General features: G+C 33.5%; 4 protein-coding genes across 4 annotated transcripts in view; 1 reads left to right on the top strand and 3 right to left on the bottom strand.

Annotated features, from left to right (window-relative positions):
• Nucleotides 1–4,315, bottom strand: part of LOC133203250 (zinc finger and SCAN domain-containing protein 12-like) — a 7,646-nt gene extending 3,331 nt beyond the window's left edge. Inside the window, exon 1 of the mRNA XM_061339070.1 lies at nt 3,216–4,315. Coding sequence (XP_061195054.1) covers nt 3,216–4,313 — 1,098 coding nt within the window. The 5' untranslated portion in view covers nt 4,314–4,315. The remainder of the gene's footprint in view (nt 1–3,215) is intronic.
• A 19,446-nt stretch (nt 4,316–23,761) lies between these two features.
• LOC133203301 (zinc finger protein 479-like) lies at nt 23,762–29,840 on the bottom strand. Its single transcript, XM_061339109.1, has 2 exons — nt 28,712–29,840; nt 23,762–25,356 (listed from the first exon to the last, which is right to left on the bottom strand). The coding sequence occupies exons 1-2, from the start codon at nt 29,666–29,668 to the stop codon at nt 23,827–23,829; spliced, it is 2,487 nt and encodes an 828-aa protein (XP_061195093.1). The 5' UTR covers nt 29,669–29,840; the 3' UTR covers nt 23,762–23,826.
• Nucleotides 29,841–36,722: 6,882 nt separating this feature from the next.
• Nucleotides 36,723–47,120, bottom strand: LOC133203271 (zinc finger protein ZFP2-like). The gene is made up of 3 exons (XM_061339087.1): nt 47,035–47,120; nt 41,018–42,216; nt 36,723–37,888 (listed from the first exon to the last, which is right to left on the bottom strand). Exons 2-3 carry the CDS (start codon nt 41,918–41,920, stop codon nt 36,815–36,817), a joined length of 1,977 nt encoding a protein of 658 aa, XP_061195071.1. The 5' UTR covers nt 41,921–42,216; nt 47,035–47,120; the 3' UTR covers nt 36,723–36,814.
• A 17,386-nt stretch (nt 47,121–64,506) lies between these two features.
• LOC133203249 (uncharacterized) overlaps nt 64,507–65,560 on the top strand; it is a 1,935-nt gene continuing 881 nt past the window's right edge. The window contains exon 1 of the mRNA XM_061339069.1: nt 64,507–64,710. Within this exon, the coding sequence (XP_061195053.1) occupies nt 64,533–64,710 (178 nt within the window). The 5' untranslated portion in view covers nt 64,507–64,532. The remainder of the gene's footprint in view (nt 64,711–65,560) is intronic.

The following is a 65,560-nucleotide window of genomic DNA, read 5'->3' as shown; positions in this document are numbered from 1 at the left end:
TCGGCGCAAGGGCATGCTCTATTTTATTTAAGTTAATTTAACTGAAACAAGGTGTATTTAGTGGAAAATTATTCCAAGGATTGCTGGTATTGCTGCACAAATATCAACAGCTCTGTCGTTTAATTACTATTTGTAAAGTTTTGAGTTGAACATGTTGAATCTGGGTAAAAATGTACAGTCGGGAATAAGTTTCCTCAAATTCTGAGAAAATGCTTAGGATTTGTGCAGTGGTTTTATTAATCTATAGAATATTCTTCTTGGCATAATATGCATTTTGTGTGAAATTAATAGGAGTGAAATGGTTCACCGCGGTATCGATTCACCGCGGTATTTTTTCTCGGTTTGATACACGGTGCAATATCTCTAATTTTCAGTTCGGTTCATTTTTCGATCGGGATCGTTATTCAGTCGGGTTTGGCATAAGGCAAAACACGTTACTCAGTATAAACATGATAAATAAGTATAGAAAACGTAAATTTTTGATGACTGATAGCTTGTAAAATAATTTTTGACAGTCAAATAATTTTAATCAATTTCTTCTGGTCAATTTGCAAATAAAATTCGTAAAATATGTGACTAAATTTAGAAAAAGAAAGCATAAAACAATGTTGAATTTGTTTCCTTCTATCAAAATGTATCGTATCGAAAATAACTGAACCGAGACAAAATTATACAATACGTATCGAACCATGAAGGAGGTGTATCGTTTCACCCCTAGAAATTAAATAGGGTAATCCCTTGTGCTGAAGCTGTTTTGTTGATGTGTTTTATTACCTCCAGTAGATAAGATCAATGACGTCATAATATGACGTCATAATGTGTACTGGCTATAACATATCGTGGATATAAGTATGTATAAGAAAATAAATCAAAACATTCTTTGAATAATAAATATATACCTCATATACCTCTAATGCCTTTTTATCATCCTCGCAAGCCAGGGGTCCTGAGTCAACACGTTGCCGTTGGACCCCTGGCATATTTCATTCAATATTTGTGGGCTGACTGTAGCCACATCTTTCGGAAAAATTACAAATCTTGATTGTTTTTCTTATCTCTCAACCAATCACGTTAAACCATTCTATAATGAACAAACTTGTAACACGTGCATTTGAGGTGTCAACTGAATCCTTATCTGACTATTTATGAAAGCTTTAATTTGATTGGTGCTTCTCAATGAGAGAAGCAAGCCCACGAATATTGAATGAAATATGCCAGGGGTCCAACGGCAACGTGTTGACTCAGGACCCCTGGCTTGCGAGGATGCCTTTTTATTGGCTCATTTGCATAGAAACGCCCATACTTAGCCTGAACTCACATGTGCACAGACAAACACACAAGAAGATACATGTGAAACTGGTTTAAGGGTTGATGTGTAAACATTTTACATTGTCGGCAAAAACTGGAATTTATTAGATCGAATTACAGATTTTAGTCACACCCCTGCTGAAATAGTGTTAATTTAAGTCCCTCAATCAGTGATGATTCTGTGAATTGGCCAAAATATCTGAAATAGTTTGGGTGTTGAGGGGCTGATAAAATATGGGTTTTAGCAAGCCCAAAATAGGTTTAAATGAGTGACAAAAAGAACTACATGTATATGCGGTATATGCATATTTTTGCCCCAACAAGTCATATTTTGAAATGTTTTTTGAAATGTGCTGAATTATATATTGTATGAGAAATCTAAATTAACAAAAAATATTATAGTTTCAAAGTAAGTTATTTTCAATTTTTGTTTCTATGACGTCACAAACTATTCGGATTTTATCTTATTTTTCAGAAAGAGGAAAAAATGGGCAAAATTTGTTCAATTTTTACTATGAAATTTATAGAGCACAGGTCTGCTCCAAAACAATATTAACATATATCATTGATATTATCATTCTACACATTATAATATCAAAATATTGAGTTGGAGAAGACCTGCACTCAGTGACTTTTACTCAAAATATTGACGTTATATACATCTTTTCCCGTATAAATCATGGAAATTTTGAATTTACATCATTTTCCTGACGTCATATTTAACATATGACATCATGGCTTATGAAAATATTCAGTGCTTTGAAGTCAGCAGATATCCCCCTATTTTAGAACATAATAAATTAAAGATTTCTCCGTCAAAGTTTGATTTTGGGGGCAAATATTGGTCATTACCGAATATAATCCTTTAAGTGTGACAGTTTGTTCAACAACTTTTACATCCTGACCTAACTGAATGGCAAAAGCTATTGTAAGGAAGTCTGAATCATCCTTGTGTACTTGGAGATAAAAGCAAACGTCTGAATGATACAGACAAGATCAAAACACGGACTAAACAATGTAAATTTTTTACCCGGACAAATATGGGAACGGTTCGCTGCAAAAATAGAAAATTTCGAAATACACTCATAAATATCGGATTCTTGGATTCAAATTATCAGAATTCCGCTAAATATCAGAACAGAATCATCAGTGTTCAATATACGCCTAGTAAGAATCTACTACAAAAATTACAATTTAACAGGTATGACACCCTAAACAATGTACAGCTGAAGGCCCTTTCTCAGTTTTCAAACAAAGATGCCTTGGGTACCATATGCATGGAAGTCCGAACTACACATGTACTTCAACCTCAGTATCTTGAATTATTGGGATTCTTGAACATATTTTTTCCCTTTTGGCCTCAAAATAACACGACTATATTAAATCATTTAAATGTATATCATGTATACTACATAGTGAAATAGGGCTGTGCAGTGAACCAAAAACTTCAGTGCATTGTGGTTCATACTGTTTGATTCGGTGCACCGATCAGGAAATTCAGAATTCCGTTCAGTTTGGTTCAAAATTTACATAACAAAAATAAACAGAAATGGCCGCCAATAGGAAATCGGAAAAGTTTATTTTCATGATTTTAATACTTTTTGTACTGATCATGCTGATTGTGCCAATTTTAAGTCAGTGATTTACTGATAATATTTTTATTTCAAAACACCTTTTCCTTCTGCAATATTTTTTTAAAAAGAATTTTATGTTTGTTATCCTTAAGGAAAAAAATTTATAAAGCCATGAGATTATTATTTTTCATTTATGATGAGAAATATTTAGACTGTTTTAGGCTAAAATCAAACCAAATCGAAAAATACTGAACCATATCATTCTGAATGGAAACCAAACCGAATTGATTGAACCGAAAATCATCCCAGCCCTACAGAGGAATTCATACTTACCTTGCTTACTGTGCTAACACTCTCCACCACAGGACTTTTTTTAACCATTTGTTTCTCTCTTATGCGGGATGAAGACCGAAGTCCGTTGATAACCACTGGGTCAGGGCTTTCTTCCATCTTCACCTGAACATTTTCAAATTCCGGTAGTGGATCAAAATTCTGGTCTGGTTGTAGATCCAGATTGAGAACCGCACCAGGGCTTTCTTCCATCTTCACCTGAACATTTTCCAATTCCGGTGGTGGATCAAAATTCTGGTCTGGCTGTAGATCCAGGTTGAGAACCGCACCAGGGCTTTCTTCCATCTTCACCTGAACATTTTCCAATTCTGGTGGTGGATCAAACTTCTGGTCTGTTTGTAGTTCCAGGTTATGAACCGGATGAAATCTGACAGAAAATTTGTGCTCCGTAACCTCTGCTGGTACCACTGTTTTTGAAGTGTTCACAGACGATGTTTTGTTATTTACAAGCTGATTGTTCAGAATGCTGGAATTGTTGATGGTTGTTTTGTTTATGTTGTTCGTAACATTTGGTTTGGAGACAGTAACGACAGTATTTGGGTAAAAAGACATGGTACTTGGTACAATATCAGCATTGTGGTTGAGATTTGGATTCGACGAGATAGTAGTTTTGGTTCCAGTTTCTATCCTGGAATTTTCAACATTTTTTTCATTGTTTGCTGATGAAAGCACTACATTCTTTGGAACCTTAACCACAGGTAATTTATTAACAGAAGAAAATTTAAGCTGTTCAAGGTTGTTGTTGGTCACAGACACAGTAGACTGACTGGACTGGTGGTTATTCATTTTCATACTGGGCTCACAAGACTCGTGCACTTCAAGGCTGTTGGTGTTCAAAGCAGGCAGAGAGGATACTTGCTGTGTCCTATGGCTGTCCGTGTTCATAAACGGCTGAAAGGATTGATGCATTCTAAGTCTTTTAATGTTCAAACTAGAATGAGGCAACACGTACATCCCAATTTTGTTTAATTTGAAAGTAGGCTGAGAGGCCTGCTGGGTCCTGAGGCTGTTCATGTTCACACAAGCCTGATTGTTCTGCTTGGTCAGAAGGCTATCCTTGTTCCCACTAGCTGTAGACATGGGAGATGCAGGGTTCTCACTAGGATTTTGCTAACTTGAGTCCCAGGACTCAAGATTTCTGAGAAGGTTGCGTCCCAGCTAAATTTGATGCGTCCCAGAAAAATTATGTTGAGTCCCAACTAAAATCAGAGACATGTATATGTCTCTGCTAAAATATTGCAGTATTCTTCCATCCAAACATCAATAAAAATGTTTATCATTTTATCAGTTTGTTTACGCAATATTAACATATTCAAGTATATAAACTGGTAATGCATTCAAGCCATATTCTAAAATACACGCGTAATCAATTGCCATAAAAATAACTTGGTGTTTATAAAGCTAAAATTAACTGTTGCATAATCAACTAGTACCCAAAAGTTGACTGTGTACAATAACAGGTGTCATGTGCAATGAGGCGTAACTAATCCTGTCGGTCGTCTGCACTGGGTGAAATTCACGAGATAATCAAGCCCCATTGTGTATACAAGCAGTAATTATGGTTTCTGCATGTAGATAACACTCAAGATTCAAAAGTGTTTTTTTTTTTAAGTTTGGCATGCGACACTATTATGACTGGACTAATAAACATGAAATATCTTATGATCAATCCCTGTTTAAAAAAAGTGAAATAAGTACAAGAAAAGTTGTTTCTTGGATAAACTTTATTATAGTTACATGAAGGTTTCGATTAAATATTTCTTTGACAAATCCTAACATCTAAATTCCCCGTTTTCGAAATCTCCCGAATTTTCTCGCTAACGAGGACGCGTCCGATCACGAGTCCGCGGACGCATCGTTTTTAAGAACCTTGCGTCCCAAGGAATTTTGCTGCGTCTAGGACGCAGATTCTTGCGTTAATGAGAACCCTGGAGATGGAATCGTAAGGTTTTTTGTGGTCTCTAGAGAATCAGTTAGTTTAATCACAGGTATTCCTGGAATCCTAAGTTGGCCATCATTCAATGTACAAATAATAGCCTCCGAATTATTAAGCAACACACAGTGTCCACTTGCTTGCAACAGACTTTGATTTGAGGGTGAAATCTGGTTTTCAGAAGTTGTAGTTGTAGTTCTATCAGAATTGGAGGTTTTGCATGTAGCAAAAGTTGAGTTTTGTTGGATAATTGGAGTATGTTTTAGGTGGACATCATTCAATGGTGTAAGATTTTTCATTCTGCTGACAATTACTTCATGCAACTTGTTCTTAATGGTGAGTGACAAATTAGTAGAAGAAGGGGCTGACTCAACTGCTGTGTCCTTGTCTCTTTCATCACTGGAACTAGTGGCCATTTTTTAGTTGATTAGTTTGACAAAATAAGAAAATTGCCTTAAAGCATATGGTATAACTGTTGAGCACTGTTAGACAGATGTAAAGTTGTAATCCAACCATTCTTCATGTTTGAAATTGTGTATCGCTGTCAAAAATTCCTTATGGTAACCATGCAAACGGTCTCATGTATTGGACAAAGTAAGATTAGTGCAGAATTACTCTCTATGCCTTATCAGGATTAGCTCCAAATCTAGGAATAGAAATTTTTTTGTAAATTCCTAAATACACATGAGTTATCAGAGAGATTGAGATTTCATATGTGTACGTCTAGTGGGAGAATTTAATAAATTCCTTGCGTATTGTATTATCAATTTTAGTGATGAAAAGTTTTCTACATGTTCCTAGAACTTTTAAAATGGCATCTACAAGTGAAAACTTGTAGCATTTATTTTTATTTTTGGATAAAAGCTATTTACATTGGATAAAAGCAGTGATTCATTTTGGAAAGGTTATCATGTGTCCAACGGACCCCTTTTAATGATGATAATGAGTCCCATACCAAAACAGTGCATCCTTATCTAACATATATATACATATACATGATATATATATAAAAATTACATACATGCATTTGACAGAGGAAATTCAGATGAACTTTAATAAAGTGCTGTTTTGTTGTACATTATATAAAAAATATTATATTGTCAATTATGTACTCTGGTTCTAGTTTTAGATCGTATCTATCTCAAAAATGTTCAGTTGTATGCCAGCTGTTCCAAACTAAACCAAACATTAAAAGAAATAAAGATTTAGTTATTTAACTAAAAAAAATTAAATAAAGTTAAAAAGAATAATGGGTCAATATTATAGGAAATAATTAAAATGATGACACTTTAATCATTTTTTAATTATGTACTATGCTCCAGATACTTGATATAATCATGTCATTGATAATATATCCATGATATCAGCAGTAGACATTCTAAACTATGCTGACTAGCGTTTGCAGATATTCCCTAATAATTGCTCATTCACTGTAAAAAAAAAAGTGAGGTGTAAAATCTGACCTGATGTTGGCCAGGTGGCCTAACATTTTTGTCACAAAATTGCTTGTGCATATCGCTCAACACATGGATATGATGCAATCAACCGATTTGAAATGAAACTCATACATCAATAGTACACCTATCTAATTTTGCTGCATCCATTGGGATGCACATTGATTGAAATTGTGCAAAAATTATATCCTGAGCAAAATTAGTGCTTAATTTAAGCAGGACGCAGGGGCAAAATGAATCACTGTTATAAGTGGAATCTTTTAGCTTGCATAGGTAAATTGAAATACTATATGTGTAACTAGGACATCATTCGCACTAGCTCATCTGAGCATTTGTGTTAATTTTATACTAAAGTAAGTTATTTTTCGACTTCTTGTTTACATTCGATTCTTCCCCTGTGTATTTATTATATTTGTGTAAACATGGTATGGTATAATAGGGAACAGAGCATATAAGAGCCCGTTCTAACACAGGCCTCTGAATTTCTATCAATAAGCCGTTATATGATTGATCAGAATGATATATATACCCCCTCTATATGTAAATACACGTGTATTTATATATAGAGGGGGTATATATATCATTCTGATCCAAAATATAACGGCTTATTGATAGAAATTCAGATGCCTGTGGTTCTAATAGCCGAGTGGTCACAGTGGTCTGCTCCTGGCATTTAATAATTATTTATTAAAAAATTATATACGCAATACTAAAACAACACAGTATTACGTATATATAATTGTTTAATAAATAATTATTACACGCCAGGAGCAGGCTCAGGCCCCTGCGGTCTGAGTGATGTAACAATATCACATGACAAACATGTTAAATATTGAAGGGTGGAAAACAAAATATTGAGATTATCTAAAAGGTTTACCCTCTGTTACTACATACCGAATTATAAATAACCAAGGAAAGTGGCAATGTAGACTGACCAAACCAAAGTCTGCGAACCGATTACCATCACCGTCCATGTCTCTGATAACTGATTCGTCTCATATTACGTTACATGTATAGTATCTCGAACCCGATGATAAAAGTTATACTGATCGACCCAGAAGAGTTGGAAAAACTTTTAATTTTTTAAAAATAAATTCATTAAAATAAAGAAAAACATTATTTGTGAATATTTTTTGAATATATGGATAAAATCATCATGAAGTTGACCTGTCAAGATGACAAGAATGCACCATTATCATGCTTATTAATTTTAAAAGCATTAGCTACATAACTATTGAAGTTTGAATATGTAAAAAGTCCAAGAATGCTAAAATAATAATTGTATGAAAATAGCACAAAAATAAAATACATGTGTACTGAAACAGTGTCTTCACATTTTGGAATCAGTCGTCTATACAACTAGATACATGTGCTTTATAAAAAGCTAGGTGCTTAGACACAGATTTGAACTTAATATTTTCTCAAATTTTCTGTATAATATCACGACTTATATATTGCAATAGCATTTCACACGAAAATATAAAAAAAACTTATTTTATCTGGAAATTATTGGAACTATGAATTCCGGGGCCCGTTTGATTAACACATCTTTGCACTTACACAAATTTTAACTTTATCATTAATATTTAAGAAAAGAAGCAATTTTGTTATGTATTAATGAAAAATATTACATCTATAATCCAGAAAATTCAGAGTAGAAATGTTCGAAAGCAAACCAACTCAGCAGTATTGTCAGTCCGTGCTCAGTGGTGTATAGCAAGCTAACATTGGGCCAACGTTGGGCCAACGTCATCGGTTACATTGGGCCAATGTTGGCAAATGACATTGGCCCGATGTAAGTTTGCTCATCGGCCCAATGTTGGCCCGATATATTGGGCCAACGTTGGTCCAATGTAAAGTGTGATTCTACAGATATTGGTCCAACATTGAGCCAACATTGGCTTAATGAATGCGACATTGGGTCAATGTTGAGCCAACATCATTAATTACATTGGGCCAATGTTGGCAAATGACATCGGCCCAATGTCAGTTTGCTCATCGGTCCAATGTTGGCCCGATATATTGGACCAACATTGGCCTAATGTGTAGTCATACACACAATAAATTGTTACAAATCTGCATATGAACTACTAGTAATCCGATCGTCTCTACAATCAGGAAAAAATCTACCTCCAATCCTATGCTTGAAAATACAAGTTAGCTAAAATAAATAAAAAATAATACCAGGCTTGTTTAACTTCTTATATTTAATTAGAACAAAATAAATTATTAGTGATGGAATTAATTGTTTCTACACAAGGGAATTAAGCAAATGAAAGTATAAAATAACAAATGTATTTTGAATATAATTAAAACAATAAAATAATTTTGCCCTTTTAAAAAAAATATATCTAGAATTAATTTCCAAACTTTTCCACTTATTGTTACTATATATACACTTTTTTCGCAAATTCACTCGTTAACAGGTTAATAACCAATCACTGTCCTCTGTTTCATTTTTGAACGCATTTCCTTTCTTTCTTTCCCTCTCTGTTCTCATTCTTCCTTCATGATAACATGCAGTGGAATTGCTAATTTCCATAGGAATTTATTTAGCACACACGCAGTTAGTTCGAACAGCTCCTTTAAATAAATGTTAAATCCATTTAGCAAATCTCAAAATAAAGAGAAATGCTGAAAACTAAAAGTAAAGTCGCACTTTATACAAGTTCATACATGTAGTAATTTATTCCTTGCATTAGAAACTATTAAATAAATACAATGGATATTTTAGTCATTTTGTATTCTTTTTTAAATTAGTAATATTATTATATTTTTCTACATTTAGTAGCAATGTACAACTATAGAATTTTTCTGGGGAAAAACTGAGCACGTATTTTTATTACTTACTTTTTTAAATCCCCATCATCTTTGAAAAAGCTGGTTTTCCTCATTTGCCCATCCAATGGAATTCCTTGCAATTTTGTTAGAGAACATGGCAGCAAATACTCTCCTCTTTATTCGCCAAGTTATTTCCACCAATTAAAATAGAATGAGAATTTAATCTGTAAAGAAAAGGTTTGCTTTCCATTAAAGCATCAAGTAATAACTCGACTTCTTTTCTTAACATTTGGTAGAAAATATGACAGAATTTTATAGATGTCTAAATGAAAAATCAAATACATGTAGCATCTTGTAATCTTAAGCTTCCATCTGGCGACAACAAGATTTCATCTGTAATGAAATAACCTTCTTCGTAATACACAAGGTCCGGAAATAGGAAAGGTAACACGATGCTGGACAAAGTTGCTATCTGGTGAACTTCACATTCAGTTCCTCTTTGCAATGTTGTTTGTTGTTGATCGAAATGGCGCTGCTGGTAATACCCGCTCATAACTTTTTCGAAGTGTTCTTTTTGTCTTTTCAGAGTATCACATCCAATAGCAGCATATATGGAACTCCCAGTCACTCTTTTGTCTTTTCGTGCATTCGTCCATTCATCTGTTCTTTATTTTGTAAGAGAACTTTCAATATAAACTGTATTGAAGTTCTGTTTTATGTCATCTGGTGGTTTCAGTAGCCGTACATTTTCTTGACTGTTCAAGTCAATTGAACTAGAATTCGCAAAAAGGTACCCAACTTCGTTTAAGTAAGCACCGATTTTACATATTGTTTTGACAACAGTCATAGTTTTTTTCGATAGCATTATCTGTTTTGTAAATTAGGGTGCTACAAAGATCAATTGCTAGGACAAATTTGGAACTTCTCCAATTATTCCCTGCTTTTTCTTTCAGTCTAGAAAGTGCAATTTGCTTTGTTTTCTTTATTTCTCTCAATTTATACAATACAGTAGAAAACATACTCTGCAATTGGATTAATGTATCCTGTAACAATTTCCTCTTGACAATAAGTGTTTTATCAACTTTAAACATCATTACTAATTTGAAAATATCAACTGCATTTTCAATTATTTTTAGGTTCTCGTTAAGCATCTTTATTCGATCTTACACAGTTTCACCTTTTTCAAACACAAGGAGTATCGACATCGCCACCCATTCTGACTTTTTTATCGTCAAACATAAGAACATAAGATTTATTTTTATCATCTTGCTCGGCCTTCATTTTAATCATGGAAGTCAATATACCAGGATATTCTTCAACTTGAAAATCGTCTCCTAAAAGATGAAAGTCTATCAATTATATTTTCACTTGGACAGGCAAAATTGATTTCAGATTCTTGTGGATCTAGTGTATTTTCTCCCTGCAAAAATGCAGTTTCATTTCGTAGCCCTGCATAAATCTTATAAAACGTGCACCGAACAGTTTCCATCCTACCCCCTAAAAAAGCTTAGAGTGTTTGGTGAATACCTCATCTGTCGACTATCGTCCAACCACTTTACAGCATCCATCCACAAGGTACACGAAATATTCGTTAACGGGAATTTATTTGCATGTACTAATTTCATAAACTGAATAAATGTCTTGATTGGCTCCAGCTATATGTTTTGTAGGACTGACGGTAGAATTTGAAAAATACTTTTGTATTCTTTGTCAACAGAAGTTTCTAATTCTTCCTCTCTTTCGAGTTCACTTATGTTAAGGGAAGAAAAACTATCTTCTATGGTGTTTATTTCATCGTCAATGAGATTTTCATTTGGTTTAAAATGCAACTTGTCTGGACTGGTCGTAAATGGGGACTGAGTGTTTTCAAATATTGTCTCAATACCCGACCAGAGAAGTCGAGGCAGTTTACTCCTCGGACTTTTAAAGGGGGTTGATGATTTAAGAGATAGCATAAATTTCTTTGCAGCCGGTGATTTCAAAGGTGATCGGTCAATTAAAGACCGTTTTCTGCTATAATATGAGGAAACTTTTACTCGTGATATGGCTATCCCTTTTCTGCGTTTGCCTTTGAAAAGGCCCATATTGAAACCTGAAATAAGATGAAATCTAATGTTCATCAGTATAAGAAATCGCTGTATTTTAACTGATTCAGTCCAAACATGGCAATAGCCAAATGGCAATGAAAAAATAGCTTAGAAGACCGACAATAAGCTGAAACAAGTAATATTTTAGATACATTTACACCCCAACCCTTTCCCTGGTGACAATCAATGTATTCAATTTAAATCTAGAATGATAGTGAAATCATTACACCTGAAACATGGTTTTATTCAAATTCGTGTTTGGTATATATCAACATAAAGGCAAATTATCTAGCATTCTATTTTGCTTCTCTAACTCATACCATGTACCACTAACTCATATCTGGTTCCGCTAACTCATATCATGGTTTTGTTTTTCATTCATAGCTATGATCGCTTAAATCAATAAAGGACTGCTTATGTTATATGTCATAGTGTTTTACGATCCTTGAGGGTCAAATTGACATAAATAAAATGCATCACAATCGCTTATTTAGCTTTGTTTTAGTTGATCGCAGACACGGCGGGTACCCCACGGGTTAGATTTGTTTGACGAAACTTGCAGAATAAACTTTCTAGCGTCATTACAACACAGAATTCAGTCCAAACAGTTCATAGTGAAGCAACAACTCAATAAAACGGGTCGAATCACATTCTTTGTTTTGTAAAAGAGGGTTAAAATACTAGAAAAAGAGCTCAACTTACCGCCGAGGCGAAGATAAAAAGTCCCCCCAACGCATATCCGGAAGTCCCGCTAACGAAAACCTTTTCATGTCATTTAGATTTGAGTTAGAGCGATTGGTGGCTGTTTCCGACAGCTTTTCGTTTAAATAAAAGAAAAATGTTATTTATAGAGATATTTCGTTGAAATTTCTATGAACATATAGTATTAAAAAATGTCGAGTATGATGCATGAAAATTCTTAATTTCGAAATATTAGGGCCCGGGAACAAGCATTATTAAAAGGATGACTGCACTTAACGCCGGTTTTTGGGTCTTTTTCGGTTGCTTCTGTTGCTTTTATATTTAAACCTTGTTTCACTTTTGTATGTTTATGAAAGAATCCTGTCAATTTGGAACCAAATTTTAATCTTAAAATGATTTTAGACTGTGATACAATAAAATGATTCAATGTTTTTTGTCCTAACTGCTTTCCAAGTATAGAGAATTTACACTTACCTGCCCTTGATTGAACATACGCTATGCATGAGAGGTGGAGCTAACATTGTAAGAATGGGTCTAAATTTAGACTTGATAAATAACAATGACTTGTTTGAAAAAAGAACGCGATCACTCTTTCCAATCTCCCTCTCCATTCTGTATGGCACAAATACACTACCGACAAATGTTTCAAAACGAAATTAACAATAGCAGCACGTCAATGTAATTAAAGCAGATTTTATATCAATGCCAGATGACTTAACTATTCGAACACAATGTCCTAGTTAGCACAACACATGCTACTTTACAAGTCACGTGACGGAATTAAGTATTCACAAAGTCACCTGAGGTACGAAATCACGTGGTGAATTATAATATTCAACATGTCACAACCCTTGGTTACAACACAGAGAGCGACTGTACGAAGAAGCAGTTTTTTCTCTTTTTAACCATGAGCGCATGTTTGTCTATTAATCTCCTCTTGACACATTATTATTTATGTAAATATACAACTACTGTTAAACGTAGAACAATAGACAAACATGCGCTGACTATGTATGATGTCAGTAAAAAAAGTGGGCGTCCTCATTATCGAACGGAGATTCAAGAAATAGTGATGACCCCTGCCTTTCAAAACAGATTCGAACTTCGTAAATACACACTTTTATTAAACGTAATTACATAAAGTTGTAGGTTGGATGTTGACCATTCTTGCAATGAAAAGAAAAATGCTTGTTTTGAAAGTTTATTTTGACGCAAATTTCGCATGTCCTTAAGTGCAGTCATCCTTTGTCGCTTTTTTCTTGGGTAACCCTCGTACTTGTATATCTTTCTGCTTAATGACTTTGAGTGTAGAAAGGTGTATTGGACTTGGGATTAATTCAAACCACATTTTTAGGTCCAATTCACTTTGATTAAAGTTTCTGACATTCTAAAAAAAAAAAAAATTAAATCTTCTTCTCAATGGTGTTCATCTTGCTTTAAATGTTTATCTTAAATAAAAAAGATCTTGCAAAAATATGATTTCATAATATAAACCCAAACATATTGCAGAAACAACAATAAGACACATGTACAGTGTATGATACTAGTAAATTATAGAATAGTTTTGCAACATCATTTAAAAAAAAAATTTGTACAAAGATCGACCTTTATATTTGTCTTTATACATTTTAGATTCATTAATTAATCTGGTTCCTACCTTAACCACTGCCTTTCACTTCCATTACTATAATTTAATTATTTCCTAAAAGGAGGGCATTGTTGTATATAGACTAGGAAGATTGAAACACAATGTGACAGCCATTTTGGGGAAAACTACATTCAATAATACGTAAGGACTTTGTTTTCATTTAATTTCTCTTGGCTTTTTTTTTTCTTTCAAATGCCACTTAAAACAAAACATTATTAATTAAGTCTTGAAAAAATTAGGGGAGGGAGATTTCCTTTATTCATACCTCCAGGTGCATGAGTATTATTAATTTAGTCATTTCCTTGTCTATTTTCATTTCTCTCATGACGTATTTTCTTTACAATGCCAGATTTATTTACCTTTATTATTATTTTTTTTAGCATTTTATCCATTTTCTCCCCTCCTTTTTTTTTTTAAATAAAACAAACATGTCCGATGTTTGATGAACTTGCAGTGTGTATACATTACAATATATTGTTGTTTTTTTCACGAGTTCTTCATTTAAGAAATGAAATTAATGTTTGAAGATTCATGAGGACATGAACTACGACGCTTCATACCGGCATATTTCATGAAGCGCGTTAGCGTTTCATGATAAATATGCTGGCGTGAAGCGTCGTAGTTCATGTAACTCATGAATTTTTAAACATTAAATTCATTTCTTATATTTACGTTATTTTCTGATGAGTTTCTTTAAATTACGCCATTCAACTGTCATTTTTAAAGCAAAACAGTTTGCAGTATAGTTTTGACGTTAACAATTGAGATATTCATGCTCATCCATGGTAGTTCATGAGGATATGAACAGTCTTTTAATTTGCAAAGAATCTTAAGGAAAAATATTTGGAAATGTACATATACAATAATAAGTGCAGGCATAATCAGTTTCTGAAGATTCCTTCACAAACATAGCAAGGTTTCCACCCCTTTAATCTGATCACTTGCTTTATCCGTTTATTCTTCACTATGTTTACAGTTCTTGCCATATGGTCAGTATAAGTCTTTAATTTCTTAATATGACATTGTTATATCTTTCATAGTAAAATTAACAACTGTCGTCATTATCTCATTTGCTGACAGAAATGTTCCACTGAGAGCAAAATACAACAAAAGATTGCTTTTCTATTGGTAATGGTTATTTTTTCTATGTTTACATTACTGGTAGGTAATTTGGATATAAAATTCTGGTTTTTTCCTTCTTGAGGAGAGGAGCTTATTAAATTAAATATAACACTTTATTACATTTTCAATAGTGAAATACTGTGATCTATTTATCGAATAAAGTGATATTCTCTCACAGTGTGAAAGGATACCAAAATGATATTCTCTCACAGTGTGAGAGGATATCGAAGTAAGTAAAAAAAATAATTCCTGGCCTGTCATAATTAAGGTAGAGATAGTAACTAACCATCTTGCAATTGATAGAGCTAAAACTGCAAATTTCTTCCCAAATATGTTGCTAAAATCCATGTTATGTCATGTTTTCAATCTCACAACTGCTGAGCTATGACGTCTCAACCGCTCAACGATGACGTCAAACCTATGACACTGTGTTAAGACAGAGGCAAAGGAAAAAGCAAAGGAAAAGTAATAAATAGAAAATTCAATGTTTTGTAGATGAATATGGAATTTATTTCACGAGTGGGACAGGATTTTTTGATATTTTCACGAGTGCGAAGCACGAGTGAAAATATCAAACAATCCTGTCTCATATTCATCTACAAAACATTGAATATCCTCTATGTAGTAGAGTACATATTTCTTTGACAGGATTGATATCGAAAATCGAAATGTTAAGATATATAAAACAGCTAAAACTAAGCATTTTAAATCAGAGTTAATGCAATTTATTTGATAATGGCCATAGGAGCTGGGGGTGGGGGTCCTGTAATTTTGCCATTTTATAGTTACTATACAAAACATAACAACTTTATGCCACTGACCACTCAATAACATCAGATGACCTTTTAAGGCTTTTCAAGGAATTTTTGATTTGTAGAGGTGCCGGAAGGGGGGATGTTGGGTTGTGCCCATCCTTCCTCCTCCAACTAAAATCGCTTCTTACAGGACATTTAAACCATAATTATAGTGCTCTACTTAATGAAAATAATCTGAAATATTATCATAATCTAATCTATAAATTTAATAAACATTCCCTTGATTGCTATTTCCATGTTTGTCAGGTGTGAATAATGGGCATTCATCTCTTTCTTATTAAAGACTTTTACAAGATGTGTTTAAAACATATTTATATCGTGACAAAAATTATCTCCGTATTGTACAAATTTGAAACAACAAGTAAATGCACAACAAAACTTAAATACACAATAATATGGAAAAAGGACACAAAACAAAGCAAAGAGATAAAGTTTTATTTTTGTCTCCAGCTTTCGCGAAAGCATTAAATCTAATCAGTCTGTCACAAAAACTTTAACCTTGGTCATAACTTTTGAATAAGAAGAGATAGGACTTTTATATTTCACATGTGCATTACCTGTGAAAAGATCTATCAAATATACTATGATTTTTGACCCAGTGACCTTGACCTTTGGCATACTTTTCAAAAATTTTAACATTAATTTGACGATAACTTTTAAAAGAGAATAGCTAGGACTTTCATATTATACAAGTCATGTGTATTACTTGTGACAAGGCCTTTTTAAATGCACTATGATTTTTGACCCCGTGACCTTGATCTGAAGTTTGACCTACTTTTTAAAAATGTTATCTTTCCTCATAACTTTTGATGGAGAAGAGACAGGGCTTTCATATTTGACATGGTATTGCCTGTAACAAGATGTTTACGAGCATGCTATAATTTTTTTCCTCCTTGACCTTCATGTTTGACCTAATTTTCAAAACAAATTAACTGTGGTGATTATTTTTGCTTGGCATATGATAAGGCGTACATATTTTACACCATATGTCATTCATAAATAATGGCATCCCATCCACTAAGACACCGAAAGCCGGGGACCACAATTCTTTGAATTTGCTTGTTAAACTTCATTCTTGTCACAAACCTTGCCAGACAGGACTGGGTTTTCTAATTTTTACTTAAGGATTTCCTCTTTGTATGGTGGCATATTTCTCCGATCACATGTCAGATAATTACCTCGACTTGTAAGTTGTTTTTGTAGACGTGTCAGATTTTTATGTCAACTTGATAGATCATCAGAAATAGAAAGTATCTTGATATTAAAGCACGTTTATACCTTTAACTGACATCTGCTTGTCTTCATAATTTCTGACAAGCTGCGTGTATACTTGTCCAATATGTTAACAGTTATCAGACTAGTCATCATACCATTTTGACAAATCGACATAATTATCTGACAAGGTGAACTGTCAGATGTTACGGAGTCTTGCAAGTTAATGATATCGACTTGTAAGATGTTACATGTATGTAGACTTGTCAGATAACTATGTTGATTTGTCATTTACTTATGTCAACTTGTCAGATAATTATGACATGTCAGATATTATTGTCAACTTGTCAGAAATTTATGATGTCAACCGATTGGCACATAAAATGGCATGGACACGTTTTCAGTTTTCACATTGAATTTTTAAACACATGAATAATTGACAAGTCTGTAAAAAGATCTGACATGTCATATTAATATTCAGCATAGGTAGTCAGAGATTACAGATCTCACCTCAATGAATGCTGACCGTTCACGGTAGCTCATTCGGTAGAGCGCTCGCTTCGAGATCGGGAGGTCGTGAGTTCGAATCTCGGCCGCGACTGACCTGAGTCGATAAGATATGGTTAGCAACTGTTCCTTCGCCATGCGCTCGGCACTTTGAAGTGAAAGTTGCGGGTCCTTCGGGTGAGAACTTAAAAACCGAGGCCCCGTGTCACGGCAGGCGTTGGCATCATAAAGATCCCTCACTGCTCAATGGCCCTGAGCGCCGAGTAAAGGTAAAAATTTGAAGCCCTTCACCGGTATATGGTGACGTCTCTATATGAGTGAAAAATTCTCGAATGGGACGTTAAACAACATACAATCAATCAATCAATCAATGTTGTCTTTCAAGTAAAGCAAACTCACACACTTATTAGTCTAATTAAATTAATAATCCGGTGGTATGCATCATTAGATGCAATATTTATGCAGGTTGGTCTGATGGGGCTTGCAGTAGCGTTGAAATAGAGTTATCAAAATCTTTTAACTAATGATTTAAATTTATTCAGAAAATCTAAGTAAGTTAAATCCAGCATCTGAAGCAAGTTTGAAAGTATTCATCCCTAGATGCAAGATTTGTTCAGAAAGGCTTTATAGTTTCTGGATTATGGATCTACTCCATAAAATCTTTAACCTGGCCACTCATCTGGAAAATGGAGGTCAGATACAGCCTCCGAAGCAGGCCTGGTAGTGTGCATTTTTAGATGTATCATCCATGCAAGTTTGGTCAATATAGGTGTTATAGTTACTTGGAAATTATACCTGTTCCCAAAACATTAAACAGGTCATTCCTTAGCTGAAATTGCAGCAAGTGAAACCTTGACTAGTACAATGAATCGTACTAGAGGTATCTTTCAATAAAAAATGTAGCTCTGATTAATATAGGGTGTAGATGTACTTCAAAAGAAATCTGCTCCAAACACTTTAACCTGCCCAGACAGCATGACTTCGTAAGGCCACCGTGGGCTAATGGTTGTATTGTTGACCGATATTTGTGTTGGGTAGACAATGTTGGGCGAACGTTGGGCCAACGTTACCATGTGAATCATCTCTTTAGTACCCAACCATGTTGGTATTCTTCCGTTGGCCCAACGTTTGTCCAACATCAACTAATTTCGTTTTGCTCTATTTTCTAAGGAAGTTGGGGGGGGGGGGGTCAAAGTTGGCCCATCGTTGATCCAGTATTTTTAATGTAACCTTAACGAGGTTGATAATTTTATCTGGTAACAGTATATTGGCCCAATGTAAGCTTGAGTGTTTGTTTTAAGTTTTCATTTAGTTAGAGTGAGTACGTTGGTCCAACTTTGTCCAAACAGTTAGACGGACGATATGTGCATGAGTTGGGAACATTACGTTGGCCCAGTATTTGTTACATGTATATCCTAGGCCTAATTGAAAAGATCATTTAAGCTGGTAAGACTACGTTGGCCCTATGATAGGGCCAGTTTATTGATGACAATTAAACTGATGTTCAGCTTTCTTATCAATTATTAGTATCCACTTATCAAAAATTGGGGTTTTCCTCTTCTCTTTATAATTTTAAAATCTTAATTAAGCTTAAAATTTCAGTCTAATTGTAAGACTTATTTCATTCGTATAGAATCAATGAGAAATGAGAAACTAAAAGTTTCCAGGGACAGAATGTGAATGACGCTTAAATACAGTGTATACATAAATCAAGATAACCCAGCCATCTTTATAATTGCATTCAAACAAAAGTTAGGCGAGTCGCTAAAACTGAAAGAGACGCTGCAATTAAAACACCAAAATGTGATACAGAAGAAGTGTGGAATATATTTGACAGTTTGAATAAACTTTTAGGGCAGGAGCGTGAAAGCAAAAGAAAGAAAGAAAAATATTGTTTATGTTTTAACTCTGTGATCTTTGGCACATACAATGTTGAAACAAAGATAACAAAATTTGCTAGAGGCTAATAAATAACTTGTACAGTTTATCATTTTTCCCTTTGCCTCGTTGTCAAGATGGATTAATTTTGAATGGAAATCATTATTTATATAGGATAGTGTGGGTCTCTGTTGGGCCTACGTTAAAAAAAAAAAATCAATGTCGGTAATAGAACAATGAGCCATTGTTGGGCCAAACAAGTGAAGAACACTGGACCATCATTGAGCCACCGATGGGACATGTTTGTTGGTTAACGGACGTTGGGGCATTGTTGGGCCAACACAAAAAGTACATTTAGCCAATGTTGGGTCTTCGTTGATACTATCACTGTTGATTGTGGACGTTGAGCCATTGTTGGGCCAACATTGATCAAATGCAGAAACAAAATGCACAAACGCCATTTTCACAGTATTTGTGTTTTTTCATACTCACTTAAGTTATAATGCACTCTGCATCAAAATATATGATTAAACCCTTAACAATTATGACCAAATTATGACAAAATGGTACCCCTAACAAGTTAAATGATATATAACACTCCCATGTTCTAGACAATAAAAATATTAAAGATTTACTACCTAAAATATGGGGTATATTTTGCGTTATGCTGTTGCAGCTGAAAAATGGCTTTGTTTTCCAGTTTTCGTTTCAGGAGATTTACAATAGAAACTCTTAGTCATAGATGTCAAATCATTGTGAAATTATCCCTCTTTTATATGCAGTTTACTGTGTGTAAATCAACAAAATATTAGCGAAATAATGTTTAAATATGTGAAAATGCAGATACGTTATGAAATTTAATATAATTCTACTGTTTGAACTTGCAGTTTAAAAAAATATATGTTAATGCATTACTCTTACTTTAGGTTCATTTTGAAATTAGAGTTAAATGATAAATGAAACAATAAAGAAAAGTTTGAGTGGATTCTTCGAAACTTTAGAAAATGACACACTTTCTTCTTACTGGCATAAAAATGTCCCAAAATTCTGTAGTGTCCGCAACATGTGCTTATTCTGGAATGCATTATGAATTATATTTCTTTTATTTTACATGTAAGAGGCCAGTACAGCTACTAATCTATCTACCAAAAAATATCACACTTTAGCTCAGTGTTGCTTGGAATTCTGGCAAATATATTGTGTTTTGTAGAGTCCACAACGCTGTAGAGTCCGCAACAGCTTTTTAAATTCACAGTTTCTTCAAAGAAATGTAACATGATTTCAATTGATCATCACAATAATTGTCCAAATATTCAATACAAATACGTAAGGTTACAATACTTAGTGGAACTATAACTTCATACTTTGAATAACACCCATAACGACTTGTTTATACATAATATTCAAAATCTTTCAATTGTCAGTCTTATGTTATATATTGAAAGTTAATTTTCATGTGGTATTTAAAACTGAATAAGTGGAAACTAAAGAATATATCAAGATGTTAATTGTTAATTAATAAGTGTAGTTCTAATTAATACAGTTGTGTTGCGGACACTACAGTAATAACTATATACCACATTCATTTATTATTTTCACTTTTTTATTTCATTAAATATTTTTGAAATGTAAAACATTTCTCTGATATTTTGCTCCTTTGATAATACAATTAGTTAACTGGATTATGATAACAAATGGTGATTTTTGTACAAGATAACACTTCAATCTTACTGGAATATATATGGGTTTTATTTTCCAGGCCGGAAAGCCATTTTTGACTAGCCTTTTTTATTTCCCTATAATATAACACCATTTACTGTACATATAGAACTAGTTAGAGATAAAGATTTTCAGTTTACTCCATTAAAACCAAATATGGTGTCATATAGCAATATTTCAATATATTGTAGTGTCCGCAACAATTTCAATACTGAAAAAAAATTATGGATGCCTCAGTAAATTCTTTAATTCATTGAATTTATCTATAAAACTATTTGTTATAACTTCTTTAATTGTATTAAAATAAGTAAAATCATAGACATTTTTTAAAACTGCAAAACAATTATACATCAAGAAATAATTAATGGTCCTTATTATGTGGTTATTTTCATCTCAATAAACCACATTCTGCATCTTTTTATATGATACGTTTTCGAGAGTTGATCCTGTGGTATATAATTCAGCCTAGAAATGAACATTTATCATCAATTATTTTTATAAAAATGACAAAAGATTATTCTTATGGTTACTTGTAGTGTCCGCAACAAAAATGCTATGCATTTTCAAAGCTAGACAAGATACAAACGAAGATATCCAGGGTGTTATGACAAACGTATTTGAAATTTAGAAGTATTCAATTTAATTTTCACATGATAATTATATAGGTCTTATGTGTGATTGTAAAGGTAGATAAACTTAAGGAAGGGAGATAAATTAGGCAAAAAAATTAGCAAGTCATTAATGTGAATAAAATTTTTGTTTTCAAAGAGAACCATGAGATTTTTCTTTTATTTCACTGCAATTAGGTACATAATCAAAACGCGCAAGAAGTTTGGAATAAATAAATATCTTTAATATTTTATTTTAGACATAACAGGTGTAATGTTGTGTCCGCAACACAAGGTCTCGCCCAAAATTTGACTTCGCATAACTTTTTTCTTAAGAATGCTTATATAAAAAAAATTTGGGACTCATTTGCATAGGTATTCTCCTTTCTAGAAAACATGTCAATAATGTGCTGTTTGACTTTTTATTTTTTGGTCCAAGTGCAACACAATTAGCACAAATACTGTGAAAATGGCGAAACGTTGTGCCAACATGTTGGGCCAACGTAAGGTCGATGAGCAAACTTGCACTGGGCCAATGTTAGGTTGCCAACATTGATCTAACGCAGTTAACAATTGTGCGCAAACGTTGGTCCAACATAGTCATGCTATCGGGGTGGGACACCGGCGCCGAGGGTATGATAAAAGCTCACCCATTCATCTTTGTAGAGGTGAGGTAATAATCATGGATTTATTTTTCTTGGTAAAAAAGATTAAATTAAAAAAAAAAATAAAAGAAAATGCTATATATTCAATAATTTCAAATAAAAAAAATAGTGATTAGGTTCATAAAATAATTTCAAGAATCAGTACAGAAGGGATTTATTTAATTGAAATGAATGTTGAATACATTATATCTTAAGTTTTCTTCTTGATAAATGAATCTATTTTCAGTATATCACCAGACTGGGAAGTGAAGTTATCCTTAAGGTAGTTTACTTGCTGAGTGACATCTCAGTATACCATCATCAACCAACAGTATCCTGGAATTTTTTTTCTGCAAGCAGTTTGCTAAACTGAGTCAGCACAAAGAAACCCCTGTCTGCAGAAACTGAAATTATTTCTTGCACATTTACAGCTTGTGACTTCCTTTCTGAAAAGTTTCATTAAGACTGCCCAAGCCATCTCTGAACATATCCATGGGCAAAGTCAATAACCACACGTCTCCCTAACTACATTTGGGGAGATTTAATGATGGATCAGCATGGATATATCATCTTTAAAATTTTAATGATCAGTCCTTATATAGTGGGCATATTATCAGTTTTAACAAAGTATCTTTTAAGTCATCTTAGAAGTGATCCGAGACCTTTCCCTGTAACATGTTTAACTCATTGATCTACAATTAACACACTCTTATTCTTAATAATCATTATAAATTTGGCATAATATCAAAGTTTTAACAAAGTATCATTTAGAGTCAACTTATAAGTGACCTTGAGACCATGCCCTTGAACCTAGGGTGATGTCTTGATGTACAATTAGCAAATTCTTAAGTTTTAATTATCCTAGTCCTTATAAAGTGGGCATAATATCAAAATTTTAATAAAGATTCATTTTAAGTCAATGAAAAAGGTGAAGATAACGAACTGTTATCAATCACAACTATAAAGAAATGACCTTGAGTCCATGATTTTTGGCCTAACGTAATGCCTTGTTGTCAGCTTTTTGATCTACAATTAACATATCCTTATTCCTAAGTTACTGTTTTCATTTGATGATAATACATGGTATGACAAGTGGTTCTCAAGAAGATTCATTGTATTGAAGTAAAGGTCAAGCCTGTGTGATATTTACATTCACTTAAGGCTGGCATTTTATAGAAAAAAAAAACATGCTTCATGTTTCTGGAACCTTCACTTTTTTTTTTTTATATATTCTCAATATTATCTCCCCTAGTTTTGTTTATCTTCAGATATGGCCCACATTTCAAAGAGTTGATGCACACCATACAAATGGCCATAGCATAAGCTCTTTGAGCCCTTGGCTCAGAAGAGCCAAAAAATGGTAAAACACTTTTTTAAAACACTTTATTGAATATTTTTAATATTTTAGTATATATTCCTCTTACACATTAACCTCATAAATATTTGTATTATGAACTAATATTTTTTAACATTCATGAAAAAGTCATAGACTAGTTTTTGTGGTTTTGTGCATTTTTAACATGTGCCGCCTCAAAGAATTTTTATGCATTACCATATTACACTTATCACAAGCTACCCGCATCAATCCTCGATGGAGGGCTACATGAGCTTCAAGAGTCCATTTATTGGTGAAAGATTTTCCACAAGTGCCACATCTGGGTCGAGCATCAGGGTTTTTCTTTTTCTTCTGGATCTCTTCTGAATAACTGACATTGGTCTTATGTTTATGTTTGCTCGATTTGTGCTTTTCATATCGCAACCTTTCACAGAAGCCCTTTCCGCAATGTTCGCAAACATAAGGTATGTCTGAAATTCGCGATCTTGTTTCCAAGCTCAAATCATCATGGATTCTGTGCCTTACCAGATGATGTCGTAAATATGGCTCAGTAAAAAGTTTTCCACAAATCTCACACAGTATCTTAGTAGAGGAATCATGCGTATTCATGTGCAGAACTCTGGCCATCCTACTATAAAATCTCCTCCCACAAATCTCACAGAGAAACGGCTTTTCACCAGTATGTAATCTCTTATGCTCTCTGAGCCTCTGCTTGCATTTCAATATCTTCCCACACACATCACAAGGAAACCTCCCCGGCTCATGTTTCCACATATGCTTTTTAAGAGCGTATCTTAATTTGAATGTTTTAGGACACTTATCACATGCAAATGTTTTTGTTTTCATGTGTGAAAGTCTATGTCCTCTAAGCGAAGAAGGGAAAACAAAGGCCTTCTCACACAAGTCACATTTATGTGGTTTTACAGTGCTATGCATTAGTTTCAGGTGCCTCTCATAGGCAGATTTGTGCTTGTAAGATTTTTGACATCCCAAACAATCATAGGACTCTTTTACCTCCTCCTTGAACTGTTCTGGACCAAAATTCACAAAATCTGGGTGGACTGCATCTGAGAGATTTTCCTCTCCTTCTTTATTATGCTCCACTGTTATAACTGAGTTCTTTTTTAAATTGTTCCATTTCATTTGACACATATTACACATTATCTCTTTTGGCAATGGTGTTTCCTCAAATGTTTCTTTGCGAACTGGTCGCTTACAAAAGATACAAAAAAACCATACTTTAGCACAGTCACTTCTCTCTTTGTGCTGTGCAAACACCTCTAGATTGGGAAAGATTTTACCACACATCTCGCATTTTGGTATTTTTGTTCGAATGACTCGAATAGTTTTCACAGATTTTTCATTCCTTTCATACGTCGGTAAGTTAACCTCTACCATTCCAGCTTTTGGTTTATCGCAACTGATACCATGAATGCATTTCAGATGTGCAAATACACCAGTTGTACAAGAAAAAATCTTTTCACAATACCCACATTTTATAACTTCGCTTTGGAATCCCTTGTGTTGTCGAATGTGTGTCTGCAGGACTAATGGATCACTGAAAGCCTCTTCACAAATTCCACACTTATAAAACTTGTAGCCAATTTCTTCCATTTTATCTGCATTACTTTTGTCTTTATTAGTTCTTTTGTCTGTTAAATTTTCCTTTGGCCTTTTCTGAAACACAAAAATAAAAAATCCTTACTTCATTTGTCTAATAAACAAATCATGGAATGTGTAAGAATAAGTTACATCTACCAGAGGCCCATAGGGCACAATGCTCACCTGAGTCTCCTTGGCCTTGTTGTTCATCATCAAATTTTTTTTCTCTTTTTTAATTTGACAATTTTTACCCTATATTGTGGTACTACTTTAGTCCTGATGTAATTATCTTGAATCCACACATCATGGGGATGCTTCAATGTCAAATTAATACCAAATGGAAAAGGTATTTCTACAGTATTTTAATACTAAAATTTTCATTTCAATGTACAGTCGTGTGTAGATATGCACTGAAAGTCCAAACTACTTTTTACAAGTTCCCCCCCCCCCCCCCTCAAGATCCTTGGATATCTCAAACTATATCCTTTCACACTGAATTCAAAGTAACAAAGGGGAGGTACTGAAAAGTGGTGCATTCCCTCCCAAAAGAGCACAATGAATCCTGATATGAATCATAACTAGCTTCATTTTATTACCACACTCACATACATACATCCTCCCCCACCCCCGCCCCACCCACACACATATGCACAGGAGCGTTACTATATCCTCTCTAATTTCAATACAAGAGGGTAATATTTTTATTGTTCTTTTTTCGCAAGGGAAACACAATAATACTTTATTATTTCCTAGGAGAATACATAAATTTATATTTATATAATTCTAATTTTACAGTCAGGGGTGAGACTGAAATCCATCACATTTAAAAATGATTCATAACAGTCATTTCTACTAACTACATAATGTACATGTTTTTATTATTTTTGAAAATATGACTTGTTTTCATTATATTTCCATTCCCAAGTCAATTCTTCCAACCCATTTACTACAGTAATAAGATACAGTACACTATCCTGCCATGGATCCATGTGTAGAGAAACATCTTGACAAACAACTGAAACCAAAATAAATTGGTGCACCTGTAAAACTAACAAGATAAATAAGTGCGCCCAGACCTAACAATTTGAAAAAAATGATGAAATACAGTCATATTTATTTTTTGAAGTAAGTCTAATATATTTTAAAATAAACTCCAAATAGTTATGACTGTTTTTCATCATTATTCTAAAAAAAGATGAATTTTAGTCATTTTTAAAAATTTTGAGTATTGATGTGTTTCATGTCATGAGGTATGTGAAATGCAACTTCACTATATGTAGGTTATTCAAGGTACATGTATCATGTATATGATTGTATAGCTGCATGTAAATATGGTGATTTTCAAGTGCTGGTAAGAAATATATGTTTACAAATTACATGCTTGAAAAGTACGAGCAATGATCAAGGCAACATGAACCTGTAATAAGCCACTTCACAGTAAGTACTACATGTAGTAGGTAGTTCAAGCTATGTAACTAAATATAATGAATGCTGATGACAAAAATTTAGAACCTGATTGCTCACAACTATTTACACTTGGAAAGAGCAAAATATTGTATGTTATGTTTCATTATCCCCTTGTTAAACTTTATTTATGTGATTGGAATATGAGAAAAGATCACTCAATAGATGAATAAATTAAAATACATCTATGTATAAATCGAAGCAGTATTTGATCCAGGTGCAAATTACATCACTTCCACTATGCACACAATGGCAAACTAACCAACAAACCCAAGTGCATTACTATATCCCCTTCTCATTTTTGTAACAAGGCAGGGTTTGACATTAAGGCACATAAAACCAACCCAGACTAGTAAATGAGTGGTCTGGTCATGTAAAATGTACGTAAACCAGATCGATTGGTCGTGTTGATAAAATAACTTTTAAACACCCATTTCTGATCAATCTTTTAAATATATAATTTAAAAACTTTTTTAAAGAAATTTTCTTAATTTTCTGACTGCAAACAGCCATCGCTGTGAAAAGAAAAAAAATCCCCGCTTCATACAATCACTATTTTTAGCCACGGCTGTAATAGAGAAGTCACAACTACTGTCATTCAGTATCAATATGGTATAAATGGTTACTTAACGAGGTTCGCTCCTGAGCTTTTGAGCAGATTTATATCTTATCCTATATTTCAAAAATTCTGCATAAAATTTTAATTCTTACAATAAATTTGAATTCTACAATGCCAATTAAACTATATTCAGTTAAAACTTCATGATAAAATTCCATACCAAAAGCATTAAGTGAGGAACTATATTTTGTGGCGGAAGGTTTTTTAGAAGAAAATGATCATTTTTTCTCTTTCGAAGTATTTAAAGTATGTTAAGTTTGGATTCCTATTTTTACATGCAGTCAGCACAAAGAGTTATTTTGTGTAGTGAACTGTTTTATACGGGTTCTAAATTATATATCAAATAAACTGTCATGAATTCTATTATTATATTTGATAAATATAGCAAATATATTGTGAAAATCAAGAAAAAAAATATCCCTATTTTAAGCTTAAAATTAGCATTATTTAAGTAATATCTAAAAATTAACATCACAGACCCCCACTTTTTATTTTCTTTTCTGAATATATAAAATACTTTTAACAATTCTTTTTAAATTCAGTAAAATGTAATTACTTTCAAATGATTTTTTTGCTTGTTAAATTTTTAATGCCAGGAAAATGAAATTTTTTGAGTGCAAAAAGGTCAAATAATTGAACATGCGGAGTAATTTGAAAATTTTTTCGTTGTCACAAATTTTAATGTGTCTATTCAAGATGAAATAAAACTGTGTTTGTTCTTATAATGTATTCGAATAAAAAAATATTAGAGGAAAAACTTTAAAAATTAATTTATGTGTAAGACGTATTTACAGTGCAAAAAGGTCAAACTAAATGCTCTGTAGCGCCAAAAGAAGTGCATTGACCCCCATCTTTTGTTTTGATATTTAATTAAGCTATGTGTATAAATTCTAAAAATATACTTGATAACAAATTCTCATCACTTTTGATGGCAGGATCCAACCTCCTTAAAGTATAGTTTTAAATTAATTTAATAATATTTATAATGATTATTTTACTTAGTTTGTTGAATGTTCATAATCATTACGGTTTAAAATACTTGAAAGTCCCAATGAACTCAATTAACTGGGACCTATCGAACAGACTGTCAAAACATTGGCCCACCCAAAAGACGATGTCTTTAATAAATATGGTTTCAAAAGTTAACTCATTCAAATTCTAGGTTATAAGAGTTAAAATTTGCAATTTTGGTCAGGGCTAGTGATTTTATGGTAAGGGCTAGTAAAAATTATGGGAAGTAGCCCGACTGGTCTGGTACTTGTAGAAGTTAAAGTCAAACCCTGCAAGGGGATAAGAAGGTTTAACTGTACACTAAATTGTGTACATACACAGTTACAGAATACTTACTGTTTTAAGTCCCTTTTCAACCTGTGGTTCTCCTCTTACTAGTCTGGAAGACTCAAGTTCATTGATAACAGTGGGACTTTCTTCCATTTTTACTTGACATTGCAATTCTGTTGATGGATCCAAATTTTGGACTGTTGGTGGATCCTCTTTCTGAACTGGTTGAAGGGTGACTGAAAAGCTTTGCTCTGTAACCTCCACATCTGCTGGTACCACTGTTTTTGAAGTGTTCACAGGTAATGTTTTGTTCTGAGACTCTGTGTCATGTGTGGGCCTGCAATTGTCTGTTGTTAATTTTTTCTTAAAACAATTTGAGGTTATATCCTGACTGTTGGGTATCACTGAATCTCTAGGGACATTTAAAGCTTGCTTCAGAAGTACAGTTTTCTGAACATTTTTAAGCTGATTTAGAGTAACAGCACTTAAAACAGTTACACCATTGTTCAGAACTCTGGGATTGCTGACAGTTGTTTTGTTCATAACATTTGGTTTGGAGACAGCAACAGCAGTATTTTGGTGAATAGGCATGTTACTTGGTACCTTGTCAGTATTGTTGATGTGAATTGCATTGGACAGTGTAGTAGCCTTGGTTTGAGATACTCCCATAGAATTTTCAGCATTCTTTGCCTTGTTTGGTAATGAAAGCACTATATTTTTAGGAACCTGTACCATACATAAATTGTTCACAGGATAAATCACAAAAGGGAATTTAAGCTGTGCAAGGTTGTTCATGTTCACACTAGGCTGACTGGACTGATGCACTCCAAGGTTGTTGGTGTTCAAAGGAGGCAGAGAGGACACCTGTTGTGTCTCGTGGCTGTCTGTGTTCAAACTAGGCTGGGGTGACTGATGCATTCCAAGGTTGTTGGTGTTCAAAGTGGTTTGAGAGGCCTGCTGGACTCTGAGGCTGTTCATGTTCACACAAGCCTGAGTGAACTTATTGGTTAGAAGGCTTTTCATGCTCCTACTAGCTGTAGGAAGGGTAGAATGAACCCCTAGGCTGTTTGTGCTCTCTAAAGGATCACTTAGTATTGTTGCAGGTGAACTTGGAATCTTTGGCAGGCTATTATTCAATGTACAAATAATTACCTTGGAATTATTAAGCAAAGCAGAATGTCCACTTGCTTGCAAATAACTTGAATTTCGCAGCACTGTTAAGGCGTACTTCGAAAAAATCAACAGAATATAAACGTGCATAAATACATATCTTTTGGAAATGAATTTTAATTTTGTAAAGGTACTATATTATCTTTTGACTTTAACATTCTTTGAAATAACATTGTATAACCCGCTCTGTACTGAATTTGGTTTGGTCACGTTATTTGATAGTCACGTGATAAATGCATGTAATGTGTACTGTATGTAGGTCACAAACAAATTTCAATATCGCAAGGGCATACCCTAGTTAAAATTAAAAATTAAAGTAATAGATTGTTTCTACATAACTTATAGTTTATGGAAAGTGCTGCTGCTTTAAATAGAATTCGCATTTTATTAGTTTAAATTTCAAGTTATCTTGCTAATGTCGAAATATGTGTGACCTTTACCAAGTATATCATGTATTTGTTAAGTTATGCTATCGATTTCAGGAAAGCAGCAGCACTTTTCAAGTTAAGGAATATGTCCATTATGTGTATTCAAAAAATGGTCAAGATCTATTAAGTGTATGCCCTTGCGAAAACGCGATTTAATGAGGCACCTCGGCGTGAAACATGCACACCCTGTAGACAAAAACACGGTAGAATTAATTCAATACATTCTCTCGATATTTTTTAAATAATGGCACTAAACAAACGTTTCAGATTTGTATTAATGGTCTACCTAAGATTTTCAAAAAATATTCTGTTTAATAATAACATGCATTTTTCACTGTGAAAAAATTACTTGATCCACCTCTCACTGCACATAAAATGCGTCAAACTTCACCATGATGACGTCATGTCGACAAGTGCATTGCGATCAGTGACTTGTTTATATTTTGCTGTGTGGGATTTAATTAGCGACAAAAGAGAATGCAGTGGTAAGTTTTGATGTAGTTCATTACTCTTATGCAGTTTAGATCCGCAAATTATTTCATTTTCTGTTATTGTGAGGAATTGCTATATTTGTGTGATGTCACAGTAAACTTTTCCCGTATAAATTAGGCCCCGCCCCCTTTATGAAGCCTTAATAGAGCTGCGTTGTGAGTGAAATCTGATTTTCAGAAGTTGTAGATGTACTTCCATCAGAATTGGAGGTTTTACATGAAGCAGATGCTGATTTTGGTTGGATTTTGGGAATGTTTTTAAGGTGGACATCATTCTGTGGGGTGAAACTCTTCATTTTAACGACAATTACTTCATGCAAGTTGCTTTTGATGGTGGGTGACAAATTAGTAGATGGAGAAGCCGATTCACCAGGTGTGTCCTTGTTTATTTCACTATTAGAACAAGTGGTCATTATAATTATTTATCAAGTCCAATTAGAATACAACCTAGGATTTATGGTTCTACAAATGGGTACTTTGTTTCTTCTGAGGCAGACATGAAGTTGTAATCCTGCCTTTCTTCATGTTTAAAACTGTGTACAGTTGCTAACCCATGGGAAGGGTCCATCATGGTGACAATGCAATCAATCTCAGAAATTGGACATGGTAAGGTTACATCAGTAATCTCTGAATCTGGAAAGACAGCATCAAAACTAGAAATAAAAAAAAAACAATACAAGTGTAAATGCTTTTGCAACACTGTCAAAAGGAGTAACTCTCCAAGTTTTAAATATGTTTGAAAGACAGAAAACTTTCCCCTGTGAACTCTAATCCTATATGCATTTATGTTCTTTGAGTTCCTACACTTCTATGTGATTAATTGATTGTGCAATTGGTGTCGGGTGGTTACGTTCCAATTCCGTGTCCAATTTGATTGAAATCATGTTACTTAATTTTGAATTTAATAACACATTTTGTTACCACGAGCACACTTAACAATATTGTGTGAAAACATAGCAACATGACTAATTTTAAAGAATGAGTTGTTTAAAAGATTTATATTAATAACTATTTACATTTGCAAATATTTTTCTTATTAGATGAACCTATTGAAAAGAAAATATGTTCAATTCTGTATGAACTTATTAGGGGGTCAGAGGTCATAGCGTGACCGAATCACAGAGCGAGATGATATCTTGTCTACATATTTCTGTCATGGTGAAACTGGTGTCAGAATTTCTAAGCCGTTAAAACGATGAAAAAGATAAAATTATCGAAACATATATGTTTTTTTCGTGCAGCAAATGATCATTAGATCTTTCTTCGGTGTGAAGAATGTTTTTAATTAGGCCTAGCCTAAAATCACGCTTACCTTTTTAACCCGAAATTCCTTTAAAGGTATGTAAACTGAAGACGATACCACCGCTTTTGACTTCATATATAAAGAACTCATACAATAATAGTAAGATTTTTCTCAGTAGCGATCATTGTTTTTTCATTACAAACAGATATTTCCTGGACTGGACTGCTGAACATCAATGTAAGTATTCAAATGTTGGAGCGAGGCGAACTCTCAAGACCAAACAGCTTCTAGGTCATTGCGCATCACGACATAGCAATACAGCGGGCCGTTCGTGTAATAAATTCAGTTCTATTCAGAATATTCGTCTCAAATGTAAATAAAAGTAATAAACAACGTTAAAATGTTCACTGGGAAATGAACTTGGTTGGTACATGATCAAATCTTCTGAGAAGCCCTTCCGGCTTCAAAGGATTTGATCATGTGACCAACCAAGTTCATTTCCCAGAGAACTTTTTAACATTGTTGTTTATTTCTTAAATATATAAACATAATAAATACACAAACACAGGGATCGACATTAACAGTTGTCCGATTACCCGGGGCAAGTAAAATCTCAGTTCGGGCAAGTGAAACTGTCAACATACATGTCCCATCAGGCAAGTGAATTTTTCTGATAGAAATGAAGATTACATTAGGTTATATATTAAAAAAAAACAATTAATTAAAAAATTTATTTCCACCAGGTAGGTGCCTGACATTGTTTTTGCATTCGGAATCCCTCAGTAGCATTCTATATTATAATTTCATTTAAAAGTCGGTTTGTTATTATTTTCTTTCATGGTAATAGCTCTATGTCTAACAACTCCGTTGCCTACTTATTAGGAAATATTAAGATTACTTACTTACTCAAAGAATTTCAGTAACACAAGATATCGATCCTGATCAAGACGTATGCTTCGTAGAAAGTGACTACCTTTAGTCATCTCGAAAATGAAAATTCAGGAAAGGATCTTCCCGAAAATAATTTTTAGAAGTATGAATTTTATTAGTAAAGAAAACAAGAGGGGGTTGGGTTTTTGCTGGACGGCAGAGCATGTTTCCAGGTAAGATTGACAAGGACAGCTAGTGAATTTCATGTACAAACATAGCATTGAATTGTTTTTTTTATGTACTTTAAACTGTCAAATAGACAGTTAGTGCATATGGTCATACTTTTTTCTTATCATATGGACATTTTCAGCAATGATTTAACTTTAAGTTACTTTCATCTTTCTTAAAGTTTAATTTGGGCAACCAAGTTTTGCAGTCGGGCACGTAAAAGTTTGAGATTACTTGCCCTTTGGGCAAGTGAATCTAAACGTTAATGTCTATTCCTGAAATATGGGGTTTTTAAAATATTAACAAATATAGTTTACCAGCAGCTGTACATTCCGGGAGCAAGCCGAGTACTCAGATCGAACAAATATTTTTTGTTTAAATTACAGCATGATGGAATTTTAAAAAATTAAGGTTTACATCTCTGTAAGTACATACCTAATTACAAATACTCTAAAAAGGAAAGTGTCAACATAGACTCGGTAGAGCGCTTGCAAATCTCGATCAAATTTTCGTCCAGTCAATCATTTGTCTCATATTACAGCATGGTATCTTGAACCCGATGATAAACAATAGGCCCATGGGCCACATCACTCACCCGAGTCAGCTTTAAAACTCTGCTATAAAATTGAATCATCGCCATAACTGAGGTTTCTTGCATATCAATATTATAAATCATGGCTTTGGAATTTCTGGAAAAAAAATTCTAGATATTTATATATTAAAATAAAATCACATTATAAAACTTTGATCTGTTTTGAAAAACAGTTCAAATGTTATGTACACCTGAAGACGGATTATGAAATAATCCAGAAAGCGCTTGTGTTGAAATTTGGGTAATTGTGCATTTTCTTCTATGATTTTATATATATATATATATATATATATATATATATATATATATATATATATATATATATATATATATATATATATATATATCATATATATATATATACCGGGTATATATATATTTACTGAATAAAAGTGATATTCTGACACATTGTGAAAGGATTATCAAAATGGTATTCTCACAGTGTGAGAATACACGTATCAGAAGTGCGGCAAAACTTTTCCTTCCCTTCACGCAGATTGTTTAAAAAATCCCTGGCTTGTTATAAGGTAGAGTTAATGAGCCATCCTGACAGAGACTTATATTTATACTGCCAAGGTTTTTCCAAATATGTCCTTAAAAATCCATGTTCACAACATTTTTCAACTCGCAATCGCCTAGCTACATGATGTCTCAACCGCTCAACTATGACGTCACAGCCTATGACACTGTGTTACAAAAAGAAAGGGTCAAAGGGAAAATCGAAGAATTCAAAATGTAATAAACAGAAAATTCAATGTTTTGTAGATGAATATGAACTTTATTTTACGAGTGAGACAGGATTTTTTTTTTATATATTTTCACCCTGCTTCGCACTCGTGAAAATATTTAAAAAAAAATCCTGTCCGACTCAAGAAATAAATTCCATATTCATCTACAAAACTCTATCTCTACATTACATTTTTAACAGTGAAATATTGTGAATTATTTATCGAATAAAAGTGATATTCTCTCACAGTAACAGTCAGGGATTCTGGAGTTGGGGTTGCACTAATGATCCTATACTGAAAATGCATAAATTCTTCAATATTCCTCTCTCCCACCGTAAGTAAAATCACAGTTTGTACTAGGTACATGGTTATGATGGTCATGATCAAGGGTGCCTCTTCCAAAATTGTGAAATTTGTGGCCCCTGGGTCAGGGGTTCTGCAGAAAAGGAGGAGGGGTCTATTGAATTATATAGTGAAAGTGCATTATTTCTTTGATAATCTTCTTCTCTGCCCCTGGTTATGTTATTAGCAAACAAACCAGTTGCATAGTTATAATAATCTAGGGTGCCTCTTCTAAACATGTGAATTTCATGGCCCCTGGGTCTGGGGTTCTGGTGTTACCCGTAAGGCCAGGCTCTATTGATTATAGAGTGAAAATGTAATATAGTTCTTTAAAAATCTACTTCTCTGCTCCTGGGTTTCTATCAGATGAAGTAGGTACATGGATATTTATGATCAAGAGTGCCACATCCAAAATTGTGAAATTTGTGGCCCGTGGATCAGGGGTTCTTGAGGGGGTTGAGAGTTGGCATTATTTTTTTAATGCATTATTATTTTTTTTTTTTTTGGAAGATCTTCTTCACCGTCCTTGTATATTTAACAGATAAACTAATTCCAGTTTATGACAGCTTACAGAGACAAAAGGGTTACATTTTATCAATAATATGTAGTGTATACTAGTCTAGAATACAAAAATAGTAAAAAGCTAGCTGGTGTTTCGATTCCAGATTTAAAAAGAAAAAAAATGAAAAGGGTGGGGGGGGGGGGGTTCCATCCCCCAATTGTCTGTGTAAAAATCATAAAGAATAAGTAGTTTGGAATGCCAGCTACATGTAACTTTGACATTAATTTTATAATCCCAAGTATTCCAGCTAACAAACTTTAACTGTTAATAAAATAATAACCAGTAACAAATGTTTTTATTTTGAACACATTTTATTTCACTGGAAAAAAACCCCGAAGGGAACATTTTGAAAATAAGAACACTCTATAATTAAACTATTTTTTTTTTAACATTGAGAAAATTATATTGTTATAAAGAAGTAAATATTGAGCTCATATATTTCATTTTCAGAATTAGAGTAGCTGGAAGTTACCTCCAGAAAAAATTTTTCAACCACTACAAACAAAATATTGATGACCAGATATAACTGTTGTTTACTTAAGGACAGATAATACAAAAAAAAAAAAAAAAAAAAAAAAAAAAAAAAAAATGATGGCGGGATTGGTATATACTTTTGGACTTATTTTGGTTGTAGATCATGCAAATAATAAAATTCTAAAATATTAAGAAACTGTAAACTTTCTATGATGTTCAAAATTCTATCTTTCTGCAATCATCTTTATTATTCTATACAACTTTTTGTCAATTTAAATCTCGATCATTTTTATGAAACTTTGAATGAAAAATTAAAATCTCTGCGGTTAAACTTAATATTTATATTACTTACATAATCAAGATTTAAGTTGTTATTTTCAAGATTTCTGGTAAAAGTTTGTATCATCTGTCCTCAAATGGAGGGAAACAGTAATACATGCATTTGAAGTATTCAATTAAATAAAATGTACCTTGGCCTATGAAAAATAATCAAGAAATAAACTGTATACATTTCAATTTATTTTGTTTTAGACTTCAGGCTCACACTGTTTTAAATTACAAAATCAGGGTTCTTAGATATTAAAATATGTCATGCAAAACAATTCATAAAAATGTAATTTTTCCAAGAAATACAAGTGGATTTATAATAGTAGAAAAAGCAGTTGCTAACCTCCACAAATTTCATCAATAAATTTATGCACAGCAGCAAAAAAAATAGTACTGATCTGTTAAAACTAATTGAAAATCAAATTTACATGATCCAGTAATAGCAGATTTTAAAAAGTTTTATTAAGCATGAACAGATCTATAGTAAAAAGATTACACTGTAGACCACAAAAACTTTTAAGTGAAATTTATGACTGAAACAAAATTTTCATACATGCATGTATATTAGCATTCAACACATGAAAAGTATGATGGCAATTTTTTTTTTTATCTTTTAATAAATTTCGAATATCATTTTCTGAAAGAGATACAGTAAATTTTTTCATACTTGTTAATATTGTTTGATTTTATTTATGAAAAGCATCTAGACTGGTATTAAGTGCTTTTGTGCATTTTCAACATGTGCCTCTTCAAGGACTTTTTATGCATTACCATGTTACACTTTTCACAAGCTACCTGCATCTTTCCTTTATGGAGGGCAATATGACACCTATAAGACGACCTACTGGAGAAAGATTTTCCACATGTGTCACATATCATTCGACCATCTGGAGTTTTCTTTACTTTGTTTTTACGCTCATGCTTGTTTAATTTGTGCTTTTCATATGGCAACTTTTTACAAAAGCCTTTGCCACAAATTTCACAAATATAGGGAATGTCTGCAATATCTGATCTTTCTTTCATGCTTAAATCATCATGGATTCTGTGCCTTATCTGATGAAGTCGCAAAGAAGACCCCCACTTGATGAATTTCCCACAAATCTCACACAGTCTTTTTCTTGAGGAATTATGGGTATCCATATGTCGACTTCTAGCCAATGGACTATAAAACCTCCTCCCACAAATCTCACAGAGGAATGCCTTTTCACCAGTGTGTCGTCTCATATGATCTTCGAGCTTCCACTTCCACTTCAATTTCTTTCCACAAACATCACATGGAAACCTTCCAGGCTCCGTTTTCTTCTGATATTTTTTAAGAAGATATTTTAAATTGATTGTTTTCAGACACTTATCACATGCTAATGGTTTAGTTCTTGTCTGAGAAAGTCTATGTGATCTCAGCGAAGAGGAAAACACAAAAGCTTTGTCACAGAAATCACATTTACATGTTTGTGCTTTTACAGTGCTGTGTGACTGTTCCTGCTGCAACTCATATAAAGATTTTTTCTTGTAGGGTTTTCCACAATCCACACAATCGTAGGACTTATTTACCTCCTCCACAGACTTTTTATGACTTAAACCTGGATGTGCTGCATCTAATATCATTCTACTTCCTTTTTTGTTCTGCTCCATCATCATATCTGCGTTCATTTTTGGCCTGTTCTCTGGCTTACGACATAAAATAGTACAATATCTTGCCTCTTTGTCATGTTTGTGCTGAGCAAATGCCTCTAGATTTGTAAATTTTCTCCCATAATTATCATATTCTGGTATTTTCTTGCAACATTTCTAAATACAAAAAAGAAGAAAATATATCACTCATTTGTCTCAAAATATTTATGGAACACCTGAAGTATTTAGAAATATTTTCATAAGTAAAAATATTTTTGTAATAATATATAAATAAAATTACATGTAATAAGTAAAAATGTAATTAAACATGATGAGTTAAAAAAAAAAAACCCAAAAAATTGTAATTTCCGATTAAGAAAAATTACATTCAGGCATTTGAGATATTGAGTTTCAAATAACTAGTCATAAAAGAACAAGAGGCCCATGGCCACATCGCTCACAGGAGTTTCTAAAGCCCTGGTCTTCTCCATAATTAGATTTTTTTCTACATAATTATATATATCAATGTAAAACTCTGATCACATATCGTGGGCCCACCCTACCCTTAAATCTACATTATTTGAAGATGCTTCCATATAAATATGACTTTTTATTGCTAAAGCTTTGCAGTTCCTGAGAAATAAAAAAAAAATCATATATCCTATATGTAAATTTTTAATTGCCCACTGTGGTCCCACCCTACTCTGGGGGTTATGATTTGAACAAATTTAAATCTGAACTACCTAAGGTCATGCTTTCATATAAAATGATTTATCATGGCCTTGTTTTTCTTGAGAAGATAGTTTTTAAAAGTTTTTTCCTATACAAAGTATATCCCTATATAAAACTCTGATCAACCATTGTGGCCCCCCTACCCTTAAGGAGTCTAAACAAACCAGACAAAAATCTGGTTGAAATTGTACCCATGGTTCTTGAGAAGAAGTTGAATGTGAAAAGTTTACAAATGTCACTAAACAAAAAGACGTTGGACAGTCTGTCAACCTTCGATCTTTTTCAGAAAATCTTGCTTGAGACTTTGACCCAGGTGAGCTAAAATGTGGCAAGTTCAAAACCACTTCAATAAACATGTACAAACATGTATATTCAGGTCAATTACATATTTGAGACTTTGACCTAGTACTTTGACTTTGACAAGTTTATATTATTTTTTTTTTTTATAAATGTTGGGTAATTGCAGTTTATAATTTAATCATATGTAATAGGCTGACATATGTAAATCTTTCAAAAAAAAAAAAAGATAAGTTGTACAAAAATTCAATCACCAGAAAATTATCTAACTTGTGTTGTACAGCATTTCAACCATTGAAATAATAAAATTTTTATTAAACTTCATGCATTTTCTACCCATCAGTGATCACAAAATAGCAAATTACACAGACCAAAGAACATGAAGAATGCAAAATACTTCAACTCTGTATACTGTACCCAATGCATGGAAGGAGAAATAAAAATAACCGAAACTAGAACTGTCCAAAAGGGACAAATACCCCCCTCTGGGTTTTTCAAAGAAGGTACCAAATCACTAATGTTTTCTAGATATGAGAGGTGTTCACAATTTGCTCAAACATTTAGAGTGAAAATTTAATTACTCATTATATTTTTTTTAATGAATGAAACTAAGGTGCAGCCTAATAAAACAGCAATACTAATAATTACAGTGCAGGGTTCGACACTAACTTTTTAAGGCTTTAGTCCAGCCGGACTAGTGCTTCATTACTTTTACTAGTCCGCACACGGTTTTATTAGTCTGTCAAAAAAAAAGAAACATCAATGTTTTTTAACATTAATTTAACATGACAATTAATATACGTATTATTTTTTGAAAGAAACAAAGTATTTACGTGAAATATATTATTCCACAGATTCATGAAATCTCGCAATCAGTAAGTACGATCGTATTCCCGATCTCGTTTTTTTTTTTTTTTATCTTTACATTACATCCAAAACGTCCAACATCTTTCTTAAAAGTGTCATACTAAATCATGATCACTAAAACCTTGTACTTCATATTGATCAGTCAAAAAATTAAGCGCTGAATTGACCCGGCATTGCGTTACTACCCGCCAAAGCTAGAAATCTAAAAATACACGCGGGGTATCCCAGTAAAAGTTGTTGAAAATCGGACATCGGTAATTTATTCATATTGTTTTTCAGAATTTTTTATTGGTCCGTTCGTACTAATTAGCCACATATTTTATTAGTCCGAATGAAAATGTATTAGTCTGAGACTAACGGACTAACGTAAGTGTCGAACCCTGCAGTGTTTTTTATTACATTGAAAAAATAGTTTGCAACTATCTGTCATCTTTGTGAGACATGACACTCTGCAAATTGATTGTTAAAAAAAAAATTATCATAATTAATTATACAAAATCAAATTGATCTTAATACCTTTATATCAAACTCATTTTAAAAATAAAAGGCTGGTTCCAGTAACTATGCATTTTGACAGACATAAATTACAATTAAGAGACTTAGACAACAGAGATCTTTATTTCTTTCTGCCCAATTCCCAGGAGATATAGATAAGACCTGCTTGATCCGAGATGCCCTAACAGCTTCCCACACTGAACTCATTAATTAATCTTTAACTGGATGCATGTCCACTCATTACTCCCAAGGGACAAATGGATTTACACTATCTGCTGTGTAATGTAAAAACTGTTTTCAATACTTTGTGATATTTTTAATTTTAGTTCCAATGAGTTGTTTTAAGCTGTAGTTCACATTTTTGTACAGATGTTCTAGATTCTATGTCTCAAACCTTCGACATGAACCTGAAATGACTAAGTCAATAAAAATGAAAAACTGTAAAATGCAGAAAAATTATCAAATAATGTTGAAAATACCAGGTGCACATCTTCATATGGTAAATAATAAGTGTACAAATTTTCATACAAATCTTTGCAATAGTCTCTGAGAACAGATCCAGACAAAACCACACAATAAAAATGAAAAAAAACACCTGTAAAATGCAAAATAATTATCCAATCATGATGAAAATACCAGGTGCACACCTTCATGTGGCGAATAATAAGTGTACAAATTTTCAGACAAATCCTTGCAACAGTTTCCAAGAAATGGTCCGGACAAAATCTCGTCTACAGACAGACAGACAGACGGACAGACAGACAGACAGACAGACAAGCTGATTCCAATATACCCCCCCTAAACTTCGTTTGCGGGGGGTATAATTACATCATATGATATTTTCATTTCTTCATCCTAGATAATTTAGATTATAAGCATAGACACTTGTTTCCTCACTTTTTTTTAGATACTTACATATAATGCCTCTAGACTATTTTCAACCCTTTGATCTTTTCCTATACTGGTGGAAGACTGGAGTTCATTTGACACTGGATTTTCTTCCATTTTCACTTGAACTTTTTCTGATTCTGGAGGTGAATCCTGCTCCTGGACTGGTTGAAAAATGACCGAAAAGGTTTGCTCTGTAACCTCCACATCTGCTGGTACTAATGTTTTTGAAGTGTTCACAGGCAATGTTTTGTTCTGAGACTCTGTGCCATGTGTTGGTCTGCAATTGTCTGTTGTTGAATTTTTCATGGGTGCAGGCCTAATTGGTGTCAATTTTTTCTTGAAACACTTTTTGGTTACAGCCAGATTTACAACACTTTCAGGTACCACTGAATGTGGAGCCACTGCACTGGGAACATTAAAAGCATGTTTCAAAACCACAGGTGTCTGAACATTTAAAATCTGATTAAGAGCAACAGCACTTTGAACAGTTACACCATTGTTCAGAATGCTGAAATTATTGACAGTTGTATTATCTATAACATTTGAGTTGGAGATAGTAATAGCAGTATTTTGGTGTATAGGCATGGTACTTGGTACATTGTCAGCACTGTGGTTGAGATTTGGATTGAACAAGGTGGTAGTTTTTGTACCAGCTTCTGCCATAGAATTTTCAGCATTTTTTGCATTGTTTGTTGATGAAAACACTATATTGTTTGGAACCTGCACCATATTACACAGATTGTTCACAGGGTAAATCACAAAAGGAAATCTAAGCTGTGCAATGTTATTCATGTTCACAGTAGGCTGACTGGACTGATGCACTCCGAGGTTGTTAATGTTCGAAGGAGGCAGAAAGAGCTGCTGTATCCCATGGCTGTTTGTGTTCATAGTAATCTGTGATGACTGATGCACTCCAAGACTGTTCATATTCACATTAAGCTGAGAGCCTGAGATGATGACTAATGCATCCAAGGACTGCTTGTGTTTAAGTAAAGTTGAAAGGAATACTAGCTTTGAGGCTGTTCATGTTCACATCAGTCTGATAGAATGTACTGCTTGTTTACAAGACTTTTCATATTCCTTCTACAAGTATCAGTAGCCAGAGAGGATGGAATCCTTGGGCTGTCTGTGGTTTCTAAATGATCACTTGTCTGTTTGTCTGCAATACATATATCTTGGTGGGTTTTTCTTTTTTGGTGAAATACTGGTTCCAGTTTGATATTCTGTAAAATATAACAGAAAAAGTTACTTGCCTTTAAATTGTTCAACTAATAAATGGCAGCAAAAAACATTTATGTGATGAAAAAGAAATGGTGCTACATGAAACCAGTTCAAGTAAGAGCTGTATGTTGTGACTTTTGCAACAAGACTATTATATATTCTTGTGGCACAACCAAATTGGGAAGCCATTTGTGCCACACCATGTGGCCAGGCAATGTTGATGTTAACTCGACCTTAAACAAGAATCCATTTTTATAATATTTGTGTTTGTCATTTCATTTCATCTTAATATAATAAAAGAAGAAAAAGCAAAATGAATATGAATGTACAGTAAAACTTGTTTAGTATGAACATGGATATTAGCGAATTTACAGATATGGCCAAGTTTTTTGCAATACCCGACAAAATTCTTAACAATTTCATGTAAAATTTTACGGATATAACAAACTCAGATATAGCGAATTTACAGCTATAGTGGCCTGATTTTGTGTCCCTTAGAAGTTAAATATAACAAAATTTACATCTTTTATAGCGAAGTTTTAAAGAACTTAATTTTTAAAATATTGAACTCAGCCTGATAATAATTTTGTAAGTATAAATATCTGAAACTCAATTCATTCCAAAAATTTTGAACTCAAAGATAAATTTCATATTTTAAACTTCCCTAAATACATTTGATAGTCATGCTTGAAGGAAAAAAATTGATATAATGAATTCGTTATACATACTTTAACAAATTATGGATATAGCAAAGTAAATTCGCAGGTCCCCAGAACTTCGCTATAACTGAGTTTTGCTGTAATATTATGATACAAAATTTAACATTGCAATATATTGTGATACTATTTTTCATTTGCGATACCCAGCACTGTGTACACTAATACAGCGAAAGTCATCTAATAATCTAATCCAGACACCAGGTGTTCCGAAGAAATTGGCCAGATTTGACCACATTCAGGATTATACATTTTAAACAAATTAAATTTAATCAGCTGTTCATGAAACGGACTTAAATTTTTAAATTACATTGCATTAGGCAAGATTTCAGAATACACATCATCATGGTTAGACAAGTTTCACTGTAATATCCTTGTCTTAATTTGTGGTTGTCTGATCAATTGTTAAATCTGTAATAAAATTTCTACCTCATAGTAGAACAAATATGCAAGGTTTCTAATTCCAAATCACCAGAAAATTTTCCAGTCAGCAAGCACAGTTATGAACCATTTACAGAGATATAAAAAAATTACCTGCAATAATGTAGCCCTAGCTTGAGCTCTCCTTTTTTTCCTCCAGAAAAAATCAGATTAAAAAAATCAGAGAGGGCTACATTTTTGTAGCTCAAAGAAAATATTAATGATATGGTTTTGTATATAAATTATTGTACAAAGAATGGTTACGGTAATAAACAGTTCATCAGTGAATTTTCTGTGAAAGTGTAACATGCATAAATGTCTGTGATTCTAGGGGAGAAGTACATTTTGTACTCCAATGACCACGAAATTTGGAGCTTAACATACCTAGTATTATTATGATACTACTGGGTAAAAATTACTACAGAATCAAATGCCTGCTGCATGTCTGAAAAATAGATATCTCAGGTTGAGGCTCCTCCAAACGAATGTATGTTAGTTTGCCCTAAAACACAATCGCCCTTGACATCATTGGCCCTAATTCTCATTCGCCCAGAGTCCGTTTGCTCCAAAAACTCATTTGTCCAAAGTCCGTTTGACCTTCATTTGTTACGGTAGTCAGTTAATTTTCGTAAGGTCCTTTGATTTTATCAAATTTCATGAGTTTTGTGTTTAAATTTTAATTTTTTTCTGTTTGAAAATTCAGTATAAGTGAAGAAATTGAAAAAAAATGTTAAATAGTTGATTTGATACTTGTTAATTTATATTAATATTATATATTAAATTGAGAATAGAAGAATCTTCAAAAAATAATCCTGTTGCTTAGAGACTGCCCATCACCAATTAAGGCCTTTTACATACATGTGATATGTACCGGCGGTATGCAAAATGTACCATTTTTTCGAGCCCATTCATCGTGTGCTGGCGGGACACCAAAATTCATGGAATATGAAAATTTGTACAGTATTTTGAATTTCTCACTAAATGCTAAATACTGCCATTTTCCTCTCATTCTCGCTCATGAGACACTGGAAAACATCACCTGTGTTTGACACTTGACCTTCTGATAATTGTGTAGTGTACACAAACCATCGCGTGTGAAGGTGTGAACTGCCAATTGGGATAATTATCTTGCTCTAAATCTGTAACAAGATACCCCTTTAGGTAGCTTTATTTTTAAAGGGGTACTTAATTATAACTGTTAATGTTTCGTAACTTGATTGAAAAAAGTTAAGCCAACTTCTGAAGTTGATATACATGACTTAGTATACATGAATCTGACCCAGATCTCCGTAGGTATAAAATATACGATGTTTATTACTATTATTACGATGAAATAAAGGATATAGTTTTAAGTTTAATTTTATATTTATGAGCTGAAATTTATGTATGATTGTATTTGCTGCTGTTAGCATTGCTGATGTATATATCAGTAATATGAACAAGATGTAAATTGGAGACACTGACTCTGACTCTCACGTTAATACTATATAAAGCTGACAAACAAACTCTCATTTAAACTAACTTAATTTATAATCGATTCATAAGAACACTGTGATTATAAAACACAATATATGAAATTTTAAAGCATTCAAATCTGCATTACAACTTTTAAAATAAGACATTTGCAACAATATATATTTGTTGGTTTAGAAATAAGGTGCCTTATCAGAAGAATTTAAGCAATATTTTATACCGTTCTTTGTACCGTTTTTTAATAGGTAGTGTACAGTTTTTTCACCCAAATTCCAGTTTTTTATGGCTCCTGTACAGTTTTGTGGTCTTTGACTAATCACAAGTATGATTTTAACATAACTTATGTCTCAATTTCCTTAATTATTTTCAAAACATACATTTAAAATGAATCTTTAAACAAGAAGAAAAGAGAAAGTGTTCCCTAGTTAATTTCAGTTCTAAATTAACAGCAATTAAACCTATTATGTTTTGATAAACATTCACATCGGAAATCAAGTCAATACTGATGGAAAGGAAATAAGTTTACCAGATCTATAAATTAACAAAAGTAAAATAAGAAATGACATTAAAATTCAACAATAATGCTGATATACCAGGGCTCGACATTAACTTTTTTTCCTACTTGTCCATTCGGACAAGTGACCAAGACATTTACTTGTCCGAACTTCAGCTTCACTTGTCCGAAAAATTTTCAATAAAGATCTAATACTGTTAACTGAAAAACTAAAAATAAAGTACATTACATGTGCATGATGTTATTTTCAAATACAACGAACACATAAAACAATATTTTATCTAGACTTTCTGTCCTGACAACATAAATGCTGTCAACATAAAACAGAATCCGAACTCAGTTCCATGCCTTTGCAGTAGTATGCAATTAGTGAACTTCAATCCCGATCGAGTGTACTCAATTAGGGCGCGTCGATTTACCCAAAAGGACCTAAAAGAACCCAAAAGGACCCAAAAGGAACCCAAAAGGACTCAAAAGGAACCCAAAAGGACTCAAAATGAATATATTGTGATATACTGAAAATTAATAATTTGAATGAAATAATGAATATTACATTATAAATTTACATAAAAGTTGGCAAAAACATAAATTGATACTGTTGCAACTTTCCTTTGAGAAATAACATAATGCCTTATATAACACATCAAACACTAAATCTGGTTAGATATGCTTTGTTTTATTTGAGCTGAAAATAACAAAATATTATTATATTTCCCCTTCTATTGTACCATATCTTACTATATGATATATAATGAAGCAATGAGTTTTATTTTATGACTTGTTCTAGGCATATGGTATCGGGGGTGGGGGTGGGGGAAGGGGGACCCCCCACCCTAAACACACACTCCCCCCCCCCCCACTACTGTTTTATTTTCAATAAAGTATGAAAGTGTTCATTGAATATCCAGATATCCCCTTTACTTCATGTCCTTTTGGGTTGCTTATAATTTACTTCTGGATCCTTTTGGGTAAATCGACGCACCGCTCAATTACATAGCGATCTATGTCGGGATCAAAGTTCGGTTTTTATGTACTGTTTCCGTCTTAAAGTACCGGTAAACTTTTAACAGTCGTTCTTTTAAATATTTAGAGTCTTTTTACATAAAAATGCACTTGTCCTATCGGACAAGTGCCCAGCAATATTCACTTGTCCGTATTTTTTTTCACTGGTGCCGGACAAGCGGACAAGCGTTAATGTCGAGCCCTGTATACATGTATAATATTCAAATAGGGCAAACGGGGTACAGGGTAAATGAGAATTATGTCAAATGAACCCTGAGCGAACAGACTCATGCGAACAGGTAGACAGGGTGAACAGACCTTATACCCCTTCAAACCCAACTGTCCAAGACTGGCAAGAGAGAAGATTATATTATCATTATTCCCATCTTAGAGCAGCAGAATAGTAGCCTTATTTCAAATGAAATGAATAGACTGTTCTCAGCAATTTATGTGGCATTGAAGATCATGATTAGCTTTAAACAGAGATAGAATGAGGCTAGAGATGCCATTATTTACATTATCATTAAGCTGTTAAGCAGACACTTCACCACTGTTCAGTTTTCACTCCATCACTCCATGACTTCAGATGACTGCACCAAAACCCATATATGTATAGTGCCTGTGCAAACTCTACTGAGCATAACCGCACAATAATCTTTTAATATAGTTTCTAAGATATATTCCTTAATACATACCAAGAAATAAAATTCAGTAAATGTGTCAACGTAGAGCTTAGCCTTACATTTACAGCTTTCAGCATGTAAACATTTTACTTACACTATTTCTACATTTTTAGCATCTCAAACCCGATGATTAAAAATAAAAGTGAATCATAGTGTAACGTTTTTCCGATACGGTCTAAGGGGAATAAGTCTCAGTGTTTTAATTAACTGTTCACATTTTGATTTGTTCAATTGTAAAACACATACCCCATGTGGGGGCTTTAGTGAAAATAAAAGTTTCAAAGTGTCTTGAAATGATACACAAGTAACTAGAGCCGAGCTCGTTGCAATGCAACGAATAGGTCTTCCGTCGGAGCTCCGGACAGGACAGAGCGACCTTGAGTCAAGGTCATGCAACATTTTATAAGGTTATAAACAATCCTGTAAGGGGCATCAACTTTCAATGTTTCAACAGTAGAAAGACAGTAAAGGAATGTAAAATTCCCCTGTCAGTGAACTTGAACTGTCCAAATAACTTTGCGTCAAGCCATGACACATTCTGCAGCTGGTTAAGAGCAAACACCATCTTTATGTCACCGACATAAAAAAAAAAATCACAGTCACGTATACTTTCAGACTATTCATCCAAAACATCATATTCTAAGTGACCTCGAATTTAAGTCAAGGCCATTACACACTCTGGATGATATATTTATCATCTTTTCAGTGAAATGCAAATGCATGCAGTTTTTTCTATTACAAAAGTATAGACCTTTTTGTTTATTTGTTTGTATGTTGTTTAACGTCCCTTTCGAGAATTTTTCAATCATATGGAGACGCCACCATTTGCCGATGGAGATCTGCAAATTTTGACCTATACTCGGCACACATGGCCATTTAGCAGTGAGGGATCTTTCTCGTGCCAGCACCTACTGCCAGACGGGACCTCAGTTTGTACGGTCTCATCCGAAGGATCAGTCTCTGCGTCCCACAGTGGGATTCGAACCTGCGACGTAAGGATCAACTCCATAATCCACGACTCTAGAGCAGACACTCTTACCACTGCGCCACTTGGGCGACTAGACCTTTTTGAATTTTACACTTATTATATCAGTGACCTTGAACTTGCCTAAATGACCTATGTTAAGGTCAAAAACAACCTTTGAACAAATTATGAGCTTCCAGTGATACCCAATGACAAAGATATACCTGAAAAAGAATATTGCACTTTTCTGTCAGTGACCTTGAGCTTGCCAGAAAGACCTTGGATCAAGGTCAAAACACATTCTTGGATCATAAGCAATCTCTGTATCAAGTAAAAGCTTCCAGTGATTTTATATAACAAAGTTATAGTATGTGGAAAAAAAATAATATTTATCTGCCAGTGACCTTGAACTTGCCGAAAAAACCTTTGTTCAAGGTCAGGAAAACCCATCTCAAGCAATCTGAGAAAAAGTTTCTTGTGTTCCTCCCACCCCTTATAAATTTATAATCCAGGCACGAATTTTGCCACTTCTTCTGCCAGTCTAGTACTATGTTATCTCAAACCGGTGGATCATAAGCAATCTTTGTTCCAAGTATGAGCTTCAAAAGTTATAACACATACAGTAATCTTACAGTTTTCTCTCAGTGACCTTGAACTTACAGGAATGACCTTGGATGAAAGTCATGTCAAACCCTTTAATTTTGTCATAAGCAATTTCTGTATCAAGTATGATACTTGCTATTTTTTTCCAATGACCTTGAACTTGCTGGAATGATGTTGGATCAAAACCATGACACACCTTCGGATCATTAGTAATCTTTGTACCAAGTATGACCTTCCAGTTTCTTCATAACAAAGTTATAATATCCTTGGCGAACTATCACGTACAGACGGACTGCTAGGCAGACGGACATTGTGATTCCAAAAGACTCAAAACACCCCCACCCCAAACCCACACACTTCGTTTGGGAGGATATATAAATTCCTTTGTTAAATTATGAACACTCTTTCCGGCCCAAACCTTCTCCCTGGAATCAATATTTGAAAAAAAAAAATGAATGTATGCTATGTTGGAAATTTTCTCATTCTAGTCCAGGGATTCTTGAGAATACTATTTTCAAATGACCCCATGCGCGGATCTAGAGGGGGTTGGGGGCAGTTAAATGTATATACTAAACAAGAGGCCCATGGGCCATATCGCTCACCTGAGTAACTTTGGCCATGCTGTTCATTACCAGACTTCCCCCTTGTAATACCTATTGTGGCCCCACCCTACCCCCAGGGGCCGTGATTTTAACAATTTAGAATCTACACTACCCCAGGATGCTTCCACATAAATTTCAGTTTTTCTGGTCCAGTGGTTTTTGAGAAGATTTTTAAAGATTTTTCCTATATATTTCAATGTTAAACTTGAGATTCCCCCTATTGTGGCCCCGCCCTATCCCCGGGGTCATGATTTGAACAATTTAGAATCTACACTACCCCAGGATGCTTCCACATAAGTTTCAGCTTTTCTGGCTCAGTGGTTCTTGAGAAGAAGATTTTTAAAGATTTTTCCTATATATTTCAATGTAAAACTTGTATTCCCTATTGTGGCCTCGCCCTACCCCCGGGGGTCATGATTTGAACAATTTAGAATCTACACTACCCCAGGATGCTTCCACATAAGGTTCAGCTTTTCTGGCTCAGTGGTTCTTGAGAAGAAGATTTTTAAAGATTTTTCCTATATATTTCAATGTAAAACTTGTATTTCCTATTGTGGCCACGCCCTACCCCCGGGGGTCATGATTTGAACAATTTAGAATCTACACTACCCCAGGATGCTTCCACATAAGTTTCAGCTTTTCTGGCTCAGTGGTTCTTGAGAAGAAGATTTTTAAAGATTTTTCCTATATATTTCAATGTAAAACTTGTATTCCCTATTGTGGCCTCGCCCTACCCCCGGGGGTCATGATTTGAACAATTTAGAATCTACACTACCCCAGGATGCTTCCACATAAGGTTCAGCTTTTCTGGCTCAGTGGTTCTTGAGAAGAAGATTTTTAAAGATTTTTCCTATATATTTCAATGTTAAACTTGAGATTCCCCCTATTGTGGCCCCGCCCTATCCCCGGGGTCATGATTTGAACAATTTAGAGTCTACACTACCCCAGGATGCTTCCACATAAGTTTCAGCTTTTCTGGCTCAGTGGTTCTTGAGAAGAAGATTTTTAAAGATTTTTCCTATATATTTCAATGTAAAACTTGTATTCCCTATTGTGGCCTCGCCCTACCCCCGGGGGTCATGATTTGAACAATTTAGAATCTACACTACCCCAGGATGCTTCCACATAAGGTTCAGCTTTTCTGGCTCAGTGGTTCTTGAGAAGAAGATTTTTAAAGATTTTTCCTATATATTTCAATGTAAAACTTGGATTCCCTATTGTGGCCCCGCCCTACCCCCTGGGGTCATGACTTTAACAATTTAGAATTTTCACTATCCCAGGATGCTTCCACGTAAGTTTCAGCTTTTTTGGCCCAGTGGTTCTTGAGAAGAAGATTTTTTAATGACCCTACTCTATTTTTGTCTTTTCTTGATTATCTCCCCTTGTAAGGGGACTTGGTCCTTTATTTTAAAAATTTAAACTCCCCTTCCCCCAAGGATACTTTGTGCCAAGTTTGGGTAAAATTGGCCCAGTGGTTCTTGAGAAGAAGTTGAAAATGTGAAAAGTTTACAGACGGACGGACGGACAGACAGACGGACGGACGACGGACAACGGGTGATCAGAAAAGCTCACTTGAGCTTTCAGCTCAGGTGAGCTAACAAGTAAAACTGACCATGCCCCCCCCCCCCCATTAAAAAACACGGACCCTTCCTCGAAAACGCGGATCTGTGTTAAAATGGTATGAAAAGTCTTAGGTATGAAGCTTTAAAAGTCAACGACCCCCCCCCCCCTCCCCCATACACACACACAAACACACACACGAAATAGGTTTTTCACGTTTGGGAAAAGAGTTTTTTTTTTGGCTCGTCAAGAAATTTCTGGGTTGAAATATTTTTTAATTGGGATCCCCTCCCCTCCCCCCCCCCCTCCGTGGAAAAAAATTCCTTGATCTGCGCCTGCACCCCATCTAATTTTTTCTACATGTATCCGTTAAAAGAGGATGTGACCCTTCATTTGAACAAAACTTTACCAAAAATATTCTGTGTTAATTTTCGTTGTTATGGTCCAGTGGTTCTTGATAAGATAAAAATGAGAAAAAGGATGTATTCACTATTACAAAAGAATTGACCTATAGGAGAGAACAATTTCCCGGAAAAAGTGACATTTAAAAATCAATGTTTATTTGTTGTTTTCTACCGTATATATGTCTAAATTTTTCAAATTTGAATTTTACAACTAAAATTTATTATTTACAACTTCAGAATAAACCTCCAAAGTTGGCCGAAACACCATTTTGTCCGTTAAAGCGTTGATTTTTGCATAAATTTTGGCCTAGAAGTCCTTCAGGGCAGGCCTGCCCCTAAATAAAATTGTGATAATTTGATAGGTTGGGATGTAAGGAATAATTTAAGATAGGATTTTTTTAGGGGCACCCTGCCCTAGGGTCGAAATTCACAAAAAACCTACAAAAAATAAGTAAACTTGATTTTGACAATCTGCTTCAAATTTATACCGTTCAATCTTGTAGTCACAATAGCTCATTTGATATATGCGCTGCGCTGACTTTTTTTATATCGTGGGTACTTTATTTTTAAAGTCGGGGGTTCGAATCCACCTGTTGCCACACTTTTATAGTTTTAAATTTTTGCCTTTTCAAAGACTATTTTAATTTTTTTATAGGCTTGTGTATGTTTCTTCAATTATCTATCCTTTATGCATTCCCATTTTTGATATAAGAAACACTAGAGAGAGATCAAATCGTAACAATCCAATGCACAGTTGTCAGTCAGGCGGAACAAGTCTTGGTATAGCACACTTTCCCCGAGGACAAGAATAACTCACTCTGTGTTACTCGATACAGGTATTCTCGGCAGCATTGAGCTGCGATGAATTTCAATTGTATCTATATTCCTTAGAATTTAATCACATTGCTTTTATTCTGTCTGTGCTACTAGTGCTTGTCTGGGTTACATGTAGTACAAGAATGTTACGTATTGCTTGAATTATTTGAGCTTAATATATTTAGAATAACATACATGTACTTTTGTTTTCAGTCAATGTTTTAAGATCTTAAGTTTTGAAACAGTAGGGCTACATATATCAGTAACTGTACTCCCTTGGATTTCATTTAGGCCCATATGATTTGCACACATTAATTGCATGTTTTTATTATATCCAACGGAAATGTGTTGTAAAATAAATAGCCTAGACATAAAAAAACAGAGTTCCAGAGACAGTAGACATTACCATTATGTACAATGAGAAGTAAAGAAAAATATCATTCAATTGTTACATTTGGAGATAACAAACTCAGAATATCAATGCTCCTCCTACCTCTACTCACTGAAAGAAAGATTTATGAAAAACAAATTGTTACATGTATTCAGCCTAATGTCATTAATCGGAACGGAAATCGACAAGCTTTTTGTTGAGAAAAAAACCAAGCCCGGGACTATAGGTCAGATCCCTATTTATATAGAAGTGATCCTTTACGAGTAGCTTTAGAACAACAACGACGATAATGCTTATATACACCAATATAGCAAACAAAGATGAAGAATTATGAACAGCAAAAGCTTACTTGGGTCTTTGGCTTGGGAGATGAGATACTTATTAAAAATTGAAATTATTTTGTCTTTTCTTTTTTTTTACAATCGACGGGCCTGCATTTCAAAGAGAGGGAGAGAGAGAGAGAGAGAATTTCTAGCTAGGTCTTTGAATAACAGTGAGATGGGTTCAGAAAACCAGGTCCCTAAGAATGTACATGTATATAAAATAGGCAGTGCCTTTCTCTCGGAATTCATCACCTGCTTCTATAAAGCTCCATCCTCACCTGTACTGACATGTACCTGGTAAAACCAACCGACTGCGAAGGAAAACATTCTATTTATTTCGAGGATGGGGGTTTACGTATAGTGATGAGAGGAAATTTATTCACCTATACGTTCATTAAAAATGACAGATTGCTTCTGAGTATTTGTATACGATCGCACGACTTTCGTGTTAATTTATAAAAAGTTAGATTATGAAAGCAAAGAACTAAACTAACATTTGTTGTAGATGAATTAAATAATTATTTAGCCGTTTATAAGGTTTTTTATACATCTGTAAGAACCACTTTATTTTAAAAAACAAATAATCGTCCTATTATCGGCGCCCATGATATATTAGACTACATGTATGTGTTTAAATAAAACATAATTCAGATATCGACATCAAAGAGAACAACACATTCTTTTTCAGTGGCGGAAACAGGAATCTTGAAAAGGGGGCCCGACCAGTTTTGTGTCAGATTTATTAAATCTTGTGTATATTTTGGATACAAAAGGGGGCCATGGGCGGATATAGGATTTGTGATGGGGGGCGTGGATAACTTCGTTCAGGCAGGGGGTCTGGGGGCCGCGAAGCCCCCGGAAGCTCCTGGGTTTTCGTGAATTTTAAGAGTCAGTAAAACCAGACACAAAAATAGTTGTATTGATTACTTCCTTTACACAAAAGCCTATAAGATATGAATTAAGTTTGTAACTTACAATACTCTAAAGTCTTTGTAGGAATTTCACGTCTGCTTAAGAATAATGAACAAATTTATTAATCATTTGAGAATTTTTATTTCAAATTTACTCTTGAGAAAGCAGAAACTTTGTGTATCTCGAAACTTCGTGAATCTACGAACTTCTTGTATGTCACAAGTCGCTCTGAATCATTATTATTTCAGCAAGGATGCTAGTCAATCTGATATTTGTATGTAACTCTAATGTTATTCCAAAGAGTGTTGTTTTTTTTTTAAATTCCATTCACTGACCTACACCTGTATCTCCACCGCAGCCAACGAAACAATATAAACAAACACGCTGTAACGTGCAGTTCCCTTTATAGCAGTATGAAATAAACGAAGCACAATGATACACAAAGAATATCTGAATATTGAAAAATTAAATATTGCAACGTTTGTTTTTATAAGTATTATACATATATGACAGATACACTGTAGGGTAGGGTGGTGTAATTTCGACCGATTATTTTTTTATATTTAGATTTGTTCAAGTATGTCACTGCCTATTACATGTATTACGCTCAACATTTACTGGATTATTTTTCCTTCGGAATACCTTTTATTGTTCAGATTACATTGTGTTATATGTATTATTCGTCATGATATAAAATAAATGTGTTCGATTTACAAGATATGTGTGTTGGGTAACTTCAACTGCACACGGGGTATTTTCGATCGATGTGCAAATATAAATGAAATTATTCGCGTCATCTCTAATTTAAAAAAAAAATACATATTCTGTTGTAAAACATAAACGATTGTGAAAAAATGCTGACAAAAAGAAAAAAAAGCAATTTTCAAAATGTACCTAATTTGAAGACATTAAGTGCACCAGGTGCCTAGAGACAAATTTACCGATTTATCAAGGCATGCTACAAATATATATATGCGCAGGCATCTAAACCGCATGTAAACAAAACAGATGATTTTTTCACGGTTATAGAACTAGTTTCTACGGAGTATTCTTGTACATAATATTATCCTAATACTTTTTTATACGGATGGTGGTCATGATTTTTTTCTGGTAACAAATAGCATTGCGTCATTTTCATTGGTCGAACTGAGTTACCTGCTGACGCCGTATTCATGCAAAGGGTAACTTCGGCCGATTTCTGTTCAGCTGATTTGCATTTTATTTGTAAAAACTAAATACTATAAATTTAAAAGGTATGAATTTAAGTTGCAAATTTAAACATAGTTGATAAAGTTCACGCCAGGAATATCCACTGTGTCTTTCTGTATATACAAGATATTTTTAGAGGTGATAAACTGATAATTCCCCGCAATGGTTTAAAAATACTTGTCCGTAATTTTTCGGGCGATAAAGTTTCTTCTTGGATGTAATTTTCCAGTAAAGAAATAAATTTCGCCTATTATTATCAACATTGATTTGTATATGAAAAATGCATTTTCTTTCTGCATAAAATAGATGTGTGTACACTATAATGGGTTATAAACAAATTATTTTAAGGTATTTATGAACAGTCGAAATTAACCAGGTGGTCGAAGTTACACTCGTCTGTGACCATCCTAACCTATATCCTGACGTTAAAAAAAAGTCTTGTATCTATGTAAGTAAATTACTGCATAGTTACACCATTTGATAAATAAATACATCAATAAGTGGATAGGTTTGTAACGTAGACCTTCTGATTTTAAATTCATTTATTTACCTCACTCGGCACACCTCGGCCGATTCGTACCGCATCTGGATGAAGGTGACGGAATCAGCCGAGGTTTCCCGAATGTTATTTACCTTCGACCAGCCTTTAAATATTGCAGTATTTTTCTTTGCATCATCATAGGAAATTGACAAGTGCTGTCTACCCTTCAAACGAAATCGGGAGACGTTTTCCGCTTTGAATAATTATGAGATGATATTCATAGCCTAGGGAATGCAAGGTTTTCAGACTTGATTTTTAAGAAAACTGATACTTGGTCATAAAATAAAATTACCATTTTTTAATTGACCATTAATTATAAAACCAAAGTATGGCATTATTAATATTAGTCATGTCATATTTTGAAAATTTTAGGGGGGGGGGGGCGTGCGCCCCCAAGCCCCACTTAAATCCGCCAGTGGGGGCAGGCCCCCTGAACTTCCTCTAAATCTGTCAGTGTTTTCTTTCATTATACGGACTTGCAGAATAAGCGAAATACTCCAGACATTTAATAAAAATCTCAAACCCGATCTAAAACGCGTTGACAAAGTCAAACCAGACGGTTTTAGTTTTCACGGCATTTTTACAGTGATATGAGAAAAGTCGGATAATTGCTTTTAATTTTAAGAAATAAAGTTCGGCATTTTTCAACCTCGTTCGGTATAATATAATTTACTGATAATTTTTTCCGTTAAGGAGGAACACATGGACGAAGGATAAAAAAAGAGGTATTCTGCATGTACATGTACACATCATTGCTATAATTGTGTACTCGGGATTAAACCCAAAATCCTTCGTTACATTGTATTTGGGTATAATTTTCACATGTTCTCAGGCGGATAATCATTTATTTTTATCTGTCTAAAGACAATAATTTCAGTTAATAGAGAAATGTTTTTATTTCGTCGTTTTTTTCCCATCCTTTTGGTTTACACGTTTGCTTTGTACACAAAAGCGTGTGTTCATATACCTCTGTTTCTACACGCTATCGATGTGATCAGGGAGAACATGATATCCTCCAGCAATTTACTTCTTATGAAAACACTCAACGAAAACATATTAGGTGAAAATATATACACCCATTAGTATCTTAGTACCTTAGTATCGACCTGTTTAATTGCAATGTCACCAACCGTAACGATCGCTGGCCAGGACTTGAATATAATTTATTACCGTTATTAAAACAACTCGTCAGCTGATCGGACCTATGATTTAAACAGTAAAATAGGGAAATTCCAGAGTTCGAAGTGTATTTATTTTGGGCGCTCTTCCGCATAAACAAATTAAATCGCATTTACGCGTACTTACATGCACGTACCAATAATTTGTGTCATGGGTAAATTCAATTTATTAGATGAAATAAAACAAATGCATAAGATTAATCTTCCTAAACAACACGTTTTTAAAACAATCTATCTGATATAACTGACGGTATAAAATAACAAAGAAAATAAAGGGTTTGTGTTTGTATTTAATTTAAAATGAGAACAAATCTTAACCTGTCAAATAACTTATAAAACATACTTCGTTTTCCAGACACTAATTGCCATGCGTAATCTTCACATGCACTGACCAAGAGGTCACAAGTTTGAAATGTATGGCTTCTAATTGCGTGAGTTTTGTCAACACATGTCGGAGTAGACTATCTAAGCCAATTGATTCCCAAAGAAAACTGCATAGGAAGGGTTCTTTTTTGGTACACTTTTTAACGGGTAAAATTCATTCGACGCTCGATAGAATTTTCAAATACAAGTGAAATATTGAGGCGGTTAAGTTACATGCATCCGACCTAGTATTTTGTATGCAATAATATTGTAAGTTAGGAAGAAAATAATACAAACTCAAAAGTACTTAATTTTATTTTCGATTTTCCTGACAATTAAAAATGTGACCTCTACATACAATTATCATTTTTAATTATATACATCCTGTTTAATGTTCATGAAAGAAATAGCAACTCGTTAAATAATAACATTAGAGAGATAAATAAACTGTTTCTTTAATACGCAAAGAAAGTGGTCTTTTCGGCATTCAAAATGCATTGAATTTGAAGTGAATAAGTGAAAGGCACTTAAGACTAGCTGATTAAAACGAACGAGTGATAATTAAACAGTAAGACGGAATCATATGAAAGATTCGAAATGATTTTAAAGTAATTTTCCACAAAGCGCAATTATCTCAACAATGCAATGTTTATAAGAATAAATATGCAACTTTCTTGTAATTGAGCGAATAAAATATAAATCGAAATGTACTAGCGACTTAATCAAAGATATGAAATAATCTGAAAGATTCAACATATTTATCCACTCATCACTTAGTTAAAATGTATTTGGAATGGCCATTCTATGGTTTGTTTTGTGTATGACCTTAGGTCGCTGGTTCACACGCCGATTGATCCTCGGTGACCTCCTTTGCCACGCGCTATCGAGGGAGGGGTTACATAATTGTAAACACACGAGGTGAATGTAAAAGGCGTGTACTTAATGGCTGTGAATAGTCTATGTTTAAAGTTTTGTTTTATTTTCTGACTTAATTGTTTGTTTTTATATGATAAGAAGAAAAGGTTATCTTTTTTTCCCTGTTTAGTAGACTGGTTTATCCAAATTTGAAAACAAACGAAATAAAAGGGAAAGTTGTCAGTAAAAAATTTGGAAATAAAGCACAAAATACTTCAAAAACCTGATTCTAAAGAATATTAGCATCTAATATAGCAAGGTTTATTATTTATAGTAAGTTTATTTTAATTACACGCATGAAGAGCTCTTGTTTACTTGCTGAATGAAAACACTTACCTGTATATGTGTTATGCTTCTAGCTCATTTAGAACACAAGACTCAAACAAAATAACATTTTCTTGAGATCAATAAGATGTTAAATAACAACTTTAATTACGGCAGCTATTTCGAAATATTTACCGTTTTTGAGTTATAAAGCAAAAACTTTAAAGGGCCCCAGCTCCCTAATTTTAGGGGCCAGACCCTTTTTAGTGGTCTCAAATGAAAGGCCTTAAAATTGTGCACAACTTTTATTCTACATGTTTTATCAAAATATTTTTAGTTTAGAAGATAAAAAGGAAAATATGTGTAAATTTTCGCTCTTTTTGGCGTTCTAATTTTTGACCCCTCTCTAGCGCCATTTTGAATACAGAAATTGAAAAACAAAAACCGATGTGCACAACTTCAGTGCTTCTATTATTTAAATTCGGTAGAATTTCTACTCCAGCTTCAGTAGTCTCTGAGCCTTTGTCTGGAAATGAAGCCCCCTAAATTTTCATTTAAAGGGAGATAACCCAAAAGCAGAAGTGGGTTTTTGAAATGTTTGACAGCATTCTGATAGAATTTTGTAACGTCTTTAAACCCTGCAAATTTGAGCAAAATCCGTTGAGAAATGAGCAAGATATGAGGTCTCAAAGTTGGCGTCTAGGAAAAAAAAAAAAGAATAATAAGAATAATCTTAATCATCAGAATCAGTAGAAGGTCTTCCGCCTGGAGCGGAAGACCTTAATAAAGTTTACGGTTTATTCACATTTTAAAATTCACATTGGCACAAACACAGTAAGTATAAAAATTTGCAATGACACATGAAAACTGACTGACTCTCTGTCTAAAATCGCTCCTATATTTATACATTAAACCCATTGCTCGCGCGGAGCAATGCAATGTAAACAAAAACCCATTGCTCATTTAGAGCAATGTTATATAAACAATCAGTAGTTACGTAAAATATCGCTACAATATATTTTCTAACTTTTGAAAAAGATTGATATTATAATATAGATATGGCAGGATTCTGGCCACACTTGAAAAGTAAGAAAAATAAATTTTTTGGTCCTTTCAATAATAATTTAACATTCTAATGATACATCCGGTAAATATTTTCAGGTACAAACGCCATTGATTGATCATGTTTGGAAAGAGGTGGTATAGGGTTGAGGACCGGGAAAATAATTGACGACATACCTGGAAAATCCTTAACATGCCAAAAGAAGGGGGAGTCTAAATTTAAAATTTCTAGCAGCGATGATAGGGAGTTGTAGCGTAACGTAATACTGAGCTGTCTGGAGCTTGACTTAATTACATGGTCTATTATAATTCTTGTTTACCTATAACCTTTTATAATACATAGTGCAAAAGTTTGTGTTATCATTGTAAAGACATCAAATATCACTTCTAACTTCATATCATGCTAATAAGCATTGGTACCTTATGCTAGATTAAAAGAAATCCAATTTCTCTTAAATTTTTTTTTCTACTTTTATGGGGTACAAATGTCAACTTTTTACAATACCATTTCTAAGACTTCAAAGAACTTTGAATCATATGGAGATGCATAAAATGAAAATTGTTGCAAAAAAATATATTTCAATTTTAAGCTTCATTTTGAGACTTTTTAAATTAAATAATAGATTTAAGATTTATCGTTCCTATATACAGCTGAGTATCGGATATACTTAAGAAGAAAAAAAAATTACGGTAGTAAATCCTTGTAAAACTAGTGTTTACTTATAACAAACTTGAGGAAGACCCCCCCCCCCCTCCTCCCGAAAAAAACAAACACTTTTATAATAGTCAGAAAATACGTCAAAGGAATTTAAAACATTTAAACACGTGTGCACTATATATAAAGTACAGGTATTTAAAAAAGGTGAAGGTCACTGAAGGGTGCCATAAAAGTTGTAGGAAGCATTAATTATCCGTCAAATGATGGATAACTAGTGTACCTGATTTCGGAGATATAGAGAGATTATTACATGAGGTAAAGTATTAAACGGATCAGATATTTTTATCTGAAAGAGTGACATTTTTAGGATAATAAAAAAAAATCTAGTTTCGTTTTAAGGTGAAATATCCCTCTGCTCCAAATATCACCATTTTTTTTAAAATTCCCAACAATGTGATTTTCGTTAACAACAATAGCATTTGATTCAAATGAAAAATAGTTTGAAGCATGAAGCGTTGCTGACTTTTTCAGAAATGAATATTATGTCTAATCATGATAAAAAGAAAATTTTATATGGTAAATAAAAAGATCAATAATGTTTTATCTCACAATAAAATTTAACATATGGACACTGTTGCATTGCCGTTTTATTTACAATTTTGGAAAAAGGAGAAAAAAAAAAAAAAAAAAAAAAAAAAAAAAAAAAAAACAACAACTTCAGTTTAATATGTTAAACTTAAATGAACATGCTTAAAATTCAATAACAAGGACATTCTTGATAAACTCACGTTAAACATCTGTGTTTGTAAACATGGGCATGACCTCTGTCAAATAGTTAACGGTTTTTTTTACCGGATGTGTTCAACTTGTTTATTCTACACAAATCACTTGACACAGTCTGATCAGATGTGCTTTTTCACTTTTCTAATCTGAATTTTTTGGATTATAGTTTTAACATTGTTCATTAATACACAACAAATTCACAACATTTCATAAATTTACTTAGTGAAAATGCAAGGATAAGTGTCAATCAAATGCGTCCCAAAATTTGTAGTTTTTTTTTAGCTCACCTGAGCTGAAAGCTCAAGTTAGCTTTTCTGATCACATTTTGTCTGTAGTCCGTCTGTCCGTCCATCTGTAAACTTTTCACATTTTCGACTTCTCCTCTAGAACCACTGGGCCAATTTCAACCAATCTTGCCACAAAGCATCCTTGGGTGAAGAGGGTTCAAGTTTGTTCAAAGGGCCACGCCCTCTTTCAAGGGGAGATGAGTAAGAATTAGTGAAAAATTAATAGCATCATTTTAAAAAGCTTCTTCTCAAGAACCACAGGACCAGGAAAGATGAAACTCACGTGGAAACATTCTAAGGTAGTGTAGATTCAAGTTTATTCAAATCATGACCCCCGGGGGTAGGGTGGGGCCACAATGGAGGATCAAAGTTTTACATAGAAATATATGGGAAAATCTTTAAAAATCTTCTTCTCAGGAACAGCAAAGCCCTGATTGGTCATATATGTGGAAGCATCCTCAGGGTGTAGATTCTAATTTGTTCAAATGATGTCCCCCCAGGGGTAGGGTGGTGTCACAATGAAGGATCAAAGTCTAACATAGAAATATATAGGAAAAATTTTAAAAATCTTCTTCTCAGGAACAGCAAAGCCCTGATTGGTCATATTTATGTGGAAGCATCCTCAGGGTGTAGATTCTGTTTTATTCAAATGATGATCCCCGGGGATAGGGTGGGGCCACAATGGAGGATCAAAGTCTTACATAGAAATATATAGGAAAATTTTTAAAAATCTCCTTCTCAGGAACAGCAAAGCCGTTATTGGTCATATTTATGTGGAAGCATCCTCAGGGTGTAGATTTTATTTTGTTCAAACGATGACCCACCAGGGATAGGGTGGGGCCACAATGGAGGATCAAAGTCTTCCATAGAAATATATAGGAAAATGTCTTCTGATGAACTGCGAAGCCATGATTAGTCATTTTGATATGGAAGCATCCTCAGGTAGTGAAGATTCAAGTTTGTTCAAATGATGACCCCCGAGGGTAGGGTGGGGCCACAATGGGGGATTGAAAGTTTTACATAAGAACTTATAGAAAAAAATTCTTCTCAAGAACAGAAAAGCTATGTTTAGTCATATTGATATGAAAGCATCCTCAGGTAGTGTAGATTCAAGTTTGTTCAAATGGTGACTACTGGGATAGGGAGAAGCCACAATGGGGTATTTAATTTTTACAAAGGAATATATGGGAATTTCTTTTTGAAACTTCTGAAGTACAACATAGCCATTTGTTATATTGACATGGAAGCATCATCAGGTAGTTTAAAATTCAAGCAATTCAATTTGAATATGACCAAACACATATTTATCAACCTGCATTAAAAAAAGAGGTAATGGGAATACATTTCTATGTCTCAGCATATGTCTTTAGATTGTGTCTACTTTACTCTCAAGTATCTCAATGATATCTCTATTCACAAAAAGTTAAAAATATCAGGAGTGCAGCACTTTTTGTGACATTTTGAAAATTCAATTTATTTTTATTTTGGAAAATATGTGAAATAAATAATAATGGTTTATGTTTGAAATAGCGACTTTCCTGATAATTTTCAAAGTATTGAGCTTTAAATGTAGAATGTTGGTTGGAAAAAAAATGATTTATCATGTCAGGAATGCAACAGAAAAGATGTACTGTCGCAAAGTAATAATAATATTAATAAATAAATAATAATAATAATAAAAAAACATCAATTTTAAAAATCTGAAAGAAATTATCATAAGTGAAAAAGAATTTTCAAAGCGTAAAACAATAACTGATATACAATTTTAGACTTAAAAATGTTATATAAATCAGAAGCAGAATTAAGTTAATGAAAGTCAAGTATCTGTGCATACCAAATAATGTCAGGAGTGCAACATTTGATGTTTTGCTCCCCAGCATAAAAAAAACTTTTATCAGTATATCATTCTCTGAATTTTATTTTGGAATGTTTTTGGTTCCTGTGAAGGAAAATATATTATAAAATATATTTTATTTTCTAAATATATATTTTAGCCAGTTTTTTTTTTAAATAAATAGCGAATAATTCAAGAGATAGTGCCAGATTAAAATATTTCATGTGTTTTAATAAGAAGTATTGGACTATAAATATTGCACTATTTTGTTTCCACTTGATGTTGCCAACACTTTATGAATTTTTGTGTTCTATGGTAGTCAGGAGTGGAACAAAATTGTTTAATAATTTAACAGCTAGCAGTTAAAAAAACTCTCTGAAGTAGGTTTAGTTAAATCCTTTAAAAATTAACATAAAAATCCTTGTTTTTTAATTCCCTTGTATAAGGTTGGGTTATTGGCGAGGATTATAGGAGGGCGTAGTATCTTTAACATAACTATAATATCAAAAGATAGGACATGAGTACCCCCCCCCCCCTCCATTTTCTGACCTAATGGAATCTGAAACTTCCCTCTTTCTGATATTTTTTTTTATCTATCACAATGGTGCCAAAAAAAAAAATAATTTTGTAAGTACAGGTACTTTTATGTTTCATCAAAATATTTTACTATGTATAGTGTAAATGACATCCATTCTTAAGAAGATGCTTTCATTTTAAATTCCAAGGAAGTCGTATCTTGAGATAGTCCTTAGAAATATCCGTAGACACGTTTTAAGACACATCTTAAGAAATTTTCGCAAGCATGCCTGTAGAACATTATAATATATTTCCGCGCACTGTCAATGCGAACAAAAGAATCTCACATATAATCTTGAATTATATAAAAACAAACTCTATATGTTAATGTTCTTATTCATTAATCCTAATTTCTAGTTCTCTTATTTTCAATATTTCAATATAAATTTTCCAAGAACTAGTACACAATAAGTCAGTACCAGTCATTACTAATACCCATATCTTTATCTTGAAAATCTCTTATTCTGGAAACGTAGATTTAAACAATAATATATGCCATGCAGAAAACATTCTTAAATAAACAATTAAACATTTCTTCATATGTGTTTAACAATAACATGACAGACAAATTATCATTTCAGTATATCTGAAAACGTCACCTAAGAATTTTTATCCAATTGAAATTGAATTGTTTTCTGGGATGAATATAAAAACTATTTATATCAAAATTAAGAACACTTTTAGACATATAGGCGTTATACTTAGAAATCATTATAATCTCAGAAAAAAAAGAATAAATTGCCGAAATTCATCAATTATTATGAGAGTTATTTTATATTTCACTTACATGTTCGTTAAAAAAATTTATCAGTAACTATATATTAGTCATATTGTGTACCTATGCCATCCTAGGGCTTTACACATCTTTTTAACATACGTCCTGTTGAAGTGTAGTCCAAGTATTTTCAGGTTGTTAAAGCATTATCAATTATAAAATTTTTGTTCATATGATGTAACATTTTAAAGACAAAGCGAATGCAAAATACTAAACTGAGCGCTTTTTCAATCGGTACAACCAACCTGTTATGGCAATACGTGCTATAGAAGTTTTGACATTTTGCTTATTTGCTTTTCTATTGGAAATATTAAGGCAGAAAGTTTTGTTAAAAAGAGATATCCCCATAAGACCTCATCGATTTTATTTTTATTACTTAACTTTTAATAAAAGAGAGTATTGCAGTTTATATGTATTTTATGTTATTATTGCATAATCTAAAATTTAATATTCCGATTAGGTTTCTATCGACTTCATTTCCTGTGCAACTATGGATGGTATTGTCGAGTCTTGTCCTCAAAACCTTACAGATATTAGAAATGCATCTACAAGACTGGGCTGTGGTCGTGACAAGTATGGTAATGATCAGTATATCTGTCTCCCTAACATAGAGAAGACTGGTCTGGTAGAACTTTGTCATAATGGAATCATGGGGATAATACAAAGAGGTGAGCAATAAACAGTTTTGGTTAAACGAAACCCAATTATATTCTGGTATTTATACATTAGTCAGTAACCAATAATTAATCGACTTACTAGGGATGTCAACGAGTACCCGGTTAACCGGGTACTCGATCGAACGTCCGAGTATCGAATACTAAAAATGGTACTTGGTTACTCGGAAGTATATTTTTTTTCTTATTTCAAAGTACATATTTTTATCAAAAACTTATCAAAAAATTACTTAAATATTCATACGGTAATTAGCGTGTCGTCATCTACACCTGTAAAACACCCGTTATCGCCTGTGGCTGTGTATATACAGTAATTAATGACCAATCATCTGGTACACAGCTGTTCTCACCTATTGTGGTCCTTACTTTTTGGATGGCTTCAATGATTGTTTTCAGTAAATATCGTTTAAGTATGGTCTATTATATTCATATCGTTTTTAAATTATTTAATTAATATACGGTAGCGAAATCGGACATGCATAGAAATACCGCTACCCACTTCAAAAGTGAAGAATATTTAGAAATAACTAAAGATTTTAAAAAATTGAAAGTCAGTTTGCTTAGTAGGTTTAGTGGGAAACAACCAAATTATGAAATTGATAATATTAGATTAGCGATCCCAACAACGTCTTTCTCTTCTCTTTCGTTTGTCTAACATCACAAAACTGCGGAACAGATTGTCCTTTTGCGTTGATGAAATAGGTCCTAAACAAGAACTGTAAACTATTATTTTTTTTATGAATTAATTGTGTCTTTTGAGTTTATTTGATGAATAAATTTGGTACTAAAATATCATTTCCCTTTGACTCGGTTGTTTATATACATTTATAAACGTGTTAAAACA

Source organism: Saccostrea echinata, unplaced genomic scaffold, assembly GCF_033153115.1.
Source record: "Saccostrea echinata isolate AGI-Se365-2 ecotype Australia unplaced genomic scaffold, CSIRO_AGI_Sech_v1 ptg000049l, whole genome shotgun sequence".
Lineage (NCBI taxonomy): Eukaryota > Metazoa > Mollusca > Bivalvia > Ostreida > Ostreidae > Saccostrea > Saccostrea echinata.
The sequence above is the reverse complement of the archived record's forward strand: the minus strand, read 5'-3'. Positions and strand labels throughout refer to the sequence as shown.

Coding starts and splice junctions, on each gene's coding strand:
- LOC133203301 (XM_061339109.1), bottom strand. CDS start 29,668: ATGAAAAGCCTTCTAACCAATAAGTTCACTCAGGCTTGTGTGAACATG. Junction 25,357..28,711: donor TTGAAAAGGGACTTAAAACA/GTAAGTATTCTG, acceptor TTTGTGTTTCAG/AAAAGGCCAAAGGAAAATTT.
- LOC133203271 (XM_061339087.1), bottom strand. CDS start 41,920: ATGAACAGTCTTGGAGTGCATCAGTCATCACAGATTACTATGAACACA. Junction 37,889..41,017: donor ATAGTCTAGAGGCATTATAT/GTAAGTATCTAA, acceptor TTTTGTATTTAG/AAATGTTGCAAGAAAATACC.